The sequence below is a fragment of the Mytilus galloprovincialis genome, chromosome 2 (genome assembly GCF_965363235.1).
Source record: "Mytilus galloprovincialis chromosome 2, xbMytGall1.hap1.1, whole genome shotgun sequence".
NCBI classification, from domain to species: Eukaryota; Metazoa; Mollusca; class Bivalvia; order Mytilida; family Mytilidae; genus Mytilus; species Mytilus galloprovincialis.
The window spans coordinates 92,408,038-92,466,913 of NC_134839.1; the positions used below are offsets into that span (position 1 = coordinate 92,408,038).

Here is a 58,876-nt window from a genome sequence, read left to right on the forward strand (position 1 = left end):
AAGAGAAAAACAAACGACACAACGGAAACACAACGTTTAAATGTAACACACACATAAACGAACTATAACATAACAATGGCCATATTCCTGACTTGGTACAGGACATTTTTAAAGAAAACAATGGTGGGTTGAACCTGGTTTCGTGGCATGCCAAACCTCCCGCTTTAATGGCAATGTTTAATATAACATTAAAATGACAACATTACATGACTACAATACAAATAAATAAGAGAACATATTAGACAAAGAAACACATGAATAATAGCTAAAAAAAGGCACCAGGTTTAAAATTCAATACGCCAGAAGCGCGCCTCGTCCACCAAAGACTTACAAGTGACGCCCAGATATAAAAGTTCGAAAGTCAAAACCAGTACAAAGTTGTACAGCACTGAGGATCAACGTTCAAAAAGGTTGTGCCAAATACGGCTAGGGTTTTCTACTTGGGATAAGAACATCCTTACTATTTACAACAATTCATGATAAATTGCAAGTAAATTCTATCAAATTTTTGTGAATATAAAAGATAAACATGATAAAACTGAAGTATTAAATAATTACAGAAAACAAAACCCGGATACATTACATAAACCAACACAAAAAATATACGAAGTGGTGAAAATGCACAAAAAATGACGTCACATTTGAAATACGGAAAACTGGAAACACATATATGTCTAAAAAAAACTTTTACCACAGATGCAAATGTTGAAATGTTGATACATAGAGATGGAAAGTTCGCAACTCACTTCAACTAATAAATGAACTTCCCTGGCTCAAAAGAATGTCCGAGGATAAGACTTTTCCCTTTATCGTTGTTAAATATTTGAGTTAAAACGACAGTGATGAACAATGAAAAAGTTTTTTTTTTTTAACTTTGGATTACTTTGTGATAAACTGGTGGTAATTTATAGTTTGGTTTGCTTTGATGAATGTATTATTTTCTATGTTTTGTTTTTTTGTATAAATATTAGTCTTTTGTTGCATTCTTTTTTGTTATGGCGTTGTCAGATAAATTTCAACTTATAAGTTTGAATGTCCCTATAGTATCTTTCGCCTCAATTTTGGATATTTTATAGGTTGCATTTCTGTAAAAACAGGCAAGGTAATTTCCCAAAAAAAAAAAACCGTTACGGTTTAAACTGTACCACTTAAATTAGAAATTTCGTAAACAATCATATCCTAGAATAGAAAAATATGCTCTACCCCTCCTTTCACTTAATGATAGAGGGTTGCTGCTCGCAAGGAAGCTATTAAACCAAGAGTTCCAAATGGTGAAGTTGAAATCATCCCTTCGTAAATTTTACGGACGCCATCATGAGTTGGTTGACCGTTATGGAATAACCGTTTCCCTCTCATGAATGTGACCTACCGAATTAGACTATTTAACTTTTGTCTCTATGAGATAAAACATAGAGATCATATCTGGGAAACATTATATAAAAAAAACAAAATACCTATGAATAGTATGTATCTCCCAAAAGAGTCTTGGTTTATTAAACAGCTGTATTTACAAAAAAAAAACTTTAGACAGCTATCTATTACTGAAAACTGTAGGCTGGCTGAGGATGTATTTGGGTTTTTTTTGTCGCAGTATAGCTATTATTTGAGTACATGTATCTTCAAAGTCAGTTTATTAGAAGAGTTAAACTTATTTTTGCCAATTATATAATACATTTTAATATTCTGCTCTTTTTATCAACGAATCACAACCGAGAGACCACTATAGCAAATTTAGGTTTCATCAAAACGATAAAGGCTACACATGACGAGATAATTTCACACATGAACCAACATTAACAGTTAGAGAGATGCACTATGTTAATTTTGTTTTGACAAAATCTTTGTAACATACGTAACAGAAAAAAGTAATAGAAATCACAATCTGATTAGGATTTACTTCTAAGTTGTAAGGAAGTCATATATTATTGCAATACAGTTTTTTGATTGTATGATCAATTTTATGCGATATAGATATAAAATATTATTAATATTATATTAATTAGAGACAACTTTTGTTTACAAAATATGGAGCGAAAACAAATATGAGAAACATTTGATTGAATAAAAGTTCATCTTATTTTAGTAAACTTGTTTAAACACGAAATAGAAATTAATAAAAGGTAAGTAAAACGACCATTTATCGATTACCGGTTTGACGTGAATACTTCACAAAAGTCCTTAATTTAAGTCCGTGTTGATCACAGAGAGTAAATATAAAACAATGATTCCCCTGTAAATATTTGAAGATCCTTAAATTCCTTACAATGTATTAATAACCTGAATCACACAGAAAATATTCAATGTTTCTTCCTGTATGAGTTCCCATGATCTGATCTAAAAAGGGTGGAAAGATCAACTGAATAATCTGGATCCATCGAATAAAACTTTAAGAACAGTGTTGTTAATTAACTTATGATAGAAACCTGGATCAACAATCGAGATTTCTAAACATTTTAGTCTTTTGTAGACTTTAAAAATTTATGTTTGTGAACATGTCGGTGTTTGTTATTAATTAGAAATAAACCCAATGTCAGGTTTACCACAAGATCAGACTTTCTGATATTTCTATACGAATGCACTTTTGATATAGGTGGCACGGTAGTATTTGCATTCCAGAATTTAGGTTGCTCTTTTGTGTACCCTACTTAGGTTAATGTATCTAAACAGTGCGATTGGACAAAACATACAGTATCAACCGAACTTACTTTCCCAAACTGAGGGATGAATCAGGTGTAGAAAATACATACAGATGAAAATGAATTTTTGAGAATTTTTTTTAATTTTGTATTCACTGCACCATAAAAGATCTAAAAGTACTAGTGGCCTTAGGCTTTTAAAAACAGCAAAAAAAGTAAACGGTCATGATACACATTCAAATTCATTTCTGAATAGTAAAATGAAAGTACTTCAGTTAACTGTGAATGTAGAATTTTTTGCAGTGTTAGAAAGTGGTGAAAATTCTAAAAAGGCTATCATTATCCCTTATGGGCCAGGAAATACTACCGTGCCACCTATAGCACCTTCTAAAAATAAATAGTTTTACAAAGACAAGATAATTAATTTTTTTAATTACAGGTAAAACATAATAAATAGAACGAAAGTTGCAATGCTCCACAAACAAAACACGTATATTTTTCAAGAGTACTTTACTGTTTCAAATTGTACTTGTATCGTGTGTTGACAAATTAACTATAAAGATTGCATAATGATGTTTTAATATTCTGTTACACGCTAATTCTACTTGACATGCAAATATGTGTATAAAAGTAGGCAAATGGTTACTCTTTTAGCATCTGTATTAATGCAAATGTATTTACTGCATGTTGTCAGTTTAAAATGTTGATCAGTCATAAGAACATACATGTCATATCAAACAGCTTTGTAGATATATTAATCATGTATAAGGGGCGTTATTTCTGAGATAACCTAATTCCATTATAATAAAATTTTAAAACTTATTCAATGTTGTACTTTCCATTGTGGCACAAAAGCGACATTGATTAAAAGTTTCGTGCTTTTGTTTCGTGTTTTACTGTGTAGATAACAGTTTTTCCTCCATTCTTACATTTCTTATTTATAGTTTATCTCGACCTTCTTAGCTGTTTTATTTTAAGCTCCTGGACATCAGATATATTTGGCTCTCCAAACTTTTCATTTCAACTGCATGTATAAAGTAGCTTTATTTTGTTATCACTGGGTTTGATACTTCATATAATTGACTGTTATTCCTTGACACCGCAAAACCAATGTTAAGAAATCTGTATAGGTGTAGTAACACCAAACCATGATACGTCACAGCCGGTTGTATACGAAAATAGGTTGAAAAAAATATTTCCTTGAATTTGACAGAAGGTAATTAATCCTTCATTTTATTGCAGTAAAACATACCTGTTTCATAAGCATACGTTTTCGGTATTTCAAAGCAACATTATCTTTTTTTTTGGGGGGGGGGGGGGGGGGGGTTATAGAATATTTTGTAAACTTGAGGTTACATGGTTCCTAAAGCTTGTACATAGGTTAAATAAGAGGAGAAACTTGATTGGTTCACTTCCAGTGATGGATATTTTCTTATATGCATTGAAATGTTATGTGAATTTTTTTCTTTAGTACTGGACAGGATAAAACTTTACTCATGCCAAGTATTTCTTTATTTGAAACAAAGATAAATTCTGCACAATTTTCGGAAAAGTGCATTTTTAACAAAGAATCATAGGGAAAATCAATGGTGGTATTACATCTATAACGTTTACTGGTCTAATTTAAATCATTAATACATTAATATTGCACAGCAAAAAATTATATGAACATTTCATCTTCATTTTTTTTTATTGTAATAATCCTGTATTCGCTTCCAAGTCTTTTGGTATGGCTGATGTTCAGTTTTCCATAATCGTTTTGCATTGTTTTTACAAGTATTCTTATACATGATATCAGTATGTTTAAGACTTTTGAATGATTTAAAATATAACTTTCCAAAATCATATTACAAAACTAAATGTGTCGGAACGATACGATTGGAACCGTCTCAAAAAGTTGAAAAATCTGCAATTTCATCAAATCATGGGGACACAAACATGCATGGATAGTATCCAGCTCTCAAGACCAATACTTGTTTGATAAAACATTTCCTTAATCAATGAGTAGTTTAATTTCAAACTTTCAGCAAACAGGAACAGTATGTACTGAAGATCTAACAAGTTGTGTTGAAAAGGTTGAAAATCAGCATAGCGGAACGAAACATAAACTTTATCTGTAACTCAACATGGTAGACTCGTATGTATCATGTATATAAAAAAAGTGCAAAATCTGAAGGTATATAGAAAAAAGTCTGTGTCATATATTTGGCAAAACTTTTAGGAATGTTTGGTCCTCAATGCTTTTCAACTTCGTACTTTATTTGGCCTTTTTAAAAAAAGATATTCGAGCGTCAGTGACGAGTCTTTTGTAGACGAAATGCGCATCTGGCGGAAATATATAATTAAGTTCAGTATTTTTGTGATTTTACTTTTTTCAATCCGGGTATCAATGATGAGTTTATTTACTGTGATTTTCAACAGTTTTCAAATTCCAAAAAAGATTGATTTCGACATCAAATCATCATAGCCAAACGAAATCTACATTTGATCAGTAACTCATTATGGTAGACTCACATACCAAAAACACCAGTATCTGAAGGCGTTTAGAAAAAAAGTCCGTCTAACTGTCAGTTAAATCAATTTAACTAAGTCCAAAGCCCGTAATTTTGGCAAAACTTATCAGAGCGGAGAGAAACTTAAACTTGATCTTTAACTCATCATGGTTAACTAACATACTCATAATCACCTCAATATCTTAAGGCGTTTAGTAAGAAAAGTCCGTATAACTTTAATTTTCAACAATTCATCATAGGCCAAAGCCAATAATTGCGGCAAAATTAAGCAGAGGAAAACGAACTTACACTTGATCTGTAACTATTCATGGTTAACTTGCATACCAAAATCAAAAATACGCTCAATATTTGAAGGCGTTAGGATTAAAAAAATCCGGCTTAGTGAGATTTCAAACAATTAAACAAAGTGCAAAGCCCTTTATTTTGGCAAAAATAGCAAAGCAGAGCGGAACGAAATTCAAACTTGATCTGTAACTTATCATGGTTAACTCACATACAAAATATCATTCCAATATTTGAAGGCGTTTAGAAAACAAATGTGCATAATGATTTTTTGCGGATGACGGAATGAGGGAATTGCGGCCTATGTAAAACTATATAGCCCTGAAGAGGCTTTTAAAATTTAGTTTAACAATAAGATTAAGATTATGTGAGAAAAATCAAACACTTATGGCCAGCATTTATTACTGACACAAAAGCGAGACTTATCATTACTGTTTCCATCTTGCAATAGTATGTTACTTGTAAAATATCAAAACTTTTTATTCATTCGATGATCCTGTGGCCTTTCGCACTTATAAAATAATAAAACTGGGATTAAGTAAAGCAGACAATATCCAGACACTTTTAGAATGCCAAAAGTTCAAGTTTAGGCGTATAACAAAATGCCTGTCAACCTTTGACAGATAAATAAAAGGTCATTGTAGTAACTTATACTGTTGTAAACCTCTAAGTGATATAAAAAATGAAGAATTAAAGAATTGAGTGTATATATAGTATAACTAAAATTTCCTAAAAAATTCAATTACAACTATTATAATTTGTACGTGACATAAAGGATTCGATATCCATGGCGCAAAAATATCAAGACACATGTATGAAAGGAGAGGTCGTGATTTAACGTGATACTTTCTTCTCAGTTGTTCATGTTTTTACATCCGTGTAATAGTCCATTATATTACTAGCGGAGCATACAATCTAATCAGACAGTTCGATTAAATGCTCCAGTTTAAAAATAACTAGTAGACCACTGGCTCTTGACATTAAAAAACACCATACTTTGAACAAAAAGGGGTGAAGAAGCTGTCTGAAGCAAGTCGGAAAAAATTAGGAGCAGCCTGAAGCTATTTAAGCCGAAGCTAAAAATATTTAAGAGTGACCGAGTGGCACTTAAAATTATACTGATTATTATAAGCAAATATATAAAAAATCAAAAGCATTCTGGAGCAACTGTCAATTTCATGTTAACATGGAGCACCTTGAATAATTTCCGAAGTACGCATTGTTGGCGACTTTTTAAGTCATTTTCTATAAAATGTATCGTACGGATTTGTACGGAAGAAATAAAGTCGCATTGGCAATCATACCCCATTTTCTTTTTTATATATAAGTTCTAATATGAAAGTTGGGATTTATATATACTAGTATGTTCTAGTCGTATTGTTGGAAATCAACTCATAATTTAAGCCATGTGTTCCAACGAGCAGTGCACTATATCATGTGCACACGTTTTTTTTTCTTCAAAAAAACATAAGCACTTCTTATTGTTTCCAAGTCGTACCTTGTAAAATGATTACTGTAGTTCTAGTTTAAAACCGAGGAACTTATAAATCTTTGGAATTTAAACCTGTCATAACAACGTTTGTATATTTGTTTTGAATTGATGTTGACAAGTTCACTGTGCAGTTAATGATTGTGTTATCATGCAGTATTTGATATTTAAAATGTTTTAACGAGTTACAATCAGCATGTCCTTCTAACGATTCCGATTTCTGAAGTGAAGTGCATAATCCTCACTTATATCGTCCTTATCAAAGAACATCTTGAAATACATATTTATAATACAAGTTTTTTATTCTATATTTTTAGTTAAGTAATTTCACAAGTTTTAAATTTTTTATACATATAAATTATATCTAGATGCAATCATATGAATTAGGGCGTGAATCCTAAAAAAGATAATCTAGTTTTAACGAATAAAAACTGTGTTATTGTTGATGTCTCGATTGTGACAAACTTTAAAGACTTTTACAAGAAAAAAAAAACATCAAATATACCAGGCTAATTATTTTTCAATTCGCGCGTTTGGTCGACACAAGACTTATCAGTGGTGTTAGAATAAAAAACAAACAAATAAATTACACAGTCGAAGAGAATTAACGACCCAAGTTCCGGACGGTTTTGTTACTTAACTTATTTTGTATGGGTCTGTTAAGATGGGATTCTCATGAGCCTTTAATGTTGGCACAAACGATACATTTATGAATAGGTTCGTACTTTCACTCATGTTCCACTACGTAGATGGAATTATTAGCCTCAACTCATACAAGTGTTTTATTTTATGCTCCCAAACATAGTTTATAATTGGCTCTCAAACTTTTCGTTTCAATTGTATGTATATATTAGCTTTAATTTTCAATCACTTGGTTATATACTTCAGCTTTCAGTCGTCAAGGTTACAACAAAACGCTACGAAATTCTTGTAAAAAAAGGAAACCAAAACGTTTTATAATTACATGCGTCCGAATCTCTTGTCTGGATTTACCTACATCAGGAACGCTCAAAGCCAAATATTTGTTATTATAACCGTTGAAGAGCTATATGACAAAAATACCTAAAACAAATAGCAAAATTCATCTAAAGTCAAGTTTGCAAGATGAAGCTTAAAACTTAGTTTCTTAATAATTCCAAAATTTATAAAACGGACAATTTTAGAAAATTTTGTTAAATCATGTCTGAAGTATAAATCATTGAAACATTGTATGGAAAACAAATAAAATCAAAATTTCAACTTATCAACTTTGAATTGTATTAAAATCATATAATTAATCATGTATCTGCTTCCACGACTTTTCGTATAATATTATTTACTATTATAGAGACTAATCATTACCATTTTCATATTAAAATGGTATGTAGCTAGCAAAATATAAAAACAAAGTTTTCATGTATTGATCATCCTGTGGCATTTCGCACTCTGAAAATTAATAAACTGGGATAAAGTAAAACAGTCATCAAGACACTTTTAGAATTCCAAAAAATTAAGTTTAGACGTAATACAAAATACCAGATAAATAAAAAGGACATTGTACATTGTAGTGACTATGGTATTGTTGTTAACCTGATTACAAAAAGAGATTATAAAAAAGCAGAATCAAAGAATCGATAATATAAACTTGAAATTAACTGAAACTACCTAAATATAGTACTTGTACTTGAATATAAGGATTAATGTGCATTGTGGAAAATATTAAGAAACATGTATCAAATGATCAAATGGTCCGTGATGAAATATAGAATTCTCTTCTAAGACCATCGTGATTTTTTATTTGTATAATAGGTTATGTGACTAGCGGAGCAAACAAATCAATTTAGCAGCTCGATCAGAAAATCCAGCTTTAATCAAAACCTACGATACCACTGCCTTCTGTATCATAAAAAGACAATATTCTGAAAAGAAGGTAAGAAGAAACAGTCAAGAGCACACCAAAAATAATGCAGAGCAGCCAAAAGCCACTACATAATAATCGAGAGCAACCGAGTGACATTTTGATTAATTGGCAAATGCTATAAGAAACTTTAAAAAAAAAAAAAACGAGAGCATTCTTTAGCAACTGTCAAACTCCTATTTACATGTAGCACCTTAAATAATATTAAAAGTGAGCAGTATGGAAGATATTTACGTGCTGTCACTTATTAATGACAGATACAACGTCAGTTATTAGAATAGACGTATCACAAAATTTACCACATTCATATCTGATAATTATTTTTACAGTTACAGAGGATGCAATGACGTTGCTAACGTAAATTGTTATTTTCGCGACGTCAAACTATGACTTATCGGGAAAAGATTCCGTTTTCGGATGATTTTTATCATTCAAACTTATTTCACTTGAGGTAGCAATACACAGTTAGGAAAAAAACTTAAAATTGACACTCATAATTTTTAAACACCCTCTTTCCCCTCCTGTCTAACAAAGAAGGCTTTATATGTGTGTTATGCATGTATATACTTAAAGAAGGAGAATCTTCCATAGATTTGATTTCTAATGGTCATAAGGGTGAAATATAATCCCTTTTGGGTGTATCCATGGCAACAATTTGCATTTCTTAGATACAAAATATAGCAAAAAAGGGGATGAACATGTCCCAAAAGGCTCCAAAATTTGGTCTAAAGGAAAATTTCAATCAATTACAGTGATACCTTTCCTGAATCCATAGGTTTATATCTATCAAGTGGTCCAAAAAAAATCATATGCATTTCTGCTCGTTTTTCCATAAAATTGAATTGAAAAGATCCAGCGCAAAATCTTTGTTGATAAACACTACAATAATTTATGGACCTATGGACGGTACGGATAGGACAATACGGACTGTCAATCATATAAATGGCCTATAAAACATGCTAAAAACAATCTAAATGTTCATATAAACCCACTAAGAAGGCTATATTATTCTTCAATTATCTAAAAATCAATTTTATTGCACAAAAACTTTCATATTTAAAAAATTCACAGGGGCCATACTGCAAAACTAAACTTCTAACTGTGTATTGCTACCTGAAAACGAGTTCATGGAACCCTCTTTTTTAAAATGCCATTTGGTTTGTTTACGTGAAAAGATTATGTGTCTTAATTTTCATGAAAACGTAAATAGTGCAATTTTTGATAGATATACGGCAAAAAAAAGATGTTTTTTTTTTTCAACATGCATGAACATTTGATAAATATGAGTTATTTCTGAATAAAAAATGTATAAATTTTAGGATACTTATAAAATACAGAAATTTCAAATTATTTAACAAAAAACAATTTGTGTTTATCTTTGAAAACCAAAAAAAAATATGTCTTTCTTTTGAAAGCGAAAATATGGCCACAAATCCGAATTTTGAGCAAATATACAAAATTTTGACCTCATTTTACTCAAAAAGTGGCACATGATGGTATTTTTTTTTATTACATATTTGATTCAATCAGGTAAAAAATAGTCTATATAGAAATGTTTATAAAAATGTAAATACGGGATCAAAACTGTATCGTATGCCATTAAAGCGAAAGAACTTATAAAATCATTCCAATCCTTACTGTTAAAGGCAAGTCTGTTTATTTGTTTAAATTTGAGATTCACTGTGTTATCATGCAGTAACTTATTTTCAAATGTTTTGACGAGTTAAAAACAGCATGTCCTTCAAATATTTATGAAGGTAGTACATAATTGTAAATTTATCATCCTTATCAAAGAACATTTGAAATACATATTTATAATAGTATTTTTTTATTCTACATTTTTAGTTTAGTAATTTAACAAGTTGTGAATTGTATACATATAAATGATATCTACATGCTTTATAGATTTTTAATCCTATGATCCAGGGCGTAAATCCTAAATGAGATAACCTACTTTCAACGAATCAAAACTGTGTTATTGTTGATGTCTCGATTGTGACAAACTTTTTACACTTTTAGAAGAAAAAACCCATCACAGATGCCAGGCTTATTATTATGTACGTAAAACGCACGTTTGGTCAACACAAGACGCATCAGTGATGTGGAATAAAACAAAAACAAATAAAAAACACTGTCGAAGATAATTACGACCTAAATCCGAAATGACGTGTTTCCCTCAGTTTTAGTTTGTAACCCGGATTTGTTTTTATCTCAATCGATTTATGACTTTCGAACAGCAGTATACTACTGTTGGCTTTATTTAGTTACTTTTTTTCGTATGGGTCTATTAAGATGTGATTGTCAGGAGCCTTTAACTATTGCACTCTTTCAACTGAGATCAACCCCAGTTTTTGGTGGGGTTCGTGTTGCTTGTTCTTTAGTTTTATATGTTGTGTCATGTGAACTATTGTTTGTCTGTTTGCCTTTTTCATGTTTAGCCATTGTGTTGTCAGTTTATTTTCGATTTATGAGTTTGACTGTCCCTCTGGTATCTTTTGTCCCTCTTTCAATGAATGGACGACCAGGCAATATTGATGTGACTTAAAATTAATATAAAATGGGACAACTAATTTTGTAAACAAAATCGATTTAAACAATCATACTGATGCGTCTTGTAATGAATTAATGAATGAATCAATAAGTAAATAAATCACAACTGAATCAAAATAGTTGACAATCTATAGTTTTACCACAAATATATATTTATAAGTGCAGTGTAGATATTTATGCAATGAAAGTAAAGTTATCGTTTTGATACAACTTCTGATATTCTAGTGTTTGAATTATTATGTAATGTTGCTTAAAGAAGTTTGTTCATGGTTATTATCAGATTCTGTGATGTTTTATTTGTCCCATAAAACGTAACATGATAAGATATGAAGCCGTTTGAACTTGGATCAAGATGTATAATTTTACCCTGTGATATACTGAATACATCACACATGTGCTACAGGTGGAAATAAGGATGATCTTTTCTTATCTTGATATAGATCTTCCTTCAACATTTGCACAAACATAAATACATAAATAAATAATTGTAATCTTATTGGCATAAGGGTTTTTCGTTCAGACTCAATATTTTTGAATCGGAAGAATGAAAAGATATGAAAAAAAATAACATTTATATATTGATATCAACTTATACAATATCATGTGTTCAAAATGTTAAAACATTTGTATTGGCTAGAATTTGTTGTCACAGTTGGTAAATTATCAACAAGTTAATAGCATTCTTAACTCGTTGTCTTCATAAAGCAAATGAAAAACAAGGGGATACAGGGAGACACAAGTTGACTTTACTTTGATACAAGAAATAAACATTGATTGTTATTCATTACAATCATATAAGGTCATCATAATAATTTCGCAAATATGGTTGTATTTACACCACAAATTTCACCCTGTGTACATACAAACATGTGCACCTGGAAAAGTTTAAGAGCATGACTGGACCTAGATAAATGAACTTTAATTGCTTTTTATGTTTGAGAATATTTACCAGATTTACTTGATTTTACTATTCATTTTTTTTTCTTTCCAGCAGAAGGTGCGAAAATAAACTAAGCTGGGAAAGAGGTCTAAGAAGCTCCCCACATAATGATGATACATGTGAGTTGTATTAATTTAAATGGACAAATATATTTCCAAACAATATTTTATTTTAACTGTGTAACTGTGAAAATGCACATCAATATTCAGGTAAGTTTTTAATTTTCTAAAACATAAACCAAATACAAGTTTTATTTATCTGAGTCCAGCTAGGTCGTAACACTCTGCTAGATGCATAGGTTTGTATGTACTAAGAGTAGGCAATAATTTTCAATTCCTTTATATAAACCTAGAGTTTATACTAATATCTTTATTTAACCAATGTGTCCATGTGTCCAGTAGACAGACAGATGTAAGCCAAATACTTTTCATTTGCACCTTGCCATTAATCCTACAAGTAATTAGAGTAGCTTTACTTAATTTGTTATGACAATCAAATGTTAGTGTGATTGGGTGGTAAACTGATATAACCACTTTAAGTTTGTGTCTGTACCAAAGTAACAGAAACATACTGGATGATGTGATGTGCTTTTCCATCTTTTTGTTTCAATATTTTTTCTCGAAGTCAGGGTGTTAATGATGTACATGGTCTGTTGAACCTTTCAGTATTTAAAGTAATTCACATATTCCGAAATCCTTAAACAAAAAATGGGGCTTATCATTTCAAAACTAAATTTACACTTTGAAAAACGTATAAGATATAACAAACACATTGAACATCAGTCAGTTATTATTCTACCACATTGTCAAAATCTGAATAAATCTGGAATGAGTAAAATGATTTAGAAGCACAAGGGAACATGTCTTAATGAAAGCAAACATGTTGTAAAAATAATTTGAAGCAAATTTGGTTTTATAAGGATTCACTGCCATGGATAGACGGACTTCCATATACTATTAACCAGCTATTGACAGTCTTAAATAATTTGTTTTGTATTCTGGCTTTTCACATTTGCTAAGGATTCGCCTATATGGGTAATGACGTGGCTCTTTTTTTTTAGAAGAAATAATCAATTAACATATAGACAAGCGACAAGAAGAAAAAAGTAAACTAAAAAAAAATACTGAACTTAGAGGAAAATCTAATCGGAAAGTCCATAATCACATGGCAAAATCAAAAAACAAAACACATCAAAACTGAATAGACAAGAACTGTCATATTCCTGACTTGGTACAGGCATTTTCAAATGTAGAAAATGGTGGATTAAACCTGGTTTATGGCGCTAAACCTCTCACTTTGATGACAGTCTCATCAAATTACATTATAGGAAATTTAATCTTCTATTTAAATACTTTGAACGACATTATTTTATATATCTACCTGTGTGACGTTTACATTCTGACGTTGTATGCGCGATTCAACGTTAGAATCAAGTCGATCTGGCTCGGTCCCAGTGTTTAAAACTTTTAAATCGTCATAATAAGAAAGCAATGAATGAGGTTGTTACATTTGATATATGTTTTTTTTGTGCATCTTTTTTTAATATTTGTTTGTTTTATTGGTATTAAGATTCTTGTGGTACTTCTACATTATGTCAGTATTGTTTATAGTATTCTCGTATTGAATTTCTTGTCCTTCATTTTGCTAATGTGCTTTGTCTAAATGCCGTTTGGTGTAACTTCGAATACGCGTTTGTTGCTCGTCTTCCATTTTTACTATGTGTTTTGTCTGTATGTTTTTTATGTTTCTTCGTTACATATATGACGTGGCTCTGTACTTATGCATCCCGTCATTGTGTTATTATACCATGGTAAATTTGTGTATTCTTGTGTTAAATTTGTACTAGTATGCTTTGTCTTATGCCATTTTGTGCTTCTTTGTTACATGCTTGTATGGTTTTTTGTGATTAGGATTATAGCACAATATTGACTGTTGTATTATTGACACTTTTACCTATTATGTTTGTTAGTTTTGTTCCCGCATCGTTGTCAATATAATGGAATTTGATGCCACTGTCATACAAACGAGAGATTTAGCTAGCTGTAAAACCATGTTTAATCCACCATTTTCTATATAAGAAAATGCCTGTACTAAATCAGGAATATGACAGTTGTTATCCATTCGTTTGATGTGTATTAGCCATTTGATTAAGGACTTCAATATAATTGTGATTTAACTTTTAAATGTACGAACACAATGAAATAACTCAGATTAAAGAACATCATGATTGTGTGGTGGATGTTTAAATCCTTTATAACTAGATCATAAAAAAAAACTTTGCAAAAATTGTGCAAAAATATGAATAAAATTTGAGGTAACAAATTATGGTGGTCATCTTCACTGAACATCATGTAGTTTATTTCCTGTGTTAAACTATACTAAGTTGTGTTATACTGCAATTAGCTATTTTACTATACAGATAAAGCTATACGTATAAACGTTAGCTTTATACGTCAATGACCTCAACTAACCTATAAGCCCCGCCTACTTACCGGAACTAGTGTATTTCATCAACAACGTCACGTCACAACCATGACAACGTGTTGCAACAATGGTCAAACTTTTATGAATTTAAACTTCAAATTGGTAATTTATATACCATGTTTATCAAATGTTATTAGTTAAGTTCATTTTCCCTTTCTAATTCCTTAAAAGGTAAATGGCTTACCGCCTTCACCACGCTTATAGGGAAATACCCAAAAATGGTACCCCAAGAGGGAATTTCAAACACTTTTTTTGAACAATATTTGTTACAATTTTTTGAAAAAAAATTTTAATCGATTTCAGTAAAACTTCGCATTTCCCCCCGTTTCTAAGCCTCATACAAATAAATTTCATATTTCAAGACACTATACGTATATTGTCTAATTATATATATTAGGGAGAAAAACTGACAATTATAGTCAATTTATAATTCAATGAATTAAGAAATGAGGCAAACACATATGTCGCCAGTATGGTTCGACCTTGCAACCTCAGTGTTGACAGGCTAGTGATACAGTATATTATCTACTTAAACCACTAGGCCTCTTAATCCGTGATTTACATCATGAAATATATCAAATATATTTAAATTTATTTTACCTCACGTAACATTTTCTATATTACATAAGTATTCAATATTTTCACTATTTGCAAGTGTTTAACTATTGGACCGGTCAACAATTTCCAACTTTTGGACCTCGATGAAACTATTTGACTGCAAACGTCATTACATTTCGCGGAATTTAAAATCTACGGAATTGGGGAATTTTGAAAATATCGCGGTAGTTACGACGTTTCATTTTACCTATTGTATATAGTGTTGACGTCAGTGCAGGATGAACCCTTAGCATTTTAGAATATTTATGAAGTTAACGTTAAACAGTATGGCTAGGTTTCTGCTTTTTATATTACGATAGTTTATTTCATCCTTGCCATTTATTGTATATTTTCGATATAATAAAACACTTACTGACTGATTATTCCTGGAATAGTAAATGCATTTTCCCTTCGGATACAACTATAGCCCTAGGCTACGACTTAGGGAAATAGTTGCACCTCAGGGATAATAAACTTACTATTCCACTCATACACAGTCGATAAGTATACAATGTTGGTAAATATAAGTAGATGTCAGTTATCAACTTCAATATTAAACAAATTTCAATAATAATATTTTATAATGATATATATGATATAACAGTGTTGTGCTATGATTATCAATCAAACAACTATCACACCTAGTTTATATAAAGCAGATTTAAGCAACTTTAGGTAACTGTATGGCCTCCGACATTCAGCAAAATCCATACTATATAGTCGACTATTAAAGGTCTCCATATGACCAAATGTAATGGCAGACAAACCCTAACAAAAACCAAAGGGTTTGTAAGCACTGAAGGGTAAATATTACTTTAATTTATCAATGGGAAGTAAAATAGGATATTGCATTGAATAGCCAATTGATTGTAATAGATTAAACTACAATTCTGGTTAAAGGAAGATAACTCAAATTTTTAACATCATTGATTCTTGCATCTTGCAAAAGTTATGTTATTTTCTTGACAAACATTACATCGTTTTTTACTTGTATATCTGATCGTATTTTACATTGATATATTTCCTGGATAGAATGTATATAAGGGTATAATCAATGCCCTATGTTTTGTGTATCTCAAAGGTAGTGATAAACATTAGAATATTTAGATATCAAGTCAATAACCTGGGGTTTTGATTGCGTTTCATACAATCTTTATCCCCCAAAAAGTAAGAAGAAAGACAGAAAGCACACAAGGACGAAGTGTGAAATAATTCATAAAAAAAACAAAAAAGGCCAATGGCTTGAATAAGCACCTCACAATAAAAAAAAATGCAGGTTAAGATAATGAATTCTATGCAGTTGGAAAACATTGTAAAAGTTCAAAAAGAGATCACAGAAATCATAATACATGTTCATGTATATAATATGATGATAACTTATATAGGCAGAACTAAACAATGCAATCTGTATAAACTGCAACAAGACAAGGTAAAAGGATCAACCAAACAGTTCAAATTAAAGTATGCTAAATACAAATAGTTTTTGATGGTGCATATGTTTATTCATTATACATCATAATAGCTTTTAAAGGTACCATGATTATAATTTAATAATTGTGGGCTTTCTCGTGATTATAAGTGAACCTTTGCCTTATGTCAAGGCAATCTTTTTTACAGCTGAAAAATGTTTTGTCGTCGCAGATACCTGATTAGCCTCTGTATTTTAAAGGCCGCTCGTTGAATTAGTCAAATCGATTTTAACACGAATTAGCAAGTTTGCATCAGACTCGGTTGTAAACTATTTTATCTAATTCGAATCATATTGAAAATAAATTTTCAAGATTTGACAGAACCTGTCAGCTGTTTAATACATAAATTATTTCGCGCTGTACATCACGCTTAAGCGATAGTACCAGTGATGACAATGAGGATGAAATATTGAAATTATTTGCGTCGGGCGCAAAAGCTAATACTTCGTTTTCTGGTTTATCACAAATTCAGAACATTGATCCGGGTTTCAGAAAACCTGGATGCACAAGTTTTCATTGCCGAAAATATTCAAATGGCAGTTACAAAAACAACAACAAAAAGAATAAATATTCAGCAATGAAACGTAAGAAGAATGTCAATACTGCAAAAGGATAGGCTAAGTTAATGACGAGATATGACTGGTTTTCGCACGAATGGCAAAAACTGTATCTTTGAATCAATACACGATGGTATGGTACCATTAATAAGAGTGGCAGAAATGCTTTAATTCAAAACTCAAAATGCAAAATGATGCGAGAGAACATTTGGCAGTGTTGAGTAATACAAATTTCGAGCTGTCAATTTAAAGGACGGATTTCTCTGAAGCCACACATTTATAGAAAATGCCATGAACTTTGCAATCGCGATAAAGACGTAGGTAGCTACATTTTAGTAGATGACGTAGGCAAGAAATAAAATTAAAAAAAACTAGCAAGAACATAACAATCAGCTATGGTAGAATTTCCAGCTACGAAGGGAATTTCAGGGCACGAACTAGATTTTAGACCAAAGGGGCTATCAGCCTAGACCTAGTTATCAGAGGGTTTAATCGAGAAGAAATAGACACAATGGCTACAGTCAAATTTGTTAACCACAAGGTTGAATAAACCATTGAATAATTTTGTTAAGTGAATTCTAGATCCTGATACATGTAGTAAATAGTCATCAAAGTTACCAGGATTATAATTTGATACGCCAGACGACTACACAAGACTCATCAGTGACGCTCAGATCAAATTAGTTATAAAGCCAAAGAAGTACAAAGTTGAAGAGCATTGATGACCCAAAATTTAAAAAAACATGCCAAATACGGCTAAGGTATATATATGCCTGAGATAAGAAAATCCTTAGTATTTTGAAAAATTCATAATTTTGTAAACAGGAAATTTATAAAAATTACCATATAATTGATATTCATGTCAACACCGATGTGCTGACTACTGGGCTGGTGATACCCTGAGTCTTATGCAATATATGTTTTTTTTCATTTCATAACATTACTTATACCCTTATATGTTTCCTCCTTTCATTCAAATCAGCATAGTTCTTCAAATGATAGAAAATCAGGTAAGCAGGGTAATTTTAATCGTCCCTGTATGACAACTCATGGTATCAAATGTTATTAAAAGCATTTATATATTTACCTGTTGATTGCATCAGTTGTCAAACTTGCTAACTCCAGCACACAACTATCAAAGACAAACAATGAACACAGGAAAATGTTTCTTATCGCCTGTCTTGCTTGGAGAAACATCTTCTAAATCAAGGCTTCCAGGCAAAACTATAAAAAAATCTTTCTTTAATCTCGAAGACAGTCAACCAATGTTCAGTATGAATAGTCTTGAAGAAACTTGAAGAAACTGGGTTTTGTAGTGTACATTGAGACAAGCTAGTTCACTTTATCTGTAAAGTTACTCCTAGATTATTTGTCTACATTGTTTCAAAAAAGATGACCTAATAGCTGTATAAATAAGCAATAAGCACAAACCTTCAAAATGTCAGTTTTAACAGTAATATTCAGATTTTTGAAAGGTATGTTTAATTGTAGACCACTAAGAACAAGACACTTGTTAAATTGGAATGACGGTAAAGTAATGAGCTATGTAGAATCACTATATCCATTACAGGCTTTGGATTTTAAAATGTTAACTGTAAAATATGTTGCTTTAATTGCTCTGCTATCTTCTTAAAGATTGCAAACACTCAGTTCAGGCACATTATTTTTGTCACAACTTAATTAAAGAAAACTGTTTCTCAGAAAAAAGAAATTTGTCCTGTTAAAAATTTAAAACATTATATTCGCCGAACTTAAAATCTAAGAACAAGTAGTTAATTGTTCATTTCATTCAAAACTGTAAAAGCAGCTGTAACAAACTGTTCACTTGATAGATGGCTGAATTTTGTACTGTCGAATGCAAGCATAAATATGTCAAAATTTAAATCTCATTCATATAGAGCTACGTCTTCTTTTGCAGCTAAAAGAAAAGGTATATCATTAAACGATATTCAGCGAAAAGGGCAGCAGCTTCTTCAAACAGTTTAATTGTAAGGATACTGAGGTAGACAATACAAATTCAGATTCTGTCAATTCAGTATTTTATCATACTTTAACAGCCTGATCATGTTGATGTTGACAGTAACTTATAGATACATTTCCAGAGTTTTTCTGAATCATAAGATGTTTTGCCTTTGGGGACTGACAGATTGGGAATGGATGAACCCTTATTCAAGGCATTTTTTAGTGAAGGATATATATAATGACTAGGCATTTTTCTTGTAGACACACCAAAAATTTGAGAAACTAGCGATTGGCATTAAATAATAATTGGTATTGAATTATTTTGTGTTTACATGTGACGCACATTAATACATGACAAGATAAAAAGAATTAATCCAACATTTTCTTTTTAATTTTCGTCTATTGTAAATATATTTTTTTTTATTTTCAAATTAGTTAGCGTTAGATTTTTATAATTCTTTTCAATTTTTTTTTAATGGTAATTTAAATGAGACCAACTCTTTATTAAGTTCCAATTAATTCTCATCATCTTATTTTGAAGTTGCATTTATTGGAGATACAAAGAGTTCACATACTATCATGAGTAAGTCACGGATTATGATGTAAATGTTACCTTATCGAGGTGTAATACCACCAATTCATAGTACGTCTCATCCGGTTGCGACTGGTGGGAGATGCTTTTTTTTTCTAATTCTGAACATTTTTTCTGAAAGCTTTTCAAAAACAACGCATACCAAGAGGTAAAACTCGCTATAAAACCAGGTTTTGTCCAATATTTTTAACATAAGAATATGTCTGCATAAAGTCGGGAATATAACAGGAATATAACAGTCTTTATCTATTCGTGGATGTGTTAGAGCTTTAATTTTGCAATTTGATAAGGGACGTTCCGTTTTGGATTTTCCAAAAAGTTATATATTTTTTTATTTTACTTAATTCAGAAGATTTAACTAATAGCTAAAACTCTAGAAAAGTTGGATTCTTAAATCATATTTAGAGAAAAATATACAATAAATTCCCATGGGTGAAATTTTATGAAATTACATAAGTTAATGTCTGTCTACAGGTAAATGGGTAGTATTTCATGAATATTCATGATGAGCACAAAAATACAATACGTATATGGTGTTAATTGAGGATCAGTTTAAGATAAGTCATAATATAAAGATGATCATATTTGTTTCTCATATTGTCTTTCAATGGTGCTTCTTAATGAAAATTATACGATGCCTTCGCATCGCCATATAGACAAATAAGTAATTATAAAATGATTTTCTGTCAAAAGTTATTATACAACTTAGAAAGTAAGGGGTCAGAACGTTTACTTGACTTTAACACAAATACGGCTAAACAATACGCAAGTATAGATACAAATTAACCATTGCTACATGATGTGCATTTAATGCATCAATAAATGGGTAAACCTTGCTTTGTAAATTAATTGTTTATATGACAATAAAAGAAAAAGAATAACAAAAATACGGAACTCCAATTTAAATTTAAAAAAGGGTAGCCCATTAAAAGTGGCAAAATCAAACAATACATTTTATCAATCTACTGAAAGAATGAGAAACATGTATTTTTGATATGATAACGAGATTTTTCGAAGAAAAGGGTGGATTAACATAACATAATAGCTCGATTAACCTCCCTCTTGTATGACAATAAAATCGAGAGAATCAAACAGTACTTCCACAAGAAGCGATTCTATTCATTTATTGACACAGAGATTTTTCTCACCTGTGAGCATTAAAGAGGTCATTAAATTCTGAAAATAAGACAATTGCTTTTTAATTCAATTTAGTGGACAAGGCCTCAAAATAGTCGTGAAACTGATATTAACTAATAATTATCCAACTTCGTACAAAATATCAGTGATCTATCATTAGAAGATTCTTTCAAACTAAATTAGGCTGCCAATAAACAAATGTTGACGCCGTCGCCATTGTCGCCAGATAAACAATTCATGTGTCTGGTTTTCCGCGACTTTCGTCGCAGGCGTGTAAAAATGAAACCTTAATAATATTTGGTATGACTATCTATGATATTCAGACCCCAAAAATGTAAACACGACTTAAATTGAAATATATTAACCATCGTAGTACTAAATAATACTTGTACATTTAGAAGTATCCAAAAATTAAAAAAAGATAAACAAACCAGAAAAAACTAATAAATAAATACGAAATAATTTATAAAATTTGTTTGTTCCCCTTTAATTTTCATTAGAAGAGTTGAAAGCTGACACAAATCTAAGATAATGCGAAACACCATACCTTTTAAAGGGGTTTTTAAGAAAGGTTAACGTTCAACTTGTATCTCTTGGTAGTTCCATAAGTATGCCATACCTTTTCAGAAAGGTCTGCGTTGAAGCTATTGTTGATAGTTATATAAATTAACGTAGTCATTTTTACTGAAGAAAGAAACATAACAAGAGGCTCTCAAGAGCCTGAATCGCTCACCTGGTATGTCGAGGATAAATAGAGACAATCACATTACGCGGGATTCATTTATGTACTTATACGCGTTACCGCTCTCTATATGTAACGTCATGGTTGCTATGTATTAACGTCATTGTATTCCAGCATTAAATCATCCATTTGTATAGACGTCTTTTTTCTCTATTCAAAACACAACGCAACTACAACTTATACGATCACGAGATTGGTACCGAGACCAGGAGAGAAGATGGATTCGTCGAGAATCAAGTCTATTCGAGCTGGAAATAGAGCCGCTGTCACGAAATTCTTCAAGAAACTAGATGAGCTGAACACCGATTCTGAGATGGATATTGACATTGCAGGTCCCATTATTGACGCTATAGTGAAAAAACAAAGTGTAATTCTTAAACTGGATGAACAGATTTTGGAAAATACATCGGATGAAGATATAGAAGTTGAAATTACAGATGCAGATGAGTATAATTTAGATCTTGAAACAAATTTACGCCGTTATAAGAAATTAGCACAAACAGTTACACGTACATGTACAGAATTATCACATGAAAGCATCCCAAACACACGCCACGTCATGAACATGCATGAAGTCAATTCCGAGACCCGTCCTGTAATGAACACAGAATTCTTCCCAAGATATTCATCGCAAACTACTAATAGTTCACTGTCTAGTCAAAATCACCGCTTGCCGAAGCTAACCCTACCTACTTTTTCTGGGGATATTCTAGAGTGGCAATACTTTTGGGAGTCGTTTGAAAACACAATTCACAGCAATCATACACTTACTGATGTCCAGAAATTCACGTACCTACAGTCACTTCTAGATGCAGACGCTATGAATGTCATAAATGGTTTAAACTTGTCCAGCGCAAACTATCACAAAGCCGTGGAGTTATTAGTAAATCGCTTTGGGAAAACACACAAAATTGTGAACGCTTATATGAAAGCTCTTTTAGATTTGTCAGCACCCTCATACACATTAGATAGTATCCGTAATTTTTCGGATAAGTCAGAGGTTTATATCCGTGGACTAGAATCTTTAGGACAGTGCCAAGATACGTATGGTTCCCTGTTAATCCCAGTTATGCTTGGTAAGCTCCCTATTAGCGTTAAAAGTAATATCACAAGAGAAAACGGAAACAACGACTGGACCCTTGGAAATCTAAGAAAGGCAATACAACGGGAAATATCTATTCAAGAAGCCAGCACTGATGGGAGTGAATCTTATGATATACCTACCGCAAGTTTCCATGCCGGAATTAGTAAGAAAAATGGGTATTACGTAAATAAATCAAAATCTATAAACTATTCTCAAAGTAAAATGTGCACTTATTGCAATGATCAACATTTCCCTGCAGACTGTGAAAAGTTCACCGACAGCAAATCAAGAATGGAGATTGTTAAGAAGAGAAACCTATGTTTCAATTGTTTAGGTAACCATAGAATATCAGAATGTAGGTCGAAAAACACATGCCGTAAATGTCAACGTAAGCACCACACTAGTTTATGCAATGAAACTTCAGTTCAAAATTCACAGAGTCAGAATGTTACAAGTAATACAGAAAACAGCACGCCAATCATGCATACATCTGCTAAACAGGAAAACTCGACCGTCTTTTTGAAAACAGCAATAGCCCCAATATGGTCACAGAATCAGTGCGCCGACGCTCACATCCTTTTCGACGAAGGAGCACAACGATCATTTATGACGCAGGAAATAGCCGACAAGTTGAACGTCAAACCAGACGGAAAGGAAACCCTCAACATATCCGCCTTCGGAAATTCGGACAAGAACGTTCGTCACATGAATAAAGCCACAGTGTTTTTAGAAGCCGACTCAGGAGAGAAAATACCTTTACAGGTATTGATTGTACCTACCATAGCAGCGCCGATTCAGAATAACCGCAGGTACATTTCGCAGCAACTACATTATTTGAAAGGACTAAAACTAGCCCACCCGTTATCAGAGAATAGCAGCTTTGATATTTCTTTACTCATTGGAGCAGACCATTACTGGGATGTAATCAAGGATGATATCGTTCGAGGCGACGGACCGACAGCGATGAGCTCAAAAATAGGATATTTGTTATCTGGACCACTTACATGTACAAGAGGACAACGCGATCCACACATGATGCATATATTATCTAGTCACACAAAAGAGGACTACGATATTGAGAGATTTTGGAAATTGAAGTCCCTTGGTATACAAGAAAACGACAAACTTAACACGGAAAAACAGAACATCAAAGAATTTTCATCCTGTACAAAGCAGAAAAAACGTGGTTTCATCGAAAAGGTAGAAGAGAAGGAGGACTCACAGCGCATACACTACATACCTCATCATCCCGTTAAAAAAAAAAGACAATGATGAATCGCAAATACTTAGAAGGAGTGTTCGTTTACAAAACCGCAATCAGAGACTGTAATTAATTGAGAACATTTTTCAATCGCAACATTGATTAAGAGATAGTTTTAAATGTGATTTATAGACTTTAAAGTTTCAAATATTTCATTTCTTTTCATTTATAGATAATTTTCTTAATTTGGATAAATTGTTCATTGAGACTTTAATTGCACAAACTCGCGGCCCGGAGTATGTCGAGGATAAATAGAGACAATCACATTACGCGGGATTCATACATGTACTTATACGCGTTACCGCTCTCTATATGTAACGTCATGGTTGCTATGTATTAACGTCATTGTATTCCAGCATTAAATCATCCATTTGTATAGACGTCTTTTTTCTCTATTCAAAACACAACGCAACTACAACTTATACGATCACGAGAGGTAAACAATGCCTTCGGCCATGTTTTTTTGACGAAATAGAAAATAAAACACAAACTTTATTTTATACACCCTACTGATCATTCAAATGAAGTTTGGTTGAATTTGGTTGAGTGTTTTAGAGGAGAAGATTTTTTAAAGTTAGCAAATTTGATGAACAAATTGTGAAAAATTGTCATTAAAGGACAATAACCCCTTAAGGGGTCAATTGACAATTTTGGTCATATAAACTTATTTGTAGATCTTACTTTGCTGATCATTTTTGCTGTTTACAGTTTATCTTTATCTATAATAATATTCAAGATAATGACCAAAAACTGCAAAATTTCCTTAAAATTACCAATTAAGTGGCAGCAACCCAACAATGGGTTGTTTGATTCATCTGAAAATTTCAGGGCTGATAGATCTTGACCTAATGAACATTTTTACCCCATGTCAGATTTGCTTTAAATGCTTTTGTTTTTGAGATATAAGCCAAAAACTGCATTTGACCCCTATGTTCTATTTTAAGTAACGGCGGCCATTTTGGTTGAATGGCCAGGTCACAGGACACAATTTTCAAACTAGATACCCCAATGATGGTTGTGGCCAAGTTTAGTTCAATTTGGGCCAGTAGTTTCAGAGGAGAAGATTTGTGTTAAAGATAACTAAGATTTATGAAAAATGGTTAAAAATTGACTATAAAGGGCAATAACTGCTAAAGGGGTCAACTGACCATTTCAGTCATGTTGACTTATTTTTAGGTCTTATTTTGCTGAACATTTTTGCTGTTTACAGTTTATCTCTACCTATAATAATATTCATGATAATAACCAAAAACAGCAAAATTTCCTTAAAATTTCCAATTCAGGGGCAGCAACCCAACAACGGGTTGTCCGATTCATCTGAAAATTTCAGGGCAGATAGATCTTGACCTGATACTCCTGTCAGATTTGCTCTAAATGCTTCGGTTTTTGAGTTATAAGCCAAAAACTGCATTTGACCCCTATGTTCTATTTTCAGCAATGGCGACCATGTTTGTTGATAGATCAAAACTTCGGATACAATTTATAAACTAGATACCCTAAGGAACATTCAGTTAAAGTTTGGAAGTATTTGGCCAAGTAGTTTCAGAGGAGAAGATTCTTGAAATAGTTTACGACGACAGCCGACGACGGACGACGACAGACGACGACAGACGACGGACGCCAAGTGATGGCATAAGCTCACTTGGCCCTTCGGGCCATGTGAGCTAAAAAAGGGAACATTAGTTGAGTAGAGTGGCAACATGTCGTTTTTCTATTATGAACAATAAAGCGATGATCTTTAAAAAGCACAGTTTTCTGGCTCAACGTTTTAATGTGTATATTCTGATGAAGCGAATGATACGCTACCGTGCGATAAACAGTACGGCACATAGTTAGTTGAAATCGTATCACGAGATGAGGACTTATTGCATCGCTTTTGGTTCAGTTGTTTCGGACGGAATTGTCTCAAGTATGGTGTTCCTAAAGGATCGCTCCTGGGACCAAACCTTTATTGCATTTCTTTTAATATTTTATTTTATTTGTATGTTTTTTATTGTTGAATTTTTATTTTATCATGCCTATTTTTTTTTTTAAATTTTGTTGTTTATTAGTAAATATAATAGAATAGTTGTATGCAATATATTTTAAATCATTTATTATAAATATTTAAAGTCAACATATGTGTATGAACTGATATATGTTGTAAATCGCTTCGGACGATTTTTATTATATAAATTAAATGCTCTGTCATAAATACTGTCTGATATCTGGGACTATTATACTATCATTATAGTATGTCCCAGATGATACTTATAAAAATAATATGTTGGGCTTTTGAATCTTATGAGCGCAAACAGTGCATTTGTTTTTGAATTTAATTAACTTCAATCTAATGCGCAGATGTACATGATAGGTTATAAATTACCCTTTGTTAGGCATTGGACCGTGACATATGTTGTTAACGTTACAGGCGATATGGACATAGTATAAACAGGCACTGCACAGTACTGAGACATGTAGTTTATATTGGCTCCGATAACAGGTAAGTTTTGAAACAAGTTATTTTGAAAGTCGTAGGTACGTTGACCTGTAGTTACTAACTTCATCCGCATTTGGTTTCATATGAAAATTTGTCTTACTGGCATTCAAACTCCCCGGCAGTTCCAGCTCAGATCCACATACTGCTCTACACTAATTGATGGAGTAAAGGAAAATAGTTCTGGAACGGAAACGATCACTGTACGGAGTTTGGCTGAAAATCGTACAACATCATATTATACTAAGCACTGATATGAATATCGAGTAGATAAAATAAGATATTAAAACATATACATAGTTCAGATAAGTCATTCCGGATTATCAAAGATTAATAATACAAATCGACAAAGAAATACTGAAAATTAATTAATTTCGTCATGAATATGAACTGAAATATTTCGCACTGAGCTATAACCAAGCAATGATCAATCTAGCAATCTATATATTATATATACTGACTAGAAAATGCACATGTATCAACTGGTTTTTCCGACTTGGAACAACGTAATTTTATGAATTCTATGAAGTTGGCTTATAACACAGGTCGCAATGTCCTTCTTACTTCCTTTGAAATTATGTAATTCTACCTTTACGAATATTAAAGAAGTAATTTGCTTAATTTTGCTATTTTTTTACCATAAAAATGGAACTTTGTTCTTATAAAAAGTACATTTGTTTTTGTTATTTTTAGAAACAAATATGCAGTTCAAGCTTACAACATTGGTGCTATTCCAGCTGCTTTTAGTTTGCAGCACATGTAAGTAATAATAAGTTTACTTGTTTTAACAATTATGACCTATGTAAACATTAGACCGTTGTTTTCTCGTTTGAATGGTTTTACACTAGTAATTTTGGGGCCCTTTATAGCTTGCGTGTTGAAGGCCGTACATTGACCTATAATTGTTTACTTTAACAAATTGTTATTTGGATGGAGAGTTGTTTCATTGGCACTCATACCACATCTTCCTATATCTATATACGTAAATATATGTAACAAGAACCCAACGCGTAGTACTGTTTGTTCTGTTCAGACCATTTATGTACTTACAAATGTTTGATGTATTAAGCATTCTGAATTTTTGGTCTAATAAATACCTGTTGAATGTTTGCCTGGCGCCGTTCTGGTGTTTAAGCTATTCCATTGAAGTTACCAGCAAACTGTACTCCGGAATAGGCAACTATTCTCAATTGTGACAGTTTACATTTGTCTATCCTTTATAAGACACAGTTACAAAATCTTAATTTAACACGATTATTTAATGATCAATACAATTGTCTTTGAAATTCGAGAATAATGAGTGTAACAACATGAAAAAAGTAAAATAACAAACATACCGAACTGCGGGGAAATTCTAAACGGAAAGCTCATAGCAAAATGCAAAATTTAAAGCTCAAACACATTTTAAAAAATAACGAAATAATATACAGGATATCAAAAGAAAAAACTCCTCAAAAAGATAAGAGGTTTATAATTTTGAAATAAGCTTTGCTTTTCATTTGGTAATATCTCTGTATTTTTTATGACAATAAAATTAAAATCCAGGTAGTTGACATTGCGATTCGAATAGGCAAATTTGTTCCTACATTGTGGTATGAGTACCAATGAGACAACTCTCCATCCAAGTCACAATTTTTAAAAGTAAACCATTATAGGACAAAGTACGGTTTTCAACACGGAGCCCTGGCTCACACCGCACAGCTATAAAGGGACTCAAAAAATTACTAGTGTAAAACCATTCAAACGGGAAAAAAACAACGGTCTAATCTATATAATAAAAAAAAACGGGAAACGAGAAACACTTATGAACCACATCAACAAACGAAAACTACTAAACATCAGATTCCGGACTTAGGACAGGTACAAACGATTGAACGGGGTTAAACGTTTAAATGGTACCAAACCTTCAAACTTATCTGAAATAATAGTGAAACTTCACAACATAGAAAGAAACACTATAAAATGTCAATTGAAAAGGCTTAAATATCAATTGTTAATGTCTGTGTCATTTTGGTCTCTTGTGGACAGTTGTCTCATTGGCAATCATACCACATCTTCTTTTTTATATTAACTCAATCAAAAGACATATTAACACATTTGAACATACACTGAACGTATAAATATGATCTATGATACAATTTAAATACAAAATCAATAAAATAAGGGATGAATAATTAGAGTAAAAGTATTTTACACTGTGAAATGTAAAACAATTTCATAAAAAACAACAGTAAACTTTAACCAAAATTCGCCATTTGCAATAATATTATACACATGTAATTGAAAATAATTTTGTTTTTAGGTATACTGTTTGAAAGGAGAAATGAAGTATTTTTACAAAATAAATAGTTTTGAAAAAGAAGTGAAAATTTAAAGTAATATCAAACACTTATCAAAGCTGGTATACAGACTAGATATAACCCTGAATAAATAAACATTAAATAACAAAAAAGCATTAATAGATAAAAATGAACGTGGGTGTGGTTTATACATCCCGTTAGAAAAGAATACAAATTTAGTTATGTTTTAATTTGCTGACGACAAAATCGATATAGTATTGTTTATATAAAGAGTTCATTTTGATCGAATGAACAAATATACGTTGACAACCATCTGTGAAATGCCAAAATAACTTGTTCAACTGAAATATTTACAAGTATAAGCAGATACATTTTTCTATTTGGGTTAATCTTCAAATTAGCAGTTTGACGTAGACATTATATGTTCAATTCAATTCAGTTTTATTTAAATTCGATATTTAATAAACTATATAAAAACAAGCTTTGGTGAGTAATTCAAATTGACTAAATTTCAAAATGTGTACAAACATTCCCAAGGTCGCTTTTTTTAAGACTAAATCCATTGGATGTTGGATGTGTACTGATTGATAATTAAGTCTTAGATCAATGATGTTTTTATTAGTTGTTATTGACTTTGAACTACCTGTCAGTAACTGTGAGTACTCTCAGATCTATAATAAGTGTCTTTCTGTTGATAGATGTACAAGTACCCGGCCACGTCCAGTCTGTGTTTTGTAAGATGTATATCTATTTGTATCTACCTGATGAGATAAGCTTTTTTCAACTGATTGTTGTAGCTTGTTCTTAACTTCTTATATAGTTCTGTTACACCACTGTCACAGGTTAGGGGGATCCCGTTAACATGTTTAACCCCGCAACATTATGTATGTATGTGTCTATCCCAAGTCTGGAGCCTTTAATTCAGTCGTTTGTTGCTGTTTTACATATTTGTTTTTTGTTCATTTTATTGTACATAAATTAGGCCGTTAGTTGTCTCGTTTGAATTGTTTTTACATATTTATTTCGGGACTTTTTATAAGTGAATAAGTGGTATGGGCTTTGCTCGATGTACTGTTACCTATTGTAGTTAATTTTCTGTGTCATTTTGGTCTAATGTGAAGAGTTGTCTCATTTGCATTCATACCAATCAATCTATCCTCGCGAATCGTTTTTAATACCAGATCAGAAAGGATAGAGGAATCCAACTACAAAAGGATAGGTAACGACGACGGGTGAAACTACGTTAAATGAGATAGGTATAATGAGGTGGAGAGTCTAGTAAAATGTTAGAAATAGTAGTCGGAAATCTATTAATACGGATAACAGAATAGGGGAGTAGCATTGCTTGACCTTTCCTATACTAGTATATGTTAAAAATATAATACTCTTCAAATTATTGCTGCTGAATTTGTTGGGAAATCGCTTCTTGATTTAGTTTACACTTCATATTTGAGTAGGTTAGTTACTTTTTGGTCTTTGGACAGGATAGAAGGATGTGGGTGTTAATGAACTGAGTTTTTTCTATGCACTCTAAAAAAAATATGAGTTGCAACATCATGTACAGACGGTATTATGCTGATTTCGAACTTGTTCAAAAGTAAAAAATTACATCGGCAAATTTTTCTTAGTGTGATATCTAACTGTGAGACTTTGTAATACAAAACGGGCAATTTAAATCATACATCAGTCAAAAAAAAAAATGAATAATGCGTTCAAATGTAAAAATAGCGAAAATTAAAAATCCCGATTTTTCAAAACATGATTATATACAACCTGCACAAAACCAACTAATGCTCTTAAATATGTCAGACTAGCCAGAAACGGAAGCAATTAGTATCTTGACTCAACAACCCTCTATTACTGTCACTCATCTAGGTCTGGATTTATTTAAAACAATATAAATGTGCTTCCATCTGGGAATCATTTGTCATTTATATTTTAAAAAATAGATTCAAGTGAGGATTATGGTGTTTGTAAAGTGTATGATACTGATGACAACCTTCCAGAAATCGTTGATGGACACAGACAATGTATAAAATCTGAGATGAGCACCTTCTGTATTGAATGGACCTGTCCAGACCCCGAATGTGACAATCCTACAAAACCAGAGACAGGATGCCCCTTCTGTCAAGGTATGTATAGAAAATCATAATGTATCATATATGCATGCAAAAATAATGTTTCGACAGTACTAGAGACATGTGTTCTAAAAAACTAGGTTAACATAATTTACCCAAAAAAAATCATTTCTTTCAGCTCAATGCTTATGCGATTATTCTTCCGTATACAAGAAAGAATATGACAATTGTCATATAAAAATCCGACACATATGTCTTCCAATCAAACGACGACGCCGCTGTAGACTATGTATTTAATGCTTTATAAACACAAAGGAAGAAGAGCTTCATAACCCAATTTTGTGTACAAATTCCTTATGATTTGAAATATTTAATTAGCATTTTCCCCGTGCTCTAAAGGTTAACAATGATAGCTGGTCTGTTAAATATTGGGAAGGCGTATATGTCCATCAGACAGAGTTTAACTGACTTTTACAGCATTTCATAATTATTGATCAACATAAACATTTGTGAATAAATAGGTTGTATATACATTTTTGTTAAGGGGCCAGCTGAAGTTCGTCTCCGGTGCGGGAGTTTCTAGCTGTATTGAAGACCCATCGTTGGCCTTCGGCTGATTTTTGCTCTTTGTTCTGGTTGTTGTCTCTTTGACACATTCCCAATTTCTATTTTCAATTTTATTATAACAGTTGTTATAAGTGTTATAATCTTTTTGTGGTATATAGAAGGATTGCAAGGTGAAGATGTCGGTCTGTCAAGATTGTAATGACCTTCATTTCATTGTATGGTTCATTGAACAACAGAGCGTTAAGCACTATTTACTACAAGTATATTTGGTCTAAAAGACTATAGATTCATTGGTGTGTCCACATTACCGTCTAATAGGTTATATGTCAACTATATTCGAAATTAAAGGCATCGTATGATGTATTATAGTTCTGTCTGGCGCTGATCACCTGACCTCACCTCATTTTTAGATACTACATTGTACATATATGTTGTCATATGTGATAATTATCTTTTGTTTTAACTTTTCGCTTCATATATATAAGTTATGGTAAAAGTGTTAGTGCTTATCATATGTTTCCTTTTTTAGGAGACTGCAGTTATGGCGGTAAAATATACAAAGAGAGAGAATCCTTCCCATGTGTGGACAACGTCAATACCTGTCACTGTCTGGCAGGGGGTGTTATTGGATCATCATTAATTGCAGTTAATCCAGAATATATGTGTACCGCAAAGTTAGATAAATTATCATAAGTTTTATTGAACTTTTCTTGTTTATTTCACAGAAAAATACAAATGATAATGGCATCACATCACGCAGCATTTTTTGTTGCTATTGATATAATCACGCAGCATTTTTTGTTGCTATTGATATAACCGAAAAGTAATGAATAGAGTATGATCTAACTCCCTTTGCAATATTGAACCCAGTTCTGATATTAGTTTAAAGTCCTTTATAGTCATAAAGCCCTTCATACGTTTCGGATCTTATAGAATGGCTAAATATTTTGGCTCTAAGATGTGTCTGATGAAAGTAAATCACGACGCATAACATTTATTAAGTATTATTTTCATTTTATAAAGGAATATTTTGCCTGTTTCATACAGTTTCACCATTTATTAATTGCTATTAATAATTTTAATTTTGAAATTATAAATTTCCCCCACCTTAGTAGCAATATACAAACTTGACCTGCATATGGGATATATATTTCCCAACTTATTCGATATTCAAGAGCTTGCAGCTCCTACTCAGACTTTGTAAAACGTCACCAGTGTCTGAGTAGAAAGTTGATGAACCAGGAGTATGTCAAAGAACGTCTCGTCCTTTTTCAAACAGTTTCACCATTTATTAATTGCTATTAATAATTTTAATTTTGAAATTATAAATTTCCCCCACCTTAGTAGCAATATACAAACTTCACCTGCATATGGGATATATATTTCCCAACTTATTCGATATTCAAGAGCTTGCAGCTCCTACTCAGACTTTGTAAAACGTCATCAGTGTCTGAGTAGAAAGTTGATGAACCAGGAGTATGTCAAAGAACGTCTCGTCCTTTTTCTAAAAAAGTTCATCGGAAGGTACCTTGTTGATAAATATTCCGTATTAACTTAACAAATAATACATGATGGTCTTGATGGATAGATTCTGCGTACTGATGTTGTTTATCATCTTAACAACGTGTTATATTGTTCTTTCATTTGTCTTTGTTCTATTATTAAAATTACTTTTACTGTTGGGTTGTTTTATGTGATATCCATTTAACGTGGCTCGGTACTTGTACATCCCGTCAATGTGTTTGTATTATCTTTCATTTTTTGCTGGTGTGTTTTGTATATGCGACTTTTTGTGTTTCTTTGGTTCTTATAACGTGACTCTGTACTTTATCTGTGATATTGTTCTATTATATGTCATAATATATTTCTATTATGAATTAGAAAATACGTTGTACCACAAAAGTCTAAATTATTCAATCGCGTAGTGGAATGAAATATTTGTAAATTCTATATAACTTTTGGACTATTTTAAATCTCGGTCTATTTCTGAAATTAATTCTTACATACTTTTGATTTTTTAACCCTGTATGCTAACATTGCCCATGTGAAATTTTAAAATTGTTTGTATATACATCGAACAACAAAAATATGTGACGTATAAAATTCTCTGACGTTAGATACGCGAATCAATGAATGTGTTTGTAGATAGATGTTTTTGTGTTCTGTTACAGTGTTCCTTTTAAAATTGTTACACGATGATGACTGCTGTACCCATATTTTGACTATTTTATTTATTATGTCTGTTTAGTTCACGCATCATTGTAAATATAACGGAATTTGACGAGACTGTCATCAAAGGGAGAGGTTTAGCGGTATAAAACTAGGTTTAATCCACCATTTTCTACATTTGAAAATGCCTGTACCAAGTCAGGAATATGACAGTTCTTGTCCATTCGTTTTTGATGTGTTTTATCATTTGATTTTGCCATGTGATTATGGACTATCCGATTAGATTTTCCTCTGTGTTCAGTATTTTTGTGATTTTACTTTTTAAATGTTTCATGATTTTGAAACTTACAATACACAATTTCGAAATGCTTAACTTCAATTCATCATTATGCTTTGACACTCGCTTCTGAACTTTGTTATTTCTGGAGTTATCGTCATGATCATATCGAAAGCTAGATGTTTAAAAAAAACTGTGATAAGAAAAGTTTACATGCAATTTTTGTTAAGAGTACTAGTTTTAGTAGTTTTGTCTGTAACATTGACATACATATATATATGTAAATATCAAAAAAATCTTAAGCTTTACAATGCGAATTTCTTTCGAATCAAACGGATAATTGCCATATACTCAGAATGATAGATTGAGAATAATAGGACAACTTTACATATTTATTCAAACAATAAAAACTTGTACAACTATTTAATTTGACATTAAATAGCCATGCACTCGAGGCAACATTTGTTCTTGACGGGTTGTAATTGTGTTCCAGGAGGACATTCTATGTATGGACAATCTACCGTGTTGCACCCTGCTCTTGTTGGACGGTCCCTTGGGTCTCCGCCTTCATAGCACCAACAAAAATAACATGGATCAAACCACATCTCTCTTCCAAACTGGATATATTTATATTCTCCGTTAAACTTTGTCCAGCAATATTCAATGACAGGTTCAGCATGTATTACATATGTTGTGATCGTTATAACTAACAAATGTAGCAGTTTCATATTCCTTGAAGATAAAAAAAAAAAAAAATATGCATAAGGCAGATGCTTCTGATAAAGATTTGCATATGAAAATACTGTGTGATTCTATAAGAGATTCCTGTTACAAAAAATTGTCTTAATTTTTAATGATGAAATCATTTAATGTTTCCATATTTTTTATTCTAACTTCTTTAAGGAATGACTGTAATATTTTTTCTGTCTATGAAGAAATAACATAAAAAAATGTGATGTACACTGAATAACGCGCGTAACGGGTTATTTTAAAGTGTGCACTACATTTGTTATGTTATTTCGAATAGACAGAAAAAATGTTACAGTTATTTCTTATAATTTAATTCTAAAATCCATTTTAAACCGGAGTAAATCATGAAAAAACGTTGATGACGTCACGGTCACATGACAAAATTATGTCTATGGGCTGAAACAACACGACGTCAGCCAATCAGAAGACGCGTTACATCCAAAATTAAAATTATTTCAAGATATCACTTACAAATTCAATGTCATGAGTATGTCTGAAAATACATGAATTGTCAAAATGCGTATTCAGGACAACACGGCTGGTATCGTTAAATCAAAAAGGGCCAATAGTTTAACCAAAGTTTATGTTATGATACATGTACTTGCCTGCCACTGACACAAACAATGGGAAAACTTCTCAAAATAAATCACATACAACAATTAACAATAAAAAACACCAAATAGATTACCTTAGCTGTATTTGGCACAACTTTTAGGGATTTGGGTCCTCAATGCTCTTCAACTTCGTACTTATTTGGCCTTTTTAACTTTTTTGATTCGAGTGTCACTGATGAGTCTTTTGTAGACGAAACGCGTCTGGCGTTTATACAAAATTTAATCCTGGTATCTATGATGAGTTTATTAATAGTACCAAAGACACTTATATATATATATATATATATAACTCGTCTAAACATCAACCCAACAATGTACTCAGCCATGTATCACCATCATTGATGGCGATCCGATGGGTATATATATATATATATATATATATATATATACATGTATCTAATAGTAAATGTTACCATTAATGATCTTTTATAAATTGGGATTGAATAAGTTGCCGAAACAATCATTTAACACTGTTTTTATTTTTTTTTTTAATCTTGCGACCAACCATTTATAATGTTCTTTTGTCAGATACCTGGTAGATAACCATAAAATTATCAAACTTACCGACCACAATTCATAAAAATAGAAAGTTTTAATGGACAAATGGTTGCCAACAAAACGGTAGTGTCAATTTCCCCTGTATTGGTTCCAGTCACAGGAGTAAAAGTTACTGGAAATTGAATATCAAACAATCTTTTTGATATACTTTAGACAATAGTTCTTCAAACATTGTTTCACTATTTTAGATTTTCTTATGATATAAAAATGCTATTCAGCGCTACATGTTGCTATTGACAATTTGCCAAATCTACCAAAATTGTTGTATTTGTGTATTTAAGGGCATTTATAATTTTGTAATTTATTTAGAATTAAGTAATGTTGTTATTATTAGCACTATTAAAAACACACAATGGGTTGTGAAACCATGAATTCAGTTAAAATTGAAAGAAGTGTTAAAAATAGCACTAGTGTAAAGTAACTTCAGGGAAAATTAGTCGTCAACCTTCCGATAAAATTAAAAACCAAAGAAAAGGGAAGACTCACTGGATCAACTAGAAGCACATCAGAAAATACTCCCCCCCACCCAAAAAAAAAAAAACAACAAAAAAAAAAAAACAAAAACAGACTTTAGATAAATTGCAAATTACCGACAGCTAGTTCAAAGTCAATTTTGATTAAAATCTAAAACGGTTTAGAGTTGGGTTTTTTTAAATACTACAAGAAAACTTTACGGCTCATTGAAATATGTTTTGGAATTTCACTTTATATTTTTTTTTCAAATAAAAAAGTTGATGACGTACACATTGTTCATGAATGTGCATTTCAGCTTAGCATGACATGCACAGAATTAGAGTAACGAAATAGGAATGAACATTTGCAGCTGTTTCATAAAAAAAGGGGATATTCGTCTTGTCACTAATAAAAGCAACAGTAGTATAACGCTGTTCCGAAAGTCATAAATCGATTGAGAGAAACCAAATCCGGGTTACAAACTAAAACTGAGGGAAACACATCAACTATAAGAGGAATACAACGAAACAACAGAACCACTTAAGTGCAACAAAAAATCAAAACTACAATGGAACACACACAGAAACGAACTATAAGATAACAATTGCCATTTTCCTGACTTTGTACAGGACATTTTAAGAAAAAAAAAAAAAAAACGGTTGGTTGAACCTGGTTTTGTTGCTAGCCAAACCTTTTATGGCAATGTTAAATACCGGTATAACACTAAAATGGCAACATTACATGACAGGACTACAATACAAATAAATGGATAACGTTAGGACAGATAAATACCCAATTTAACAATACAATTGAACACTACGACATGCTAATGTCATTCATCAAGCCAGCACCGTGCGGCCAAACTTTATGTTCACAATGAGGGCTCTAACAATAGATTTGATCTCTGCACAAATCGAAAGTTGTTGAATTCGTGCACGAAAATTGTATACGTATTTGTCCATGATTGTGTTAAAATATGTATGATGAATAAAAAATTTCAAATCATACCTTGAATTGAATCACACAGGTTTTTCCAAATTTGATGATATCAAAAGAAATAAAAGATTTAGTAGAAGTTATGACTATCAAATATACATATAATTACATATCTATAGACACAATTATTAGTGATAACGAATGACATTTAATTGTAGTCATATAGGATGAAGTTACTCATGTATAATTAACTGACTTTTTGTACTGCTTGTATGATTAAATGTCAAGTTACTTAATATTTCTGATATTTTCATATTTCAACATAACCGCTAAATGTCCCAATTAAATATTACAAAGTGTTTTAAAATGGATTTTTACGCACTTTTACGTTTCACTAAATGGGATACATTTTTGTGTCATGACGAACCATACACTAAAAAAATAAAGATAATACATGATACACCAAATATTGTGTTTCACAAATATCGTTGAAATCAATAAACTGAATCATTCCGTGTCTAAAGATAAATAAGTTTGACACTAGAGACCCCAACAGTGCAAATATTAATACACGTATTTGCCTTGAAATAGGGTGTTATTCCTTATAAATTCAAGTACATGTTAGTACAACAGTCATCTTCATATATAACTTACAAAATAAAATGAATGATGCGTTTCCTTGTGTAAAAAAATACTGGATTAAACCTTGTTTTATAGCTAGCTTAATCTCATACTTGTATGACAGTTGCTTAACATTAATATTGACAACAATGCATGAACATAACAAACAGACATAAAAGGTAAACATGTTAAAATTACGGGTACAACATTCAGGATTGTGTTATGATATTTTAATTCCTGTAAAAACAAACAAATGTGTGAATTAAGAAAAAATGGCATATGAACAAAACACATAGGTAAATACGAAAGAAGAGCAACCAAAAATGACCATAAAAAATTTACACAATGGCGGACTGTAGAAGTAATGAACCACGCCAAAAAGATAATATCAAAAATAGACTAAACAGCAAAGGGTACAAATTTTAAAAGACAAATAAAAGAACACTGTAACACCTAATCAAGATGATAAACAACGTCAGTACCTAAAATCTATACTTCAAGCCCATCGTGCATCATTTGTTAAGTGATACGGAATACTTATCAACAAGGTCTTGGTATTTTCCGACGAAGTTTTTTACAAAGAACGAGACATTCTTTGACACAACCTTGGTTCAACAACATTCTGCTCAGACACTAATGACGTTTTATAGAGTTTGAGTATCAGCAGTAACCACCTTAGGAAGAATATCTGTTAAGGTGTCTTTAATTGTTAAAAATATATACAAGTATCAACACACTTATATTGAAGATTGTTTCGCTATTCCAAGCATTGACTGTCCCTCTGGTATCTTTCGTCCCTCTTTTCCAAACATGAATACTCATTGACTAATTTTGTGTCTGATAGAGGAAGTTATCAAACAAGAATTAACTGATAAACAGACATATTTCATGTATCATGACGGTTGACCGTTACAGAAACATTACAGATAATATATTAGTCAACAAAAGAAACGATACACGACTTTGGAATGAAATTGATCAAAAAGTGTTTAATATTAAACAAAATGAGATGCACTATTTTGAAAACTTTTCATTTGCCATGTATGTGCATATGATTATGAAAATCAAAACCTGTCGGAAAGAAACTAAATTCCGCGTAAATGATCACAGGATTCAAATTATTTTTGCGGAAATTTGGATTAAAATCTCCACACAATTTTCAAAGTACTAAGAAAAAATTCAAATTTGTTCAATATTCAATATGCTAATCAAGTTATGCTCATGTTGTAAATTACGGGTTGAAATATTGTTTTTTATTATTATTATTTTTTTAAAAGTGTTTTATTGAAATCTCAAAAAAGAAAAAAAAAAGAAAAATGTGTTTACTTCTCAAATCAATGCTTTAGATATGAAAACACGACACTGTAAATTAGGAACCTTTTGAGATTAGTTTTAAGTTTGATACCGTGTATTTGAATTTTACTTTACATATACTGTATGTGGTAAATGAAAGGATAATGTATACATTTTACCGATTTCTTAATATGGGACAGAATTTCGCTTTACAAATAACGAAGAAATTGTATGATTTAAAAAAAAACAAATTGACGGGAAACATTGTCTTTACATTTAAATGAGAGGTTGGCATCATGGTCCGAGACCACAATTGTCGTCCCTTGATTTTCGTTGTTCACGAATATAGTCCCTAGTGTTAACAGTGGGTTACTTGCCAATAATTTTTATACCTCTTCCAAATTTATTTCTCCATGTTTAATGCCTCAAATTGTAAGTAGGGGGTGAAATTACACTGTAAAAAAATTTGGGTCCAGAATTTTACAGAAAAGTAGTGATTTGGTCCAGCTGAAAAAGGTTAAAAATTAGCACTTCGGAAGCTGTCAAAAGATTTCAAGACACCCTAAACACAAAATTGTCCATATTTTGAGTTAGAGGCGATGAAGTTTTCTATAATTTTGATATAATTTGTCCCAAAAGTAGTACAACACACTGTAAAAATTTCATTGAGAAAGCGCAGGTGGGAATTTTTTAATTTTCATTTATGTTCTAAAAGAAATGCACTACGAATTAATTGTGTTCTCGGACCTCATTAGTTGTTTTTAAAATTGTCGTTTTTTTGTAAATTTTGTCAAAAAATAAAATCGACCAATAGCGTAATGGAAGCAAAACAATGTTTTTTTTTGGAAACGGATTTATATTTCCAAGTGATGAAGTTAAAGTATGTCCTTCGTACGTTTGACGGATGTCATCACTAGTTGGTTCATCGTTATGGAATATCAGTGTCACAGATGATAACGAATATGTTCCTAATGTCGTAACTACAATCACATACCATTTTCCCAATTGTGACCTACCGAATTAAACTTATTACCGGGTTCGTAATAACATGAGCAACAAGACGGGGATACACATGAAGCAGGATCTGCTTACCCTTCCTGTGTACCTGAGATCATACCCAGTTTTTGTGGTGTTCGTGTTGCTCCGTCTTTAGTGTTCTATATTGTTTGTTTAGTGGTCTTATTTTTTATTAGACATGGCGTTGTCTGTTTATTTTCGACACATGAGTTTTAATGTCCCTATGGTATCTTTAGCCCCTCTTTTGCCTTTTTTTTTTGTCTTCGTAAAGTGAGACTATGTTTTTTAACCAAGTAATCTATGTATTTGTAAATCTTGGATGTGTACTCTTTCATATTACAAGTAAAATAGAAAGAAAGAAAGTGAAACATTTTACTTGCCAACTCATATATACACATGAAAAAAAGTATTGCAACACCTTGATTTTTAAAAAAATCAGCCTCTTATTTTGGATAGGCTATGATAAAATATTTGCAAAATAATATTGAGACATACTTAATGATAACGTTGGCATTAAAACGAATAAAAAAATGTATGAAAAAAAATGTTTTATCTAACCACAATTTTGATAACAAAATGAAGTATTTTTTGTACAACTGTGACAACTTATACTGTAGTCGATCTTTACAATGTCAGTCATTCCAAAATTAATCTTAAGATGATTGTTGGCATCATGGTTGATCGTTATACGCCAAAGAATTAGAACTTGGCGCAGCCTCCATTCAAACGGATAACCGCCTCTTAACGTCTTCTGATTCCTGCCACCACTCGACTAATTTGTTGCTGAGGTAACCGCAACCATTCCTGATGTTTATTTCATGACGTGTTTGAACTGGGAGTGTCCTTTCGCGCACTTAACACCAAATAGGGTCCCATATATGCTCGATATGGTTCAAATCCGGGCTATGATCGGGCCAAGGAAGATAAACCGAATTCCATTGGAACAATGGATCTTCCTCCAAGATGCTAATTTCCAACTTTGTCGAGCTCTGCACTACATTGGACACGAGCCACTGTATGTCTGTTCGAAAGCAAAGGTCTCCGAAATGGTCTTATGTCACGATGACCAGAAGCGATGAATCGATCTCGAACTGTTCTTGTTTAAAGTCTCCTGTATGTCAACCGCTCTCTTTTTATAATTGTATTGCTTATAATGGGTTCCTTCTGACCAATTTCAACCTTCAGTATGCTTGATTTTCCCTAACAGATGTAATAGGGGTTCTTCTTGATCTCGGAAGGTCTTTAACGTCGTTTGTTGCCTGATTTTTATTCTCAAAACGACTTATAGTGGAATGGTGATGACCAACAATACGTGCAATTGTCACAGCGACATACCTGCTTCTCTCATGCTAATAATCTGCCCTCTTGCTGCAGTTAAGAGTTGTGGAGGACCCATTACAAGGTGTCAATCACATAACTTTATAAACTTGGTTATTTATAGTGTTGAAAACAATGACGATAAAAACATCTGTTTTATTGTGTAAGGGTACAGTAGCTGCATGTGCAGATAAGAACTTATCGAGTCGATATTTATTGATTAAACTCAGGTGAGATTTAAGTAATGTTTAACTAGTTCTATTTCAACAAATTATATCCCAAAAAACTAAAGAGCGTTTTTTTAACTTGAATTTCAATTCGGTGTTGCAATACTTTTTTCCATGTGTATAGTTGTATAGAGGCTAACTGTTATATGATATCAATGCTATAAAATCACTGATCAGTTGGAAGACAAGAAGGACAACAGTGTCCGTCCAGATATGTCAGTTTGAGACCGTAATCACAACTCCATGAATGACAGTCTACAGTATTACACCCGGCTTCTTCGGTATCTTCATAGCACCAACAAAAAAGGCAAGGGTTCAGCCAAACTGTATCGCCATAATTAATTTCTACTTCTTTGTTCTCAAATGTAGTTTTACATGTACCTCCGTCTGAACTTACAAGATTCAAATAAGTTGAGATAACAACAAGAGCAAACAAAATATTCCTCAAAGCCATTTCTGAAAAATAAAAACCTTGAAGCCAATCATTTTAAAAGTAACCAACACAAAATGATCTGCAAAAAACATTCCCAAAAAGAATTAGTAAATAATATTCGTATCAAATCCTTTCAAAAAATAAAAACAAAATGTACAGTAGTTCCTGAACAAAAAATCCTAAAGACCAAATAATCTTCTGAGCTATTCCTAAAAATAAAAAATAAGCAAATAATCTTCAAAATAATTCATTGAAAAACTAAAAAAAAAAAAAAAAAAATATTTATAGCAATTCATAACAAGAATTCACACGTTGAAGTGACTCTCCTATTTTACTTATCGTTGAATATATGTTGAAAGTTTGTAACATGAGGGATTTACTAAAAGTATCGCTTAAACTTAACATTATCAATGTTTTGTGATAATGAGGTCATGGTCAAATGAACCAGGCCAGACAAATGTACACCTTACAACCATACAATACACCAATTATAGTTGAACTGTTGCTTAAAGTATCTAACAGACTGAAGAAAAAATTTAGGAAAACTTATCATTGACCAAGGTCAGATAATACCTGTCAAATAGACATGTACAAAATGTAATTGTCCCGTACACCAAAAGAAGCTGACCTATTGCTATTAGTATTCGAAAACCAACCACAACACAAAAAATGAACATGGACCAACGAACCATGAAAATGAGGTCAGGAACAGATGATACCGGCAAGACCAACATGTACACCTTACGATAATTCCATACACTAAATATAGTTGACATATTTTGCTTATAGTACTTACAAAACAGACCAAACACAAAAAACGTAACATTGACCAATGAACCATGAAATTGAGGTCAAGGTCAGATGAAACCTGCCAGACTGACATGTACCCTAACAATAATTCCATACTGCATATAAAGTTGTCTTACTGCTCATAGTACTTGAGAAAAATACTGAACTCCGAGGAGAATTCAAAATAGAAGGTCCCTAATCAAATGGCAAAATCAAAAGCTCAAACACATCAAACGAATGGATAACAACTTCCATATTTCTGACTTGGTACAGGCATTTTTTATGTAGAAAATGTTGGATTAAACCTGGTTTTAAAGCTAGTTAAACCTCTCACTTCTATATAACTTTAACCTGGATCCCTGATTCACGAAATGAGGTCGAATTCATGTGAACTCTTTCTGACGAACGTGTAGACGTTCCATTGGACCCATATGCCAAATATATTTCGCCAACTACTCATAAAAAGTGAGATATTCGCATGACAAAATGAACCTTTTTTTTTAAACACTCGCTGACCCATGAAAATGAGGTCAAAGACAATGAATATATGACAGACCAAAACTTAGTAACATAAGGTATTGGTTTAGAAGTATAAAGCATCCAGGTCTTTTTACTATCTGAATTATAAAGCTTTACACACATAGTTTACGCCACAGCCACCGAATATTAACATTTATGTCTCGCACTACAGGCGAGACAAAAAAAAAGAATTTTCTAAACAAAAGCAAAATAATCTTCAGAGCCATTCCAAAGAAAAAAAGCAACAATCTTCTTCAAAGAAATTCCCCCAAAATACAAAAAAAAAATCTCTAAAGCAATTTAAAAAAAAACAACAAAAAAAAAAAAACAAGCAAAATAGTCATCAGAGCAATTCATAATATTTTTTTTTAAAGTAAATTATTCTTCAGAGCAATTCATAATATTTTTTTTTAAAGTAAATTATTCTTCAGAGCAATTCATAATATTTTTTTTAAAGTAAATTATTCTTCAGAGCATTTTATAAAAAACCAAAAGCCAAATAATCTTCAGAGCTAACATTAAAAAAAGTCAAATTAGTCTGCAAAACATAACATCAACAATACTCTTCCTTGAAATACAAAATCAAAATAATCTTCAGAAAAAAATTTAAAACACAAAACAATATAATCCTAAGAGGCATTCCTTTAAAAAAAAGTATAAAAAAATCTACAGAGACAATTCTAAAACACAAAAACAGAGTAATCGTCAGAGGAATAAAAAAAAATATTAATAATTCTTGAAAAACTTAAACGAACTTATTGATCTTCAAATCATATTTCTTATTTCTAATAGCATCTAAAAAGAAGAACAATTAATAATGTGCATACAATATAGAAAACTTACCAGACAGAAAGCATTGATTGTAAACACGTAACTGGCACAAATAGTATTATACAAATAGTATTATACAGAAGTGTTATCAGTTAAGTTTGCTTGAACCTCTTCCGTCCAACGGAAGTACTTGGTTTATCTGTCAGTGTACAGCATCATAAAAATTGTTGTATGTAACTTTTGTAGTAAAACAACCCACCTTAACCATTCAAAAAATAACAAAAAGAAAATCACGTGGGTTAAGTGAAATTTTAGAGATTTTTGGAACTTGCGGCATACGCACGCTGACTGTTCAGATATCAAGAGATATATTTTGTCAGTAGGAAAGATTCTCATGTAAAGGTACAGAGAAATATTATTACGTAACAGAGGAAGTTCTCATTTTTGAACCTGAATTGTACCATACGCTGAGGGACTTTACTTGCTATTACGATTAAAACCATGTCAACGTAATAGTTTGTTTTTCTGCCATGAAAGATCTCACTTTCACATTTGGCGTCGTCGACAGGATGGCAGAAGTCCCTCAGCAGAAAGATCAACATGTATGGTACAGTTCCAGAAAGGAAGAATAGATACCACACAAAGAAGATCGAAGAGGTAGTGTAGTGTAGTGTACCAAGAAGAAGACTGTTAATCGTATATGAAAATTGATAATAAGTTTTAATATTGTGAAAAATGATGAGTATTTTTGTATTTTAACTTTTTATTGAAAGTGTAAAGCTCAAACTGTTGTTGTTTGATTGGTTTAAATTTGGTATGTTATAAAACAATATATAAAAATATACGGTTGAAAGGTTCATAAAGGAAAAATATTTTATTTTCTTAAAATTTTAATATTTTAAAGTAAAGTAGGATAATAATTTAATTTCAATATGAGTGAGGAAGAAGCAGTGACCCAATTGCGTGAGGAAGTTGAGAGGTTAGCTGTCATTGTGAAAGAACAGGAAGAGAAGATGAAGAAGCAAGATACTGTTTCCTATGCACCTGACTCCGTAAAACCGGTTGTAATGATGAATCCGAGACGGGTTAACCGATTTAGGGATAGGCCGACGTCATCATCAGATCATTCAATTACAGAATGGGTGTCTGATGTTCGAACACAAGCGGCGTACCGAAAACTGAGTAAGACAGACTTTGCAGTATTTATGGTTGATAATCTTGCCGGGAAAGCGAGGCAGGAAATTCTTGGAAGAGGCGAATCAACCAATAAAGACCCAGAAGAAATTATAAGAATATTATTGAAAGTATTTGGGGACGGAGATAACCTTCCAATGCTCCAACAAAGATTTTATGCATATCATCAACAGGAGGAAGACCTAATATCATGCTCCTTGAATATGGTCGAGTTGTATGATAAGATCATTCAACACGATGCATCGTTTGCAGCTTGTAGAGACGCTGCTCTGAAGGGAAGATTCGCGGAATCAGTGAAGGACGAAGGGTTACGACGAGAACTTCGCTGGTTAAACATTGAGAGTCCCGCACTTAATATTTTTGAATTGAGAGACAGAGCCGTACATTGGCTAGGACGATTAGTAGCAGACAAGAAATCCACAATAAACCAGGAAGTCCAGTCGGCAAGCCTTGAAGCAGGTGATTCTACAAATTTACTTGAAGTTATCAAGAGACAAGAGGCAATGATTGAGAAACAACAACAACAAATAGACTCAATCCTATCAAAGTCTGGAAATACTACTAATAAGTACAGAAAACCTTTGCAATGTTGGACCTCCGGCTCTATCAACCATAAAAACAGAAATTGTCCACAAAGGAGAATGGAGAACTCTCGAGGCAGGGACAACGCTTTAAACGAGTAAGTCCTGTTGTGGAGAGCCACACTACAGGTACTTTCAATAAAGGCTCTTGCTTATCTAAAGCAGTAGGAATATGAAGCTAATATGGAAGTCAATGGTATAAAGATGTGCAGTTTGTTAGATACTGGAGCACAGGTGTCAACTATGACTGAATCCTTCTATAGGAACCACATGGCAGATTTGGGAGACTTGGTTGATATAACTGATATGTTACGAATATCAGCAGCAAATGGTGGAGACATACGCTACCTAGGCTATATTGAATGCAACCTGAAGGCCTTGGGATATACTTTTGAAAATATGGGATTCCTTGTAGTAAGAGATCCAAGCGAAGATACACTGAAACAGAGAAAAAGAAGAGTCCCTGGCGTAATAGGCTCCAATATTTTCAAAAGTATAGAAATTTTACCGAAAAACTGGGGAAACATTTTGGCACTTTATGAAGAAATTTACGAGAACGATTACATAGGAAAAATAAGAATACCAAATCATCATTCAATAATTATTCCAAGAGGAAGTGTACAGATTATAGAGATGCAAACGAAACCAGCTCCAAAAGGAGAAAAATTGGATTGTATAGTGGAAGAAAATACTGGATTAACTCTGCCGAATGGCTTCGTACTAGCATCTACACTAGTATCAGTGACGGATACCGGACGCATTCCCGTGCAGATATGCAATTACAGTAATATTGATATAAACTTTAGACCAAGAACATTGATTGGTACTGCAGTTAACATCACCACTCCAAGTTTTCAAATTGCTGAAATGAACACACAAACTGCATGTTCCGTCGACATCAATAGTAACGGTATATTGAAGAAAATGGAGGTTGGATCACTGACAGAAGAACAAGAACGACAAGTTAGAAACTTAATAATAAAATATAAAGACACCTTTAGTAAAAGCGAAGACGATATTGGATTTTGCGACAAAATAGAACACCACATACCGACTTCGGATAACATTCCAGTTAGGATTCCGCACAGACGCATTCCGCCAAACCAGTGGTCGGAAGTGCGAGAATACCTTCAAAATGCACTAAAGATGTGTGTTATACAAGAGTCGTCAAGTCCATATGCAGCACCTGTAGTTATTATACCAAAGAAAAATGGCAAATTAAGAATGTGTGTAGATTTCAGAGGTTTAAATGCTAAAACAAGAAAGGACGCCTATCCATTACCACGGATTGAAGAAGCGCTCGACGCACTAAATGGCGCCAAATACTTCTGCAGTCTTGATTTAGCGCATGGTTTCCATCAACTTCCGGTAGCATCAGAGGACATCGAAAAGACCGCATTTAGAGTAGGAACAGGTGGTCTTTACGAATATCTTCGTATGCCGTTTGAATTGACTGGTAGTCCTGGGACCTTCATGCGGTTGATGGATAAGATATTCGGCGACCAAAAGTTCCAGACTATCTTGACCTATCTTGATGACATACTAGTTTTTGGAAGAGATTTTAATGAAACTCTGGAACGTTTAGAAATGGTATTATCTAGACTCAAAGCCAATAATTTAAAAATCAGACCTGAGAAATGCCAGTTATTTAAAGAACAATTAAGGTACCTTGGACATCTCATCTCTGAACGTGGTATGGCTCCAGATGACGAAAAGATCAAAGCTATAACTGATTGGCAAAAACCAAAGACCGACATCGAGCTAAGAGGATTTTTAGGATTAGCAGGCTACTATAGAAGATTTGTACCACAGTTTGCTAAATTAGCAGGTCCACTCCATAATTTGTTAAAGGGAAAAGGGCAAAAACAGGAAAAAGAACCAGCCACTTGGAATTGGCGCATGGGATGAAACAAGTGACAAAGCTTTTAACGATTTGAAAACGAAACTTACAACTGCACCCATCCTAGGACATCCGGATTTTAAAAGACCGTATATACTAGAAATAGATGCTAGCTTCACAGGGCTAGGAGCAGTTCTATCACAGGAGCAAGAAAACGGACGCGTAGTCTTATGTTATGCAAGTACAGCATTACGAGAAAATGAGAGGAATATGGATAATTACAGTAGTATGAAACTTGAACTGTTAGCTTTGAAATGGGCTGTGACAGAGAAATTTCGAGACCTTTTAATTGGAGCGAATTTTACGATATTTACTGACAACAACCCCCTTAGTTATATCAATACCTCAGCAAAATTAGGTGCTACAGAAACAAGATGGGTTGCAGAACTGGCGCAGTTCAATTTTGATGTTAAGTACCGTTCTGGGAAGTCCAATACCAATGCAGATGCACTCAGTAGAAAGCCAAAACATACCCCTGAAACAGCAAGATTAGAGGAAACCACGATTTTAAAAAGTCCGAGTAGTCTTTTGCCGTCTGACTTGACTTGCGCTATCCAAAACCAGATTGCTGTAGTTTGGGAAGAGCAAATAGGAACATCTCCTTTATCATGTATACCGATAATATCGTCTGCAATACCAACTGTTCACCCAGAAGAGCAGTCAAATCTACAGAAAACCGACCCTCACATCAGAAGACTATTAATATACTGGAAAGGAGAAGAAATAGTCACCAAAAGGCAACTTTAACGAGAAGCGAAGGAAGTACGTCGGCTTGTTAATGATATAAAAACTCTGAAAGAAAAAGATGGGATAATCTATAGAGAAACTAAAGACAACAGGCAACTTCTCTTACCGTCAATGCTTAAACAAAGGGTATTAAAATCCGTGCATGATGACATGGGTCATCAAGGATTTGAAAGAACCTTCTCACTTTTGAAAACCAGGTGTTATTGGCCTTATACGTACACTGATATTGTTGATTATTGCGAGACTTGTAAGAGATGCAAAGTTGGAAAATTAGGACGAAAGGTACAAACAACCTTTTCTTCAATAATTGCCAAGAAACCACTTGAAATATTGGCAATGGATTTCACACTATTCGAAAAAGGAACTGGTGGATTTGAAAATGTCTTAGTTTTGACTGATGTATTTACAAAATTTACACAGGCGGTACCAACTAGAAACCAGAAAGCTAAAACTGTTGCGAATATTTTGCTAAAAGAGTGGATAATAAGATTTGGAATTCCACAGAGAATACACAGTGACCAGGGCAGAAGCTTTGAGAACGAAGTCATACATGAACTTTGCGATATGTATGGTGTACTGAAAACGAAAACATTACCTTATTACCCTGAAGGTAACAGTGTTTGCGAGAGGTTTAACAGGACATTGCACAATTTATTGTGTACTTTACCACAAAATAGGAAACGACGATGGCCAGAACTTCTCCCAGAACTGGTATATGCCTACAACTGCACCCCTCATGCTACAACTGGTTATTCACCCTATTTCTTATTTTTCGGAAGAGAGCCCGTGTTACCTGTAGATATGACATTGGGATTGGAAAACAAAATACACTCGTCGAGAGACGAATGGGTAACTCAGCATTTTCAAACTCTTAAGGAAGCGTTTGAAATAGCTACGGAGGAAACGGAACAGAAAGCGTTAAAGCGACAACAAAAGTTAAACGTCAATGTAAATAATAAAGAACTGCCTATTGGATACCGAATATTTCTACGTAATCACCCGAAAGGACGAGCAAAACTACAAGATGCTTGGAACGACAAACCTTATCGCATCATAGATAAGAAAGACAACATGTATAAAGTCGAACCGCTTATTGGACGTGGAGAGTCCAAGTATGTTTATCGACGAGAGATTTTAGATGCTAGATATCTAGTGAAAAACAGAAACCCTAACTTTGATCGTCCACAACCGTGTGGTCGTGTAGTGAATGAACGGTCAGAAATCGTTGATAGACAGGACAGCGATGATGAGGATTTTGTAATACTTTTACAGCATCCTCCCGTTACGACTTACGATGAGGATGGAACAAACGAAACCCTAGCTAGGACAATTGAAGTGGAACATGTTCCAGAGATTATAGACGACCGTATTGATGAAAAAATAGGGAAGCCTCTTGATATAGAATCACCGTTACCGGAATTTATTGAAAAAGAGGATGAGGAGAATTCTGAAGCATCGGACTCTCAACAAAATGACGATGTTTTATCTTCGGATACAGATAATTGCAAAAGTGAAAATCAGATTGAACAGAACATATCAGTACCAGATCCTACAATAGAGGATGATGATGATGATGATGATGATGATGACCCGCCATTGAGAAGAAGTCAAAGGACAACTGCAGGCAAACACCATAATCCATTAAACTTACCAAGATCTGTCAGCTAGAACGAGACTATACAAAGTATTAAATCTAACATCGATCCAAGCGTTTTAGCTAATATGGCACAGTCTCATTTGCTTTTGGCTCAATTTTTGAATAATTCTTTTAAAAAATAGGTTTAAATAAAGTTTCACAGTTAAAGAAGTAAAAGTAAATTTTAGCATAGCTCTTGTTTTTCGCAATTTTGTACATATTTTTATTTTTTAGTGTTATCGGGGACGTTAACACAAAGTAGGGGAGTGTGAAATAGTAATTTGGACGTCAATATTTTTTGTGTCAAATTGTACTATCTTGTTAAGCTCATAATGTTTTTACGATCATTTTATGACCGATGTGTATTAGATTTCTTGATAAGATTCACAGAATGAATTCACGTGTAAACGAATGAATTGGGGTCATGTGTGTTGTTTTAATTAGTTACCATGTAGTAGATTAAGAAATATGAGATCTGCAGACGATAATGCTAGAATCCAAACGGAAGCACATTTGAGAAATAAAATAAATTTTATTTTTTGCATTTGTATATTTAAAGAAAGTTTTTAATGAAAACGTAGATATTTGTAATTGGTTATATTCAAAAATCAATTTTTATATTAATTTTTATTAATCTTATTAATTATTTTCCCAGGTTTTAATCACGTGGGTTAAGTGAAATTTTAGAGATTTTTGGAACTTGCGGCATACGCACGCTGACTGTTCAGATATCAAGAGGTATATTTTGTCAGTAGGAAAGATTCTCATGTAAAGGTACAGAGAAATATTATTACGTAACAGAGGAAGTTCTCATTTTTGAACCTGAATTGTACCATACGCTGAGGGACTTTACTTGCTATCACGATTAAAACCATGTCAACGTAATAGTTTGTTTTTCTGCCATGAAAGATCTCACTTTCATATAAATAACGGCTAAAAGACAAACAACAATAAACAAAAAAAAAATGCTTCAAAGCATTGTTTTATTTGCATTAGTATTTTAAACAATTTGAGTCTTTGCCTCTCACAAAAACTTGAAAATGGGGCTCTTGTTGATTTCTTCAACTTGTTATGCACCTCGTCTTCTAGTGTTATTTTGACATATCATCCATAGTTCTTTCGTTTTTGTTTTAGGTGAATACTGACACTAATGTCCTAATATTGTGATACTGCTAAGAGACAATACGAATAAATAAGCCTACTCGTTAGTCGATCTGCAAGACCATTGCACTTTTACCTACATATAATACTGCATTATAACCCCTGCAATCCGTCGAGTAACAGCATTACACATTTTAAATAAAACAACACATATGCAATCATCGCGCTTTAAATAGCGTGTAAGATCATTAACTATATCAAAACACTTACCAACATAAAATTGAAAATGGAATGTGTCAAAAAACTCAAGACAACAACACGACCAAAGAGCAGATAAGAGCCGACGGCCATTGCAACGAGAAAATCCCGCACCCGGAGGCGTGCTTCAGCTGGCCTCTAAACAAAAACATATACTAGTTCAGTGATAATGGACGTCATACTAAACTCCGAAATATATAAAAGAAACTAGAATTAAAAATCACACAAGACATGCAACAAAGACCAGATGCTACTGACAGGCGCAACCATGTTCTCTGTAGTAATATTATAGGTTTCAATTAAAGAAATAGCTGTGTCACTGATTTTTGTCACCATAAATGACTTAAAACCTTTACTAAATTATTTGATCCTAGTAATTACGTTGATGTTGTTAAACGAGTCCGTAAGCTTAGATGCAATCCATCTAAACGTATCATTCCTTTTTAAAAAAAAAAATTTAAAATAATATCCTTAATAAGAGTATCGGAGTATTGTTTTATCTGTATAGACATTGATCTTATTTATTATCAATAAATCAAAAGATACTTAACTATTTAAAAGCTTACGATGTTACATTTTGTCTATACTTATATTTTGGCATAGCAAAAATTATGCTTTCCTAGACGGTTTGTGACGTCTTTACGCTTTTTATTTGATGTGCATTGATTGATAGGTTAGTCTTGGATACGTGATATTTATTAGTTGGGTTATGCTTTGAACTAGGTTTCAATAAAAAAAATGAAAAACAACACGTTTAATAATTTATTGCGTCCGAAGCGCTTTTCTGGATTTACCTTCATCAGGAACGCTGAAAGTTAAACATTTTTGTTCGAAGATAGATAAGTACCCAAAATCGTTGAAGAGCTATATGTGAAAAATACATAAAATAAATAGCCAAATTCATCTAAAGCCAACTTTGCCTGAGGGAGTTGAAACCTTAGTTTTATAAAAATTTCAAAATTTATAAACGGACAATTTTAGTAAAGTTTGTTGAATCATGTCAGTACCGAAGCACTGACTACTGAGCTGATGATACCCTCGGGGACTGATAGTCCACCAGCAGATGTATCGACCCAATGATGTAAAAAATGGAAAACAACACGTTTAATAATTTATCGCAATAATTTTTCAGCATTTTCAGAACGAAACTTTGTGTCTAAAGTCTTTTGTTGTTGTTTTTTTTTATGTAAATCTCATGAGACAAGCATTTATTTTCAATTGGCTTTTATAGTTTTTTCTTATGTTTTACTATTTAAATTTTTGTCATACGTTAAGTAGAGGATTTTGCGCTCACACGCATGTTAATGGAAGAAATGAACGAATGCATAAATAAAAAAAACCCTTGTATACCAAACAGACCAGACACATGTTTTGTCCAGATGTGAAAAAAGCACACATGATCATAAACCAGTTGCGGATTCAGGAAGAAGCACACATATGTGGAGCTACTTATATGGTTAATGCACGTACTTTTAACAAGTCTCTCTCTTACGTTGTCTTGTCGGTGCCTCCGACCAAATCCTGGGTCCGTACCTGTAAGCTAGTGACACATTTACAGTTATCATTTGGATTTATGCTTAAAGTGAATCTATGAAAATCAATGAAAAATGCCAAGATGTTATCGAATCATAAAATCACTGGACAAAACAACCAAGTAATGGCAAATAGAAAACTCACACATGCAACATTGATTGATTGAATGAAAAATCAGATAAAACAAATTCGTAACCAACAACTAACAAAATGGAGGTCACATATATTTATTGTTGTTTCTTTGGAATTAAGTCTCGTACATGAGTTTTTCACTTCTTCCTCATATAGGAAAATGATCGAATTCAAAATTGACCGCTGTTTACAGTGAAAATATTGACAAGCTTGATTGTAAAAGACTATGCTATAGAAAAAACTTTTTTTTTTTAATTTTGTCTGCTAAAGCTATGAGACAGTGTTTTTCATATCTGAACATGTACTCTTTATAACTGACAATGGGGAAGGGAGTTTAACTTCCTTGACAACACATGTTGGTCTAGTAATGGTCGATACTCTTAATGACATAGCTGTATTTAATCTATTCTTAAAAAGAAGAGTATAAGTAGATGTTCAAAGGAACCCATAGTGCTCGCCTAACATTTTTGTACAAATTTGATATAATGCTATCTCATTTTCTACATTATCTAGCAACAAGAAACATGTGGATAACAATCATCATTCAAGGACAATAAAACACATTTCTGGAGTCAAATCAGGATATATTTTCTTATTTCTAGATTGCATTTTGCTGTTCATGTATGATATTTTAAAATGTTATCTCTACTTTACGTTCAGCAAAAAAATAAAAGGCATGAACTTGACATTCAATGGCGTCTATCTGGCTTATTTGTATATCTGTTTTGCTGTTTTGGGGTTTCTTCAAAAAAGCAAAATTGCCTTTGTGTCAGATTAGCACACATGTTATCAACATGATTAGTAAAGTAAAATGTGTATTTTACGGAAACTAATTTTAAAGTAAAATCAGATAAACTCTAAATAGCAAAAATATTCAGCAATATTAGATCTGTACATTTTTTTTTTTATCCCTTTTTTTATTTATCAATACGTGACTCGGCCATAATCATCAGTCGACATTTTTATAAAAGTCAACAGATGACGGAGGACCAGTAATGAATAATCACAACGGAGAATTTTGAAAGTTAAAACAAAGTCCAAAAATACTAGTGTTTCATCAAAATGAAAAAAATGAATGAGAAAATCTATTTCTTCTTTCTTTTATCCCTTCACTCTAAAACAAATAATGATCTCATTTTCTTCTATTAAGGTGGTATGGGAGTCTAAAATAAAAATGATAGAATTTGTTCATACTTTGCCAAAACGTTGTATCTATTGATACATGTTGAAAAATATAATAAAAATGATAGGTCACCGCGCATTTTCTCAAGCTACAGGACGGGACAAAATGGCACATTTTGTATGGATTATACAGGAAAAAACACCATTTTGTGATTAGAAACTAAACAAAATGATAGAACTGTTAAATACTTCAGGAAAAGATAGCTTTCAGACACTGCTTTGAGAATATCAAAAGAAAAGATAGGGTCACCTTACTTTTTTCCGGCTAAAATACAAAATAGGAAAATTCCATACAGAATCCTTCAGAAAGTGCACTTTTTTTAGAGTTACCTCCCCTTAAAATGCCAATTTAAAAAAAATAAAAACAACCAAAAATAATAAACATTTGCAAAAATATCAATATTTAGAAGTTATATTCTTATAAATTGGTACATTTAAATGAAAATGTACATTAAACATCTGCATTCCTGCATCAAATTTTGCTAACTTGATGGAAAATCTGGACCTTTGATTCTCTGTTTTTTACAATCCAAGATGGAGGAAGACACCCATACCACCTTAAATTGAGATTCCGTTTTCTTTTTCATGTGATGCTTATAAATAAATCTTGAACAAGCATTCATTCATTCATATAGTATTTTATTGAAAGTGAAACAAGGTGAAACATTTTAATGCAAATTCATGCAGTCATAATGTCTTGTCAATTATAACATAAATAAAATCACTGATCAGTTGGAAGACAAGATGGACAACATTGTCCGTCCAGATATGTCAGTTGGAGGCCGTCATCACAACTCCATGTCGGACAGTCTACAGTGTTACATCCGGCTTCCTTAGTGTCTTGATAGCACCAACAAAAGAGGCAGGGGTTCAGCCAAACTGTATCACCATATTTAATCTCAACTTCTTTACCTTCGAATTTCGTTGAGCATGTTGCTTCTTCGGAACTTACCAGATTCAAGTAAGTGAAGGTTACAGCAAGGGTAAACAAAATAATCTTCATAGCCATTTCTAAAAAACAAAAACAAAATAATGATAGAATAGTATTAGGTCTTATAACCCAGTATTCAATACGTATACTAATATTTACTTTTCCAAGGTTTCTATTGATATTTTGATAGAACTGAAAGACTTTGATAGTTTCGAGCAAAAACCCTCGGTTAGAAGATGAAGAGCATTTGATGGATCTGAAAGATATATATACATTTGTAGTTTCAGTCGTGGATTCTTCGATCGACCTGAGATGTGAATGTTTTAGTCGTGTGTAAATTGATAGACATGGAAGATGTAAATATTTCAGTCGTGGAAACTTTGGAAGACCTGGAAATGTAGACAGTTTATGAGTCAGAATATTTATCCTCTCATACTGGATACTTAGGACTTAAAGAACAGGATTTTTTTGTTCGCAGCATAAATATGTAACTTATACTATAATTGTGTAAAGCAGGTGGTATATCTGAAAACGTTGTCGTAAATTAACGGTAATCAACTATTTCGACCAGATCGTGAAAGCAATTCAATTCAACGTCACGAAAAAAATATTTGAATTATAAAAGTTGGAAATAAGTCTGTTCAATTAATGGTCCCCTCAATAACATTATTCACTTAGGTAGAGAAAACATGCTTTTTGTTATAGAAAATTCCAAAGGCGACACATTATCCAATGCTAATCAAGAAATCATTTTAAATATAATAATGGTCACATCCCATTGTATATTTTGTCATGGTATATTTGAAACTTTTATCTTTAGTGTGTCAGATGATACAGTGAAATGTACAAGGTTTTCCCTTGAAAAGATGCAGATTAATTTTTATACGATTTTGTTAATTTTTTAATCAAAATTGGTCATGAAATATCAAGGCGTGACCAGACTTAATCACTAAGATTAGATTTCTTTTCCAATGGATATATACATGTTCTTTAATTTGTGTAGTTGAAGCCTGGTTTTACTTGATAAGTTTAAGTGCACGTTATAAATTTTAGAAGTCCTTCACGATATTTTACTCGATAAACCGAATGACAGCCAAAATACTTCCCCCGTCAAGCGAGAAATAATAATATTGATAATTATATTTATAAGTAATATCAGGCATCAGATTGTGCTCGCGCTTAAATTCAATTTTTACAGTCTCATAAGTTTAAGTGAAAATTAATTGGTACACTGTAGATTATATTTCTATACATTTAGTAAAAATATTGATTGATGATTGATTAACGTCAAACGTCAAATATAACATTATATTCCGAACGATGGCATGGAAAAGTTAAACAAATAGACTCTATATGTCTAGGCATACAAATTGAATCGTGTATTTCATGTGCTAGCTCACACAGCAACAGTTGGCCTATTTCTTGGAAATAATATAAAAAACTTACTGTGGTTTGTATTGCTGTATTATTAATGCCGATATATCTTTTGTTTTTATTAAAAAATCAAATGAATGGAGTTATGTGATAAAGTCACAATTTATATACCGGGTATATCAGTGTAAAGAACATCTGTTCAAAGCATATGCTGCCTGTCCAATTGTATGTACATAGCTAGGGGACGTGTTTTGTGTTTAATTAAACAATATCAAAGTTACTATCAATGCTGTGAGCTATATACATATGTATGCGATTCAAAATGGCACCTACAACGTAAATTTCTGTCTTTTGCATCTGTTACGGGGGTTTTGTCTTGAACCTTTGAACATTCATTAGATGAAACTAAGTTCAATTGTTCCAAAATAAATTGGACTTATCAGAGAAAATTCAAATAAAATGAATTGTGATGAATAAGAATATAAAGGTTGAATACGGAAACTTCAAATTAAAAAAAAAATAAAAAATATTACAACTAAACATAAATATTATTTATATATAAAAAAAAAATAATAAAAAGTTTATAGAGGGAGATACTACAATGTCCTTTAGCTCAGGTGGATTTTTCAACTAGAGAAGTTTCTTCTTAAGTCGATAAGTCGACTTTATTTAAAGCCAACAAAGATGCGATACATAGTTAAAGTTTGCGTCGAATCTATGAAAACGAACTGATATGAAATCCAAGAAACTTGCACTGGTTCTTCTTAAGATGGTATATGCAGATTTGCACTATATATATATATAAATGAATTTGAGTCTGCGTTTTTTTTTTTCCATAGAATATATCTTTCAGTTATAACCATAAGACGGTGTCCTAATCATATGAAGATTATTTGACGTTTCCTAAGTTTAGGAAGTGTTTGATAAACACGCACTAAGGACACATATAAAAAATGTACATGTGTCCTAGACTAATATGATCTCAATTCATGACCTATTCCTAAAAGCGCTCAGATGTGGTTAAATGTTCACAATGATGATTATGCAAGAAGAAATTTTATATGTGCACAATTTCTGAACGAAAGTTGTATAAATGTGTATTTTTTGGGGGTCATTATTGTTGTATATAAATAATAAAAAAAAATAATAGAATCATACCTTCTATTACACAGATCTCTGCAACTATGATGATATAAAATGAAACTGAATTTACCACAAATTATGAATAACAAATATTTCTATCTATATAGCCATCTTTATTGGTTATTATACGAATTATTTTTAATTTCTATCATATGTTGTAGTAATTTATAATGAAGTGACTCATAAATAATTGTACTGGTTTCTTTGTTTTGCCTATATTTCTAATTGTCAAGTTACTGATAATTTCTGATATTTGCATATTTAAACGTTACCGCTAATGTCACGCATGATTATTTTAATGTTTACAGTTACTTTCTACATACTTTTATTACTTCACTAAAATGAACCATTTTTTTTTATATCATGATGAAACACTCAATTAAAATACAGATGAGACATGCTTTATCAAAGAATTTGTTCCAGAACATTATGATTATTATTTTGAACAATGAATTTTTATACAATCTTAATTTTTCATTTGAAGTATTCCCATTAAACAGATTTGCTTCATACACACAGACCCTTTAGTGCAAAATATGAAATGAATAATATTTGTGCGCACAATTTTCAATCTTTTTCGCACTTGTAAAAAGAACACGTTGTGTGTTCAACATTTTAATGGTGCACACACACCTTTTAATCTTGTTGGTACAACTTTTAATATGTGTGCACAAGATTAAATTCTGAGCACAGAACTTGTAAAAAGTAATGCGAATTTTTTTCAAATTGTGGGCAAAATATTAAAAATTATGCGTACAAGATTTAAATTTTAGCGGAACAAGATATAAGTTGTGTGCAGAAGATTTA

The 58,876-nt window shown here is 32.3% G+C and overlaps 3 long non-coding RNA genes across 3 annotated transcripts; all 3 read right to left on the bottom strand.

Moving 5' to 3' along the window:
• Positions 1 to 34,438: 34,438 nt before the first annotated feature.
• LOC143064875 (uncharacterized) lies at positions 34,439 to 37,569 on the bottom strand. The gene is made up of 2 exons (XR_012975340.1): positions 37,443 to 37,569; positions 34,439 to 34,791 (listed from the first exon to the last, which is right to left on the bottom strand). It is a non-coding gene; the product is annotated as an uncharacterized LOC143064875 (long non-coding RNA).
• Positions 37,570 to 40,834: 3,265 nt separating this feature from the next.
• Positions 40,835 to 44,601, bottom strand: LOC143064876 (uncharacterized). Its single transcript, XR_012975341.1, has 2 exons — positions 44,430 to 44,601; positions 40,835 to 42,301 (listed from the first exon to the last, which is right to left on the bottom strand). It is a non-coding gene; the product is annotated as an uncharacterized LOC143064876 (long non-coding RNA).
• A 10,642-nt stretch (positions 44,602 to 55,243) lies between these two features.
• LOC143062455 (uncharacterized) lies at positions 55,244 to 57,294 on the bottom strand. The gene is made up of 2 exons (XR_012974759.1): positions 56,999 to 57,294; positions 55,244 to 55,632 (listed from the first exon to the last, which is right to left on the bottom strand). It is a non-coding gene; the product is annotated as an uncharacterized LOC143062455 (long non-coding RNA).
• Positions 57,295 to 58,876: the final 1,582 nt, after the last annotated feature.